At 30.9% G+C, this 59,638-nt stretch overlaps 6 protein-coding genes across 12 annotated transcripts; 3 read left to right on the top strand and 3 right to left on the bottom strand.

Moving 5' to 3' along the window:
* The first annotated feature begins 3,523 nt into the window (after positions 1 to 3,523).
* On the top strand, positions 3,524 to 10,791 carry GAUT14 (galacturonosyltransferase 14). Of its 2 annotated transcripts, none has more exons than XM_020363240.3 (6): positions 3,524 to 4,175; positions 5,007 to 5,062; positions 5,155 to 5,310; positions 7,502 to 8,092; positions 9,168 to 9,470; positions 9,812 to 10,791. In XM_020363240.3, exons 1-6 carry the CDS (start codon positions 3,986 to 3,988, stop codon positions 10,094 to 10,096), a joined length of 1,581 nt encoding a protein of 526 aa, XP_020218829.1. In that variant the 5' UTR covers positions 3,524 to 3,985; the 3' UTR covers positions 10,097 to 10,791. The 2 variants fall into 2 exon arrangements, with proteins under 2 accessions (XP_020218829.1, XP_020218828.1); XM_020363239.3 differs by having other exon boundaries at positions 3,526 to 4,199.
* A 5,408-nt stretch (positions 10,792 to 16,199) lies between these two features.
* MUB2 (membrane-anchored ubiquitin-fold protein 2) lies at positions 16,200 to 19,539 on the top strand. 2 transcript variants are annotated; one of them, XM_020364514.3, is made up of 4 exons: positions 16,200 to 16,548; positions 17,007 to 17,296; positions 18,780 to 18,938; positions 19,151 to 19,539. In XM_020364514.3, exons 2-4 carry the CDS (start codon positions 17,164 to 17,166, stop codon positions 19,204 to 19,206), a joined length of 348 nt encoding a protein of 115 aa, XP_020220103.1. In that variant the 5' UTR covers positions 16,200 to 16,548; positions 17,007 to 17,163; the 3' UTR covers positions 19,207 to 19,539. The 2 variants fall into 2 exon arrangements, with proteins under 2 accessions (XP_020220103.1, XP_020220102.1); XM_020364513.3 differs by having other exon boundaries at positions 16,205 to 16,548; positions 18,774 to 18,938.
* A 5,232-nt stretch (positions 19,540 to 24,771) lies between these two features.
* On the top strand, positions 24,772 to 31,420 carry CLPB3 (casein lytic proteinase B3). The gene is made up of 10 exons (XM_020363129.3): positions 24,772 to 25,201; positions 25,953 to 26,171; positions 26,339 to 26,576; positions 26,857 to 27,052; positions 27,683 to 27,737; positions 27,919 to 28,069; positions 28,309 to 28,617; positions 29,221 to 29,486; positions 29,731 to 30,657; positions 30,893 to 31,420. Exons 1-10 carry the CDS (start codon positions 24,971 to 24,973, stop codon positions 31,220 to 31,222), a joined length of 2,922 nt encoding a protein of 973 aa, XP_020218718.2. The 5' UTR covers positions 24,772 to 24,970; the 3' UTR covers positions 31,223 to 31,420.
* A 590-nt stretch (positions 31,421 to 32,010) lies between these two features.
* Positions 32,011 to 36,262, bottom strand: LOC109802863 (EID1-like F-box protein 2). Its single transcript, XM_020364270.3, has 4 exons — positions 36,124 to 36,262; positions 35,984 to 36,039; positions 34,193 to 34,966; positions 32,011 to 32,288 (listed from the first exon to the last, which is right to left on the bottom strand). The coding sequence occupies exon 3, from the start codon at positions 34,955 to 34,957 to the stop codon at positions 34,211 to 34,213; it is 747 nt and encodes a 248-aa protein (XP_020219859.2). The 5' UTR covers positions 34,958 to 34,966; positions 35,984 to 36,039; positions 36,124 to 36,262; the 3' UTR covers positions 32,011 to 32,288; positions 34,193 to 34,210.
* A 1,028-nt stretch (positions 36,263 to 37,290) lies between these two features.
* Positions 37,291 to 41,099, bottom strand: LOC109802906 (uncharacterized). 2 transcript variants are annotated; one of them, XM_020364321.3, is made up of 2 exons: positions 40,559 to 41,099; positions 37,291 to 39,213 (listed from the first exon to the last, which is right to left on the bottom strand). In XM_020364321.3, exon 2 carries the CDS (start codon positions 39,164 to 39,166, stop codon positions 37,601 to 37,603), a length of 1,566 nt encoding a protein of 521 aa, XP_020219910.2. In that variant the 5' UTR covers positions 39,167 to 39,213; positions 40,559 to 41,099; the 3' UTR covers positions 37,291 to 37,600. The 2 variants fall into 2 exon arrangements, with proteins under 2 accessions (XP_020219910.2, XP_082929203.1); XM_083073077.1 differs by lacking the exon at positions 40,559 to 41,099 and adding an exon at positions 40,325 to 40,549.
* A 6,699-nt stretch (positions 41,100 to 47,798) lies between these two features.
* LOC109802848 (uncharacterized) lies at positions 47,799 to 51,285 on the bottom strand. Of its 4 annotated transcripts, none has more exons than XM_020364251.3 (2): positions 51,127 to 51,285; positions 47,799 to 49,280 (listed from the first exon to the last, which is right to left on the bottom strand). In XM_020364251.3, the coding sequence occupies exon 2, from the start codon at positions 49,259 to 49,261 to the stop codon at positions 48,455 to 48,457; it is 807 nt and encodes a 268-aa protein (XP_020219840.2). In that variant the 5' UTR covers positions 49,262 to 49,280; positions 51,127 to 51,285; the 3' UTR covers positions 47,799 to 48,454. The 4 variants fall into 4 exon arrangements, with proteins under 4 accessions (XP_020219840.2, XP_020219839.2, XP_082929202.1 ...); XM_020364250.3 differs by having other exon boundaries at positions 47,799 to 49,384; positions 51,127 to 51,283; XM_083073076.1 differs by lacking the exon at positions 51,127 to 51,285 and adding an exon at positions 50,916 to 51,119 and having other exon boundaries at positions 47,799 to 49,384.
* Positions 51,286 to 59,638: the final 8,353 nt, after the last annotated feature.

Here is a 59,638-nt window from a genome sequence, read left to right as displayed (position 1 = left end):
GTCATTTATTTAAATTTAAATGATCAAGATATCAAACTATAATTATTCTCCAAGAAGTGGACTTTTTTTTTAATGAAGATTATAGTACATAGAATTTTGATTTTTTTTTATTGATAAAACATAATTTTATGTATTTCTGTAGATAACTACTCAACTCTTACGTATTCAATTTGAAAAGTGATGGGTTACTACTTTCTCTCATCATACTTCGTGGTTTTAATTTCTTACTTTTTATTTCCCTCATTTGACGTATTATCATTTTTATTTTTCAAATATTATTTTTAAATTTTAAGCGATCCCAGCTTATCTGATTATTAATACTAATTACTAAAAGCTTTTATATTTGTTAGATTCATTCATTTAAGTTTTGGCCATTCATAGCAAATTATTAAATGATTTATTCAAATTATTTTCATTATTTTCTCTTAATCACCTTTTAATGTCTCACTTTTTATTAATGATATAATTAAATTAAAATAAAATCCTCATTCTTAAATATGATAATATTTTTTATAGTAGTTTATTCTTTTTATTAAGATGCTTAATTTTATCAATTTTAAAAATAATATTATATATATATATAAAGGAGAGATTTATTTATTTCTAGAATAAGTCTGTTCAATAATTCATATTCTATTTTAAATTTTAGCGATCCAAATTTAAAGTTCTTAATATATATATTAATAAATTTTAAAAAAATTAAAAATTATTTAATATTTTATTTTATTAATTTAAATTAAAGAATAATCATAAAATATAATATATTCGTCCCTTAGTTAAGGACCTGGTACACACTCTGGATCTGTCACCAGGACACATGTTTCCTTTCTACCAACGCATGCATCCCGAAGAATACGAGAAAGATGACAAATCATTTCCCTACCACACCCCTTCTACTTTTAGCTCAACACATATTTGTACTTTTTAATATGCTTAATCTTGGTAATGTAGCTTCTTTAATCCTCTTTCAGGGTTGTATCAATTGAAAAAAACTATTTCTAATTGTGAAAATGTTTAGTTATTTCCATTTTAAAAGTTTATGTAAAAAATACTAAAAAGTTCTTTTTAACTACTTCTATATAATTTTAAAAACAAAAATTACTTTTATACTTAAATTTTTTTTAAAAAAATGTTTCGGTAAAAGGAAAGATCTAATTTTTTTTATTAACAATAAATTGAAAGGAACAAACAAAGACAAAAAAAATTTACTGTGTGCAATAAAAAAAATGTGAGACATCTAACAATAATCATAAATTAAGATGGAGAAGATAAAAATCTCAAATCACATAACTACTATTAATTGTAGATGATCCTTGTTTGGCAAGTCAAATTGTGGAGACATTCCCATTGTGAAAGTTATGTTGAAGGTAAATGTGTCAATTAAAAGATAATAAATATTGTATATTGATTAATAGAGAAGTACATGAATGATGAATTAATCTATGTTGCACCCTCAATAAGTTGGAGTATCTATAGAGAATCAAACTCAAATATAACATGCTTGTAACCTTGATTTCAAGCCTAACTAAACTAAGCTCATGACAAATAATGAATAGTTTTGCATTTAAGTTTGTAGTCTTACCTTGAGAGTTTGAAAAAACTACCAAGTCATTGTTCATGTCAATCCTTAAATAGACCCTTAAAGCTAGATCTTCTTGGGTTGCCAATCAAATCACCGTCACATTCATCTTGACATGGTCTGGTGTTGAAGAATAACACATTTAAGTACAATTCCTCGTAATGACCTGTTTGTTAAGATAGTTCATGAAACACGACATGAAATTATAAATTTGATTGATAATATAATAATTTGGCCAAATTGTGCCTTTAAAGACCTTAATATTGTATGTATTCCATAGTATCCAAATTGTAACCGTGAATCTCAAGTCATGGCTACTAGTTGCATGCAAAGATAAGTATGTTTAGCTCATAAAAAATATATATCTTTAGCTCTAAGATTCTTTACCTCTTAACTTCATCATTGTTGCCCTTTTTATGAGTAGTTTACATTGACATGTTCCACTCTCCTTGCGTAATACGAAATGTGGGTTGTAATCTCATTGCCCCACTAAAATCATATTATACGTCTTAGACTTGAGTAACTGTCGTACTAGTTACCCATTATAAAGTCTTTGGTGTCAATGCATTTCATCACCTAGAAATGATTGACATGTGGTGATCGATTTAAAGCATTTAACTTATAAGTGATTGATATAAAGGTGGTCCACATGAAAGTAGTCGACCCAAAAATAGTTAATTTAAAAGTGATTGACCTAAAAGAAATTGATCTAAAAGACACAAACCAAATCAAACAACTCTTAACTATAGTCATGTTTGAGATTTCTTACTATTATAATAATTTTAAAAAACTTAATATTATTTTCACAATTAACTATACTTATAATCAATATTATTAGAGTGAGACTTTTTTTTTTTAAATTAAGAATAATATCTTTTAATAAAAAAAATATTTATATAAACCTTTTAAAATAAAATTTTAAAAATATAAAAAATGTCTTTTAAATGAAATCCTAAAAAGTTATATAAATATTAATATAAAATATTATTTTTTTAAAGAGTCTTAAAGTGAGAACTTTGCTAACCTATTTTTTTATATACTAACCTAGCTATACTTACGATCATAATAAAAAATGTGTAATTGTATAGTATAAGCTATCTATGTAGCATGTTCACTAAATTTATATTTCCTTATATATATATATACATATAATATACTATTCTTTAAATATACTATTCAAATATTTAGTACTCTTTCCGTTTCATAATGAATATATTTTTAACATTTAAATATGATTAAAATAAATTATATTATTTACTTTTGAATGTAATATTAATTTTTTAATTTATTTATTTATAAATTATTTAAGTTTTTATTTTTTTTAATTTAAAAAAAACGCATTTTTAAAATTAAAATAAGTAATTTATTATTTTTTTATGTGTTTTCTTAATTGGTTTTAAATAAGTAATTTTCTACTTTTTTTAAGAAATGATTTTTATCTATTTTTGAAGAATTATTTTTTAATATTTTTTTAGGAATTTTTTTTAAAGTTTAAACAAATTGACACTTAATAACTACAATTACAAATAATATATTTATTAAAATTAAAATTATTTTAGTAAAATAATATTAAAAAGTGATATATTTATTATTATTCTTTTTATAAAAATATTAAATTACATAGAAATATTATTGTAACATTAAAAAGAAAAAAAGCTCCAATAGTATTAGTTACATTATTATTACATGGATTGGAGTTTTTGAAAGTTGAAGTTGTACCAATATTACATACATGAAGTAAGTTATTTCCGCTATCACATTCTCTTACACTGCCTCACACTAAGACGAAGATAAAGAAATGATAACTAAAATTAACCAGGACGTTGTTTAGAATACTATCCACATAATTTCTGAAAACCTTGCCCATAAACATAGGAAACACCCAAATTTAGTCTCGTAATCATGCTCCCACTCCCTAATCTCAAGGTCAAACACCCACCACATTTCTCTCTCTCTCCAACCCCTACGCAACACGCTTCAGTTTTGACTCATACAATATTTTCACATTTTTTATTTATTTATTTTTCATAATTATTTTTTTTCGGGAATACGAAATTGTAGATCGGACCAATGAGGAGAAAGCCCCGCACAAAGTGAGAAAAAAAATAAAAATAAAAAGTAAACAAAAAAGACCCAAAAATTTCTCTCTCTCTCTCTCTCTCTCTCTCTCCTTGTTGATCCATGGGAGAGGAACCGGTAGCTTAACCTTGCAGTCGATCCCAATCTGGTGTTGGATTCGGTTGGATTGGAATTGGATTGAGAAGCGAGCGCGGCGCGAGGCACCCCCATTGTGGTTTGGAGATTGGATCGGAGGAATCGGAATGTGATGGTGTGGGCATGGGGGGTGTCGTTGTCGTTTTGGGGCTGTGGTAGGGTTGTTGCGGCGGTGGGGCTGCGTGAACGACGATGCAGCTTCACTTCTCGCCGAGCATGAGAAGCATCACCATATCGAGCAGCAACAATGGGTTTATTGACTTAATGAAGATCAAGGTCGCAGCTCGCCACATTTCGTATCGAACTCTCTTCCACACCATCCTCATCCTCGCTTTCTTGTTGCCCTTTGTTTTCATTCTCACCGCTCTCGTCACCCTCGAAGGTGTCAACAACTGTTCCTCATTTGGTTCGTGCTGTTTCCCCCAAATCAATCCTTACCCCTTTCTCTCCAATCCTCGTGCATTTTTCTTTTTTCTTTTAGGCTAGATCTTGCTTTCCACATTCTCTGCTTTATATTTTATTATTTATGCGGTTTTTTCAAATGGTGAGGGCTTGGAGTGCTTTAGATTTTCAGAGCAATGGCCGTGTGAGTGATCTGTGTTTGGTATGCCGACGAGTTTTCTCTTGGCTGCTGATCCATGAAGTTGGGCCCGAATCCGGTGGGATAAAGCTTTTGTTGTTGTATTTGTAGTGCAATTGTTGTGTGAGTGATCTTTTTGTTGCTTCTGGCTAGTGTTATATAGGCCTGTTCATTTTGGGATCTGAATTCTCAAATGTGGCTGGGAGATTTAAGTGTTTCTTTTTGCGTGGCTTTTGATTGTGCTTGAGCTTGAAAATTAGTGGTGATAGGTGGAGATGTTTTTGCGGCATGTGTTTGTCAATTCTGTAAGCTCTTGAGTGTTTCGCTTGAGGAATGAGTGGTTTCCTCGTGTTTTTGACTGGGAAACTGTTCTGTGTTATTGTGACTTGCTAGGGAAAAACATTATGGGCCAATTTTTATTTTTATTTTTAAGGTCCCTGTCTAAAAGATGCTTGATGATTAGAGTTTTTGTATGTTTGTTTCTGTATTACTGAAACATCAGCTGTATGGTGCTTGCTTTTTTTGTTATGATACTTGGTTTAGGTTCTGAAAGTTTGTTGTCTGTGCCTTTTTATTTTTTTGTCTCGCCTTCTGCTGGTTTAGACTATTGATTGATTCCTTATTGTGCTCCAGATTGTTTAGGTAGGCGATTGGGACCCAGGCTTCTTGGTAGGGTTGACGATTCAGGGGTAAATAACTTATATTATCATATCCTGTAGAGTTTTGGTTTAAAATTATTATCTGAACCCTTGGTGTTATGATGGCATTGATGATGTTGCAGAGACTGGTTAGGGATTTTTACAAGATCCTTAACGAAGTGAAGGCTGGGGAAATTCCACCTGATCTAAAGCTGCCGGATTCTTTTGATCAATTGGTTTCTGATATGAAGAACAATCAGTATGATGCAAAAACTTTCGCATTCACGCTAAGGGCAATGGTAAGTTGCTTGTTTTGTTTAACATAAAGTATTTTCTGTTTCCAGTTTAATTGGTATTTAGAAAGGAAGAGGTTGTTGGAAACAGCATTCTATTGACATTTTTATATTTTATGTCTTACGGCTTTCAAGGAAAATGTATTTTTTGTTTGTTTGTCCTCACTCATTGAGACTTGTAATATTAAAAAGATGAGGTCGGGACTTGGGAATTGGGATAACTAATGCACTGTGCAAGTATGAATGTTAACTTAGGCAACTTATATAATGAAGAGTGAAGACACAATATTCTGTACATGGCATTGATGACAACTTATATAACAAAGGAACAATATTCTGTCTAGAGATGTAATAATTCAGTTCATGACTTTGCTACATGAATATTTATTTCAAATGTACTAGTCTTTGGCTTTGGTTTTGTATATTGGATGAAGTCTGTGCTAGACTTAATTCTGTGTTGTGGTGGTAGCATTGTACTGAGTACTGACTGCTGTATTATATGGATTTTTCTCAATGTGTAGGAGTTGACTGTATTTTTGGTTCATCTATATCTAATATTTACCAACAGAAAAAAAATCTAAACACAGTTTCATTTTGTATATGGAGAGATTTGAAAGCACTTCTGAATTTCTGTTACATCCAACTGAATGGCAATTCAAAACCTATCTTCCTTTTATGTTTTTGCATTGGAATCTTACGTTCAATGCTGGTGAAATGGGTTTCCAAATTCCAAACACATCCTTTGTTGTGTATGTTTAATTTACTTGCATGGAATGAGTTATCTTGCTTTTGATGATGTTGCTGCTAGCATTGTTGATTCAACCTTGAAAAGAAGTCAGTTGAGAATACATGACCAAGATTATTAGATTTCTTTTACAATAGATATGTACTGGTCATTCATCTACTGTGTACTGGTAATGTGTACTCTATAGTTTATACTGGTAATGTGTACTATATAGTTTATTGGAGACTTATTTCGAAGTGTTTGCCAAACAAATCATAATGTTATAACAACACTTATTAAATGGATAAGGTACTATGGTTGTTTCACTTTTCTTAAATTTTAGGTTGTTATATGATTTGGGAGGCTAAAGAGAACTTTTACTCTTTAAAATGAGAATCCTATCAGTTATGAACCTTGTCATATTGATAGATAATAATAATACACTGCAATTACATATGCAATGTTCTTTCCTCAAACTGCTCATATCTACACATGTTTTATCTTTTCTGTATTTAATTTAAGATAATAGTTGTCTACGAAGCTGACACCGTGTGTTTTATTTCTTATTATTAATAAATAAATTCATTAGGGTGAAGTGATGAAATTACATGAATTTGGTGGTGGTGGATTATGAATTCTCCTTAACCTAAGGGAAACACAAAACAACAGAGAGAAAAAGAGAACACCAATGGAGCAATGATGTCCAATCTCTCAACATATCTATTAGAAAATTCCCTATCCTTTAGAGCCCCATTAAGTTGAGTATATTTGATTTTGAAATGTTAAAATAATTGGGATGTGTGCTCAAACTAATATAGCCATAAATTTTACATTTAAACATGTGTATAGTGCGGAAAATTGATTTTGGAATTGAAACAAACAAGCACCAAGTCATGGAAAAAAGTTAGAATTCCATGAGACAAAATGTGTTTCTTATGAAGGCTTGTCTTATGGTTGTAATATATTATGATTATGATTTTATGTTTCATATATTTGTCACAAACCTATTAATGATTTTTTCCATTTCTTTTTCTAATGTATGAAGGTGCTCATTTTTATGTTTGCTTTTCTCTGTGTTGGGTTTTATTTTTATTCTCTTCGATTCTTCATTTAAATTTTTATTTTGCAACTATTGAATCTTCAATGTCTATTTATTTACTTTTGGCAAAACTTAGTCTTTTAGGAAACATATATCTATTAGTCCTCTGTCATTAACATTATCATCAATTTGCATCCTTAACTACTCGTGAATGATAACCATCAGTTTATGCATCCCTATTAGGACACTTAGAAATTGTATGAGCAGAGGCAAGGTTGATGTCTGAAACTTATCATAAGTATATTCATATCTTTAGTTTATCTTGCAATAGCTTAGTCACATTGTTTAGACTATACATTACCATTCTTGTATTCAAAATTGTAATAAATGGTGATTTTATTGATCTTTGTTAAAATGCTGTGCTTCTTGGGCAGATGGAAAAACTTGAGAGAGAAATTAGAGAGTCTAAATTTGCAGAGCTGATGAATAAACACTTTGCAGCAAGTTCTATTCCTAAAGGGATTCATTGTCTGTCTTTGCGTCTTACTGATGAATATTCATCAAATGCCCATGCCCGCAAGCAATTGCCTCCTCCAGAGTTACTTCCTTTGTTGTCTGACAACACTTACCATCATTTTATTCTGTCAACTGATAACATCTTGGCTGCTTCAGTAGTTGTTACTTCAACTGTCCAGTCATCTCTGAAACCTGAGAAGATAGTTTTCCATGTGATCACTGACAAAAAAACTTATGCGGGTATGCACTCATGGTTTGCACTGAATCCAGTCACCCCTGCTGTAGTCGAAATCAAAGGTATTCACCAATTTGACTGGTTGACTAGAGAGAATGTCCCAGTGCTTGAAGCTGTAGAAAATCAGAATGGGATCAGGAATTACTACCATGGGAATCATGTTGCAGGAGCCAATCTCAGTGATACCAATCCACGGAAATTTGCATCTAAATTGCAGGCCAGAAGTCCAAAGTACATATCTTTGCTCAACCATCTCCGCATATACTTACCAGAGGTAAATTGCATTCAACAATGATCATTCTGTTTCTTTTCTCCATTTATCTCTCCTTCTCCCTCAATATTGTTGATACTTCTCGAGCCATAATTTACAGAAGTAATATAATGCAATTCATGTGATTTTTAAAATTTTTAAATTTATTTATTTATTTTTATGTTGAATGTAATGCCAAAAAATGAACAATTGACTGGTCACTGGAGTTGAATATTTATCTGTAAAATTCTGTATTGTATGTTTATGAATGCTTTTATGAACTGAATTTGTAGCGGCAAAAGTGGCTATGGGCACTGAATGTCTCTGAATATTTTACAATTTATAGTAATTTTGAAGGGATCACAAAACCATGTCTTCAAACATAAAATATGATTTAGAATTAATTCAAGCAAAAGGTTTGTCTATTTTGCCTAAGTTGCCCTCCAGGAATTTATAGAACATGGAGGAAGAACATAAACCATGAAATATGATAGGACACAGGAGTGAAGAATAAAGAAAGCCAACTGAAGTGAGACAAAGCAGTTAGATGGAATAAGACAGTTAAAACTGTTAGGTGGTTAAACAGTTGAATTGAAAGGGATAGTATCAAAAGGTTAGCTTAAATAGAGGAGAAAGGGCTGAAGAGAGGGCATTCTGAATTTTTAGTATTGGAAATCTGAATGTTAGCTCAATTATGAAAGGGGAAACCATTGCAAGGAGCAGTTTGTCCCTTTTCCGCTAAAATTCAATATTTCTTTGAAAATTGTTCTCTTTCTCCTCTATTTCAGTGTTCTTTCTTTTGGGTTCATATTTCATAACAAAATGAATAGAGGAATGTTTGGCTCTCCCCTTCTATTCTTGCTTGTTCAAGTAGATAATTATTAATTTTGAATTGCTTTTGCATTGTATTGCTTTCATCAGTATTCATAACTTATGTGCCAATTATTGCTGAGATTGTTAATTTTTTTAATACTATAAATATAAATGATAGAGAAACTATTTTTGTTCTTGTTGTCTTTTTTTTTTTTTTTTTTAAAACATAAAGTGTGTTCTGTTTGATATATTTGTGCTCATTATGTTTGTCTTGTATGTCAAACAGCTTTTCCCAAATCTTGACAAGGTGGTCTTTTTGGATGATGATGTGGTGATTCAGCGTGACTTGTCTCCACTTTGGGAAATTGACCTGGAAGGAAAAGTTAATGGTGCTGTGGAAACTTGCAGAGGTGAAGACGAGTGGGTAATGTCTAAGCATTTTAGGAACTACTTCAATTTTTCCCATCCTCTCATTGCAAAGAATTTGGACCCTGATGAGTGTGCATGGGCTTATGGAATGAATATCTTTGATTTGCATGCATGGAGAAGAACTAATATAAGAGAGACGTATCATTCTTGGCTGAGAGAGGTAAAAGTCCACACAGACTCAAACCAATATAATTTCGGTTTTTCAAAATTTTAAATTATTCTTTGATTTTCAATAATTTGAATTTCATACAAAATCCACTCATTGTTATAAAGTAATGTCGTATGGCAACTGATTGAGTGGTTTAAACATATCAAGGTAGTAGAGTGAGAACACAGGTGACCTTTTGTTTCCTTCTGTTTTTGGTCTTCTGATTGGACCCCCACTTTCTTGTAAGCTGAGAGAGGGGGAGGGGGGGGAGGGGGATTGGGAATTCTTGGGCATTTGGTATTCAATTTTTCTATTAGCAAAGACTATATTTATTGACTGCTTCACTATGGCAGAATCTGAAGTCAAATCTGACAATGTGGAAGCTTGGAACCCTGCCTCCTGCTTTGATTGCATTTAAAGGTCTTGTTCACCCAATTGATCCCTCTTGGCACATGCTTGGCTTGGGTTATCAGAACAATACCAATATTGAGAGTGTGAAAAAGGCTGCTGTTATTCACTACAATGGGCAGTCAAAACCTTGGTTGCAAATTGGCTTTGAACATCTTCGGCCATTTTGGACCAAGTATGTCAATTATTCAAATGATTTTTTGAGGAACTGTCATATCCTGGAATCATAGTCTGCCAGTGGAGCAATATGTTTTGTACAACAGTGAATATGAAAGGGGCAAGTATTACAGGTTTCATCTAAATTTTTGCTGCTTGAAATTTTCTTCAAGATGAATTTGATAAGGCAAATGTAAAATTGGTTGAGAGGGCAAAGTGATAAAAACACTGGGTGGATTTGCTTCCATTCCCTACATTTTTGCAGATGACACAGTTACCATCGCTGCATGGCCTTAAAGAATCGCTTGAGTCCTTGAGTTGTGACATAGAAACACGTCCTCTATTTTTGGTTTGTGAAAGGATACTATTATTGGTCTTCTATGGGACAAATATAGCAAAGATTCCATAGTTGAATATTGAAGAATAAACTGGATGCTGGAGATAAAAAAGTCAAGCCTGTTTCATCAATCTAGTTGGTGTTGAGAACACAAGTGCTAGGACAGTTAATTTGTGAGGTTCCCCCCTCTAGAGCAGCGTTTCACCCTTCATTTTTTAGTTTCTTAATTTTTGCTAGTACCAATTTTTACCTTCACCCACTTCGATTTGATATAATGATGGTGAATTCTAGGAGTAGTTCATGAGATTGCTTTGTTACAGGTCCATTGAATTGGGGAACTGTTTGTAGGATACATATATATATATATATTGTTATTCATTATGTACGATTACCAGACATTGGAAATGTGCAGAAAATTGATTTTTTCTCTTCTCCATCCTTGCAATGCCGGGTCATAATCGTTTCTTATCATTTTTGTACCGCATGCTTTCACTACTTTGTTACTGCTCAATATTTCCTCCTCCCTTGGCCCCGACAGAGACATAATGAGCAAAAGTAAAATGGAACAAATATAGAAGTAAACCAACTGCAAATTATATGGCTACAAAAGCTTGGCCATTTTTTTGTAAGAAAATTCATGATGTGTCAATCATATTGGTTAAGAACATTAATGAGAAAAAGACTTAAATAACACTCTTTGAATTATGTGGTGGTTATTAGGGAGAAGTGGTAAATCACTCCAGGTAGAGCTAAAGGTGTAGATGGCTAAGTTATGTTACGTGTGGTTAAAAGTCAGAAATGGTGCCTGATTTGTCTCATGCAGCTTATTAATTCGCAATTTTCCATTTTCGTAAGATAACAATTAACAATCCTTCTAGTTTTTAAGCTTATTCCTCACTGTCTTCTCTACTTTGTCTTTTTTCTGCTTATGTAATCTTCCTTTTCATACGACTTTCTTGTTCTGCACTAACCTGCCATATATTTCACGCTAGTAGAGTAGCACAAGAAAGCTGTGTAAGACGGAAAAAATAACTTAAATCAGGGTGATAAATCCTTAGAAATGAGGTGAAAGAACCATCATATAAAAATAGCTTATCTATAAATTTTTCAACCTGATTTTATAGGACATCTTACCAAACTGATTGGTGTTCTTTTTTTTTTTTTTTTTTTTCTTCTTTAACACAATTTAATTATACTTCTTTAGGTGTTTTTAGAACTTTAATTCAATAGTTAGTACAGACATTTAATATTGACTTTCGGTAAGCAAAAGTAAAATTCTAATTTTGATTAAAAAATAACATTTTTTTTTAAATATTGTGTTCAAATTTTGTCTTTCTCATCTATTAAATAATTTTAGAATTTTTTTGTAATTTCATACACTTGATCTAATTAGTAATCATTAAATAAAACAGTTAAATTGGTTGAAATTGCATTCTATAAAAATATTAGTAAAGATTGGTAAGTGATAATTCATATTTAATTATGTAAAAGGTTTTGGAGAGATATAGTTACATCATTAATAAACATTCTTATAATAGTATGATAGTTATTGTAGTGAGATAAATTATGAAATTGCTTTAAAAAGAATAAATAAATTATGAGATGTCTAAAAGTATACTAAATATAATTAATAATTTTTACTCATAAAAAATATAATTAACAATTATATATTCATAGGCTTTGTTTGATTTCAAAAATGTTTTATTTTTTTTAATGTTTATAGAAACAAAACATTTTTTTTTGTTTTTATTCCACCATTTGTAAATAAATATTTTAAAATAAAAAATAATGTAAAATGAGATATCATTTTTATAAACTGAACAGCTCATTTTAAATATCATACCTGCATAAAAAACACTTATATGGATATCGAAACGATCCACTAACCGGACAAAGTTCAAAAAGTTACTAACTTTAATTAACATGCATGTCCATGTAGTACTAATAATTATAAAATATGAAAGTGATGAATCATATGAAACAACTTTGCTAAATTGACGATGACATGATTTCCAATTAAAACAATTTTAAGTTTTTAACGTTAAGCATTCTTCGTACGTAGCTCTCAATCTCAATAACGAAATTTCGCCTTACTGTACTGTCATCCCTTCAAATTGCATGGAGGATCTTATTTTTTTGTAAAACTTCCCCAACAAAGTATTATGGACCCACATTTAAATGGGACCCTTTTGACGTTTTCTTCATATTAATCAATAATTTAGCTGAATGATTGAAATTTATTGAGTGTCACTTAGTTGGGCCTCTATATTTAACATATGTCAATTCTGCCAAAACCTTATGTGAACCAATATAAAAGATTCTCTAGACTCTGAAAGAGAAAGGAAATAATCATTACAAATACTAGATAAGAACCTCCTATATTAGAATTCGATAGCATGCAAGAGATGGACCACAAATTTATCCACACCATATTAGTGATATCATTCATATATATATTTTTTTAAAATCTCCATTTTGATTAAATATTTTTTATATTAAATTTATGTACAATTGGATAATTTCTGGTACGATATTGAGGAATCTATTTGATGCTATTACATTTGTAACCATTTTCCTTGAGGACCCACTTATGGTTCTTCAGAATTTTCATTGTCAGCTATCGGATAAGGACTAAGGACTATTCCATTGATGGTTTTGTCATAACTTAAAGTTTGGAGTTTGAACACTGCATCGTAATAGAAATAGTAACTGCTCCTGTTGCTGTTTCTTCCTTGTAATGACTAATATTTTGTACACATTCACATACCTTTATACAGAATTACAGTCTGTCAACATTATTATTGTAAAAATGTGAAGACAGTGTACGATATAGAATCATTCAAAACATTATAACGTGCTTCTCTACCAAAATATATGCAAAATAATCGGTTACATTTTCTATAGATAGATACTTTTTTTTTCTTCTGTAGTATATAATAATCTGTTAATTAATAACACAATACAATAGCTGTAATTTTTAGTCGTATTCATTTGTTGTTGCTTTTTATCTTCCACTCATACGCAACAACACGACAATCATTTGGCAATTCATTTATGTAAATATTTTATCTGAGAATTACATTTGCAACTAAACTTGATACACTTTTACAAAAACTGGCACAGACGTGTACATTACTATAAATATTTACAGAAACTTGTTTGAAAAAAGAAAAGTAGAAAGTTAAGGAGACGTGTTGTAAGTATTCAGAGAAAGAGTTGTTCAAGGTTAAGTAATTCTCGTATTACATGTTGTAGAGGTTCATCATGTTTAGATAAAGAAAAATACTAATTTTTTAACAAACTTTTCAATATTATTAGTTTATATTCATGTTAACTCGGTTAATTCAAAAATAAAACTCATTAAAATGAAGGAATCTATTTACTCTAAAAATAAGTCTAAGTATATTTATTTTGTTCAATAACTCATGTTTCATATCAAATTTTAACATCAAATTTTAACGATCCAATAATTGAATTTAAGATTTTTAATGCATAGGTTAAGTCTGTAAATTTTTTAAAAAATTTAAAATTTATTTAATACTTTATTTTATTAATTCAAATTGAAGAATAATTATAAAATTATTTTATACATTAATTTTGAACTAAAAATACTCCAAACTTTCTTGTATTTTTTTAAAATTAAAATAAAAGTGAACGATCAATAGTATGAACAAATTTTGAGTTGTTATAGTTATAAAGATAGTTGTTAAAAAAGAGTAATTTAAAAGGTAATTTTAGGAACAAAATTGTCAAAAAAAAAAAATGTGAATATCAATTAGGATAATTCCCTAGTTTTTCATATTCTTTCAAAATATCTTATCATTAGCCTCTTTTTTTCATTAAAAATGGCCTAAGTATATATAAGTGTTAGGTGACACATATAAAATACTATATATATATATATATATATATATATATATATATATATAAAGTGTTAGGTTACACATATAAAATAGCATATTTATAACAAGAATATATAGAAAGCCGCCTTACAGATTAGCTTAATTATTATTATTTTTAATAAAAATTATAACTCTTTATTACTAAGACAGTTCATATAAGAATAAATTAGTATCCTTCAACTGTCACTTTATGTTAAGTTGAAGTTTTAATTAAGAATTATTTGTACCGATAACTTTTGAGAATAATTAAGTTTCAAGTATTGATTTTTTTTTTCTTTTGCGCATCGGATAGGTTAATGATATAATTTAAATTAAATATGTTTTTAGTTCCTACAAAATTAACAAGATTTTTGATTTTGGTTATTATAAATTTTTCTTTATTTTTTATCCTTCTAAAATTATAATTATTGTATTTAGTCTTTATTTTTTATGTGATTATTTTTAATTATTTTTTATTTATTAAAAGGTTAATTCATAACTACTAGTGATGTTATGTCAGTATTTATCAACTTTAAATATTTTTAAAGATCTTTAAAATAAATATTATTTATTTATCATAAAATTATTATTAGGGAATTAAAACTAATAATTTTAGATTTTAAAAAAATAAAAATTAATAAAAAAGTATTTTACAGAAATTAAAATCAAAAGTTATTTATTTACAAAGAGCAAAATCAATATAAATAAATAAATATATATATATATTTATTTATTTTAGAAGGATGAAAAATAAAAAAATTTACATAAATCAAAATCAAAACTCATTCATTTTATATTTAAATTTAAAAAATAAATGAAGATTATTTATTAAATTAATTAACTAATTTATTTATTTACTTTGACTATTTAATAAAAGTATCACGTGTTTAAAATATAAAAATCGATTAGGATATAATTTTGCTCAGCTAAAAATCATAATTTTTTTTTAAAAATAATGCTGTTTGAGTTATTTATTTGATTTACATTTGAAATCTGTAATTAAATTAAAACGATTTTATATTAATTAATTTACACGTTCAATAATTAATATAAAAATTCTTAGTAGCAATACTGTTTATAAAAAATATAATAAATTTATACTATCTTATGTCACTTTTTTCTTCTTAAAAAGTCTCTTGAAAATACCTTAATTATAAAATTTAATTTAAAAAGACTAATTTAACTATTGACGCAAGGTAATTCAAAATAGTACTATATATATATATATATATATATATATATATATATATATCATTCAAATGAAATTGAATACTTAAATTTAAGATAACTCATACATTTTTGTACTAATTAAGTTAGAATTTGGGTGTACATTATTAAGAATGATAATAAATTGGATTTGATAAGTTAATATTAGTTCGCTTAATTTTAGTGAGGTAAATAAATCTGTCAATTTATTCAACCCATTAATTTTGGTGGATTAATTTATCAACTTACTTTTTGTTATTATGTTTCTAAAAGATAAATTTATAGTAAATTTATGTTATATTAATATTTTTATTTTATAATTAATTTTCATTTTTAAATAATTATTTTCTTTTAATTATAATTTTTTTATTAATATATTTTCATATATAATATTTTTTTAATAAAAATATATATATTATTTTATTCATTTTCATAAAAAAAATATATATCACTTTTAATCAATTTTATATATAATAATAAAATATAAATCAAATTGATAATATATATTAAAATATTTTAATTTAATTTTTTTAAAAAATTAGATAAATTAATTTGTGAATTCATTATTTTTAATCTATCAATTTATTAAAATGGGTCAGTCCATTAATCTATTGTTAAATAAAATAAATTATATTTTTAAAAATATTTTTTTTTATGGACTAAGATGCCCACCTCACTTTTATTTTTTGCTGCAAAAAAAAAAATGTTATGTAGATGACATGAGATGTGGTATGTGTTATGGTAGATGGTGACAATTTCTTCATTTCCAGAGGGTTGGGAGATTATGAAGAGGGAAAAGGCAACAAAAGAAGGAGTCATTGACCAAAGATTTGTATGACTTTGAAATTTCCGAAGCAGCCTCGTTCCTTTCTTACCCTATTTCATCCTTTTCTCTCATTTCAACATTAATCAATTCATTATTGCAAAATACAACAATAAACAAACTATCCACTTTCGCTTCTTCTTCTTCTTCTTCTTCTTCTTCTTCCATTTCGCTTTTCTCAAAAGTGAAAACCAAATTTTGCGACCGCAACAATTATCACTCAGATCAGTAACATACATACATGCCCATCTCAGAAACCCCACAAGAACAAAATTTCAGGTTTTTCCACTTTTTTTTTAACCCTTGCTTGTTTTGTAGGTGACCCAGTTGAAAATTTGAGATTTTTTTCTTGTTTGATGTTTACCCATTTGAAGATTGGATCTCTTTTTGATTAGCCGTCTGAGATTCCGTTTTTGGCTGGTGACAGTGCGTTGATTGTGTTATGATGTTTCCTTCTAAGCACTTACTGCTGGATTTCAATCATTTCATGATTTTCATTCCCTTTATTTATATATTTGTTTATATTTTTTGAGAAGATGTATCCAGCTAAGCTATTCTCAATTTCTTCATTCATGTTCTTATTACACGAGTTTTTATAAGAACTTTTCAAACCTCTCCAAGCTTTCTTGATTTATGTAGTTTTCCATGCCAGATTCTGCATGTTCTGTTGTTATGGTGTGGATGTGTGCCATAGAGGACTCTAACTCAAGCTTTTCCTTTGTGTCTAATTTTTGCAGAACTCGAGTGATGGACTTTGAATGAAATCCTGTTTTTCATTAATGAGATTCAATTGAAGTGAACTGATTCACTGGAAAACTTATTTCTCATATTATCGAGTTACTATTGAAGCTGTTGGGTTTGATTTAACTACACGAGTTCGTTGGATCTCTGAGCATGGCTGGGAATCAAGGCCAGTTTGAGATCAAGTTTCGGTTGACTGATGGTTCTGATATTGGCCCCAAAAATTTTCCTGCTGCTACAAGTATTGCAACATTGAAAGAAAGTATTCTTGCTCAGTGGCCCAAAGGTTACTTGTGTAACCCTTGTCTTTTTCCTTTATACTTCTCTTTTTGCTCTTCTGGTTTGATAGCTAAATTATCCATGCGAGAACTAAAACGATGTAGTATATTCTTTCTGTTTGTCATGAGAAACTCTATGCTATAAATTAAAAGAGGCTGATGCTATGTGGATTTTATTCTTTTGGTTATAAAGGAGCTGTAAGACCTGGTATGGGCAGAGATAGGTGGGCTAAATTAGAAGCAAAGTGACCAAAGATTCAATTACAGGATCAAGTAGTTTCTGAAGGAACGTGGTGCCACCTGAGTTAAGGCTCTTTGGACTGGATTAACTCATTTATTTTAGAAAATACATACTGAGGATGAAAAACTAATAAATTCCTTTTAGTAAATGATTATTACTCAATTTTAGGATCCAATTGCAAAGTATAGGACATGATTTGAGTTCAACATTAGAAGCATGGAATTCTAATGTGGGGTTCATAAGTTATTGGGGTCTCCAACTATAACAACTTGCTTTTGTGGTGTGGATCTCCCCAAGTTCTGGGGATGTGGTCATCACCCATTGACAAAATGTCAAAAAACTATCAAAATATTTCACGCTTGAGATGAGATCAGAAAACAAACTGTATAATGTCATGAATAAAAATATTTTCCATTTAATGTAATGCTCTTACTTTTAATATTTGTCACGGTTTCCTGCATATAGTTGTGCATATGTATGTTGAATGCGTCAGTGTAAAAGTTTGCTCAATTCCTTTCAGTTAAGGTAGATTTCCTTCTGAAATTGAGGAGACTTTACATTAATAAAATGACATTTTCTTCATAGAAGGCACCTTTAGGAGTTCGTAAATTGTGAAAGTATCCAAGGTGATAAGTAAGACCTGGATAACAGCCTTAAACTAAAAATGTAGGAAACTCTTGGTATAGATCTCTAGTTCAGTAATTTTCTTTCTTAAACTTCAATTTCTTCTCCTTATCCCATACAGTAATGCTTTACTTGTTCAGGACGCCTTTTAAGTGTTAAGTGTACTTACAGGGACATATTTATGTGTCATATTGTTTCACTATTTCTTTAAGCTGAAGCTTTCTAAGGTTTAGGTTTTCTTTATTGCTTAGTAATTTTTACAGAGGATGTTTGTAGCTTAGTGTCCATGTCATTGCTCATTGTGGATATCATCTGATGTGTGTAAACTGCAAACATGTTCTTTATATACTTATACAGAATTACTGTGATCCAAGCATACCAGTTTCCATGATTCACTACAATTTTCTGGCATGATATAGTGAAAATGACATTTTCTAGATTAATATGGGAAAATTGAGTTGTATTTAGCAAAGGTAGGAAGACTGAAATTAATATTTAAGTAGTATGTCATGAATTCTGATTTTTGTCATATTGGTTTAATATGTTGTGAGCTTCACACTAAATTTTTGCCATGCTTTTGCTATATATGAGATCTGTAAGTTTGTGTTTCTGTTTTGAAGAGACAGAGAATGGCCCAAGGACTATAAAAGACATGAAGTTAATTAGTGGGGGAAAAATATTGGAGAATAACAGAACAGTTGGGGAATGCCAGAGCCCACTAGGTGATGCCCCCGGTACTGTTACAACGATGCATGTGGTTGTGCAACATCCTGTTACAGAGAAAGGTCTAGTATTTATTTTAGACATGCCAAAAGCTAGTATTAATAGTTTATATATATATATATAAATTTGGCTGGGATACGGTTTGAATTGTTTTCATTGGAAACTACTAGCATGTGAATGTAAAAATGCTGCTATTCTGTTTGATTTCGTTTTCATTCAGTTTTGGTGCTTTATCTAATACTTATTGACAGTGTAGTCTTTTTGCCTGATACAGAGAAGAAAGCTGCAAGCAAAGCAACGCAGAACAAATGTATGTGTGTTATTTTATAGCATCCAGAATGAATAGCAGATGTCATCTTTCTTAGGTGGTTAGGGACACTTCATTTTTACGTAACCTGCGGCATCCAAGATTTCGACATACGCAAATTATTTGGTTGCATGCCTCATTCATACTACAGGCAGAGTACTGGACTATGTACTTTGTTTTTTTTTTTTTTTTTTTAAAAGGGAGTATTTGACTTGGTGAAGATGGTGAAGCTAGTAGTTCTCTGATTCCTGCACAAAGTTTCTTGCAAAATTACATAGATGTTCTCATCTACTAGGTGTTGCCTCATGAACCACTTGGTATAATTATTGATTTAAATGAACTCTACTAGTTTGTCATCTTTCCCTTGAAATATATTGAACAACTCTTCTCTTGCTTATGTCTGAGACAACATGCTTTTCCAAACACGTATGTGTTGAATATTTGAGTGTGTTTTGATTTGCTTGTTATTTATATGGCACCTTTGCTACTCTTTTATAGCAGTTGTGGCAATAGTGGTTTAACCGCATCTCTTTCAAAATGGAGATTTGATTCTTGAATTGAATCTCCTTAGACTTCCATTATTGTTAAATTTAGAAAAATATTGCAGGGTCTTGCAATTCAAATTTCATGCCAAAAGTCACATACATTTTCTGGAAAACTTGGAAGACCTTAATTTTACAGCATACAATTGCTCACTACTTGGTGCATGTTAATGTAACCTTATGTTCCTATTCTTGGAGTAATATCTCATTCGTTTTAGACCGCAAAGTATTTCCATTTACAAGGAGGGTTGATCAATGAAGACCTCTTTGATAAACTATTTTAGAAACACTTTTAAAAATAAAAAAAAAAAAAATTTTTCTTAAATTAAACTTAACTTAAAAATAATAATTTGTAGAAGTTTTTTTTATTAGTTTTCTAAATTATTATTTTTAACTTATTATCCAAAAAGTTTTTATTTTTATTTTTATAATTATAGCCTTGCTTTTCAAAAACTGGGAAACATTAGGGGGAAAAATCGGATTCAGATTCTCTAACTTTGAGATATGAAAGTTACGGTAATTTAATGCATTTAAATTGTTAGATTTATAAAAATAAATCAGATTGTGACACGTGTACAATATATTTTAACTTAAGTGTACACGTGTCACAATCTGATCTATTATTACAAATCCAACGATTTAAATGTATTAAGTTACCATAATTTTTTCCCCTAAAAAAAAAAAGTTACCATAATTTTCCTTCTATAAAGGCAGAGGATTTAGGATTTAGGGTTTAGAGTTTCCTAAATGTAACGACCCGGCTGGTCACTACACACGGCACAACACACTAGAAACATCGCACAGAAAAGAACAACTGTATACATATAGAGTCTATAATATACATATACATGATCCAATCTGAACAGAGTTAAAGTGTACAAAAATTACAATCAAAAGCTACTATCCCAAGTAGCTCAACAACAAAAATAATCACAAAAGAGATCAGCTCCACCGGTCCGCTGAAGACTCACCACTAGACATCCACCTATCCCTGCTCTGCTCCCATACATAGTATGATCATTGCAGTTCAAACATCATGGAAACAACAAAGGGTAAGCTAGTGTAATTAAAAATCAACATACATACATAAATATGTAAATAAAAGCATCTACAGCTATTAGCACACCCGTACAGCTTATACTACACCACAACAAATTAAGCAATATCAGCACCGCTCAGCGGCTATAACAGCACCACAATAGTGGCTAACAGCACCGACATAGCGGCTATAACAACACCACAATAGTGGCTGACAGCACAGACCTAGCGGCTATAATAGCACCACAATAGTGGCTAACATCACATACAGCTACATACAGCTCAACAATAAACAGCACAGAAAAACAGCTCACAGCACAGCACAGCAAAATCAGCATACAACACAGCTAAGTAGTATTCAACACAGCTTACTACTCACAACTCAGCTCATCATTCTAGAGCACAACCATATTATAAATCAACATTTAAAATCATCAATAACAGCCCAGCTCAGCACAGCGATATACATCTATTACAGCTTAACATCATTTTTCAGCATTTACATCTAGTCAGCACAACATATTTATCAATTACATCTCAGCTCAGCAATTACAGCATAATTCAACAACTATCAGCATATGATTCAGCTTGAGTCAAACAATAAAGTTCAGCATTAGCATCACACAACACAACTCAGTTTAATAGCACAACCTATCGTCTTACAGCCCATCTAAGCATCTTACAGCAATATACACCTAACACAGCTCAACATCATCAAACAACAATTTTAACTAGTCATCACATCATATTCATCAATTTCTGCTTAGTTCAGCATAAAACAATATTATCATCAAATTCAGCATATAACTTCACATCCTCATACGCGCCCGGCGCACTCATGGTCGTGCCCGGCGTGGCACAACCAGAGAGCTCCAAGGCCAGCGCGCCTGGCGCAAGCGTGCCTGCGCCCGGCGAGACTTAGCCAGAGAGTCCAAAGCTCTCTCGCGCCTGACGCAATACCCAATTGCGCCCAGCGCAGGCCAGGTAGAGACTCCAAGGAGTCTCACACGCCCGGCGTGCCCCAACCCGCGCCCAGCGCAGGCAAGGCAGAGACCTCCCTTGGTCTCGTGCCCAGCGCAACAAATTGCGCCCAGCGCAACAAATTGCGCCCAGCACCCTCGAGGCAGAGACTCCCAAGGATTCTCACGCCCAGCGCGACAAGGGCCGCGCTCAACGCAGCACATCAATATCATCATTCCGCTCAATAACATTCATCATTAACAGCTTAAAATAGCATGATCAACAACTTCACAACGTACAATATGTTCAACGCATCATACGACCCAACCATCTTGTTTACAACTCATCTATCTTGTCAAATTACTCACCCAAACAACACCAATACACTTAAGCACCTAAAACAACTTTCGACTTAACCAAATCATTAAAAGTGAAATGGCAGCCTTCACCGAAAACCGCGCATCAGGAGTTATACCACTCCTACCATACTCATCCTTATCTCATATGAAAGATAAGAAGATTTCCTACAACTCTCATGAAGACACCAAGTCCTAATTCCTTCATTTACCTTGTCAAAATTTCTGAAAACCGCAACAGCTATAAGCAAAGCTGGCAGCTTGACCCCTCTTCACTAAAACAGCCATATCTGGAGTTCTAAAACTCCTTTTTGGGTGATTCCAGCGCCATTGGAAAGCTAACATCCAAGGCTACAACTTTCATGAAGACTATAAAGTCCAATTCTGAAAATCAAATACACGCCCGGCGCATTAAAAGCGCGCCCGGCTCAATTCTCAACCAGAGACCTACAGGGGTCTATTGCGCCCCGCGTGGTTCTCTCCGCGCCCAGCGCGATTCACCCTGGGATTTCCCATTTCAACTCACGCCCGGCGCGAAAAATGTCACCAAAACCTGCGAAACTGAACAGAAAATACACATGTAATCCATCCAAACGTTCCTATTTTCATCAAAGAGCTCAAAAATACCAGCTTTTCATACATGCAATCACAAATCATCAAAATCCCGAAATTTCTTCCAAATTTCCGAAACCCCCAAAATTCCCATTTTTCAGCAACCTCAGCTCAAAAGCCAGCAATCATCAAACAACAAATGAGTTTAAGCACTCAGTTACAGCCAAACACTGTAAAATAACTAGCTTCCCTTACCTCGGTGAAGAAATTCCGAGCTTCCGGGAAAGCAAAGGAGAAGGCGAAAGACGAACGAAGAAAAGATAAACGCCCAGCTATCAACTAACTCCACGAGAAAAGGACCACCTTACTCACAGTCTTGGCCTGAGGAGAAGAAATTGGTATCAAATATTTTTGAGTGAAAAGAGAAGGGAGAATGAGAAAAGAGAGTGAGAGGGACAACAAGGAAAGGAGAAGGGAGGGAGTGGCTGCGGGGGTCTCACACTAAATAATTTCTAAAGTTGTTGTAGTTATACTTTTTTAAAATCTTAAATATGTTGAAAAAAACTCGGAAGAATGAAATAAACAACGAGTCCTATAAATTCATCTGGTTTATATTTTTGGTGTTTATAGTTATTTTTTAAGGTTAAAATATTATTTTTTAATTCTTATAATTTCATCTACTTTACTTTTTAGTTTTTATATTTTTTAAATAATTCAAAATTCAAATTAAATTACATTTTTTCTAAAAAACGAAGCAAAATGTGAACTTACACACACTCACGAAGCAATACATACACATATTCACACGAAGTCCAAGATATTTTATATAATGACCTATCATAGTTACAACACTACGAAATCACTATTACTAGCAACTAAAGTTAAGTTATTATAACGTACATGATTAATGAAAGATATATATCATACATATATATATATATAACATTAGTATATAAATAGAACAGTCAAACTAATATATATATATATATAGTCATCCCAAAATAATTTTACGTCCTAATGTCGATCAAACACACCTATACAAGACACATCAATAGTATCGCCATGAAAAGGTCACAACACTCGCCTTTATCAGTTCCTCAAACCTAGTCTTTCTCTGCTCCCATACAAATAAGTGTGAGCATATAAGCCATACAATGCTAACAAAAAATTACTTAATTAATAAATTATATTTTAATAATAGTTTGCAGATAATATCTATAATATATAATATCAACTAAGGAAATTTAATTTTAATTATAAATAATAAAATATTTAGTCATTATATATTGTTGAATAATATTTTAAGAAAATAAAGTTTTATTTAAACAAAATTTAATAATATTAAATTACATTAAAAATATTGTAAAAAAATTCAATAATAATATACATTTGATGTGGTTATATAATATATATATATATAACATTTATTATATTTTTAAAAATTTATAATTAACAAACAAGAGAAGTGAAAATAAATTAAAATAAGAAAACAACTAATGCGAATTTTTAAAGAACAAGAGTTTTAACAAAATAAAATAGTTAGTAAGTGACATGCAAATAATAATCAGTAAAATTCCAAGTAGAATGCTAACAAAGGAGCTCTGTTTAAACTTTTTAAGTTAACTTAAAAAAAATAATTTATTTCTTCACAAATAATAGAGCTTTTTATACAAATGTATTAAATACGCTGGCGAAATTTCTAGTTATGCAAACCTTTCTCAGCAGTTCAATAGCTCTTTTAGACTTATTTGGTCACTCTTTTATGCTTTAAGTAGACCCTATTTCACAATTTTTTTTTATAATTCTTTTAAATATAGTATATGTTTTAATTCCAATGGATGGATTTTAAAATATTCATTATGTCATGCATTTTATGTAAGCGCTATTAATTTATTCTCTAACATACATTTTTTTTTAGTTTCATATTTACATTTAAAATTCTCATGTAAATAAGAAAAAAAGTTTGAAATTTGGACCGTTAAAAAAGGGGCGGGGGAGTAACTAAGTAATTAAATATTGTTAAAACATTAAGTAGCATACATAAGTGTATGTGAAGCAAGTGAATTTTATTGTGGAAGTGATTTTCTTAGCACATGAACATGAACATATATTGATATCGAAACACGACCACGTGTGCTGAGGTTTCAGGAAGTTCCCAGAATGCTCTACGCTCACTCTATTCCATTTCCCTTCGCTCTGTTCATTCCATTAAACCCTTTTTCTTTTTTCCTTTCTTTTCTTTACCCAATACCCACGCAACGCAAACTTCTACTTCTCTCTCTTCTCTTCCCTTCTATAATTTTCCACTCTCATTCCTTCTCACTCGCTCTTCCTCTCCCATGGCCTCCACGACGTCGTTTTCCCTCTCGCATGCTGTTCCCTTCTCCTGCACCACCAACGTTCCTCGCTTTTCTCACCGACTCTCTTTCACTTCCCCACCAAAACCCGTTTCCCTCAAGCCCCTTCAATCGCTTCCCTTCAACAAAAGACACCATTTTGCAAATGGGTTTCAGACAATTCGAAGAAATTCCTCGCCTTTCATCGTTCGCTGTGAAGCTTCCAGTGGAAGGGTAACATATCATAAATAAAGCATTCGCTTCTAATTTTAGTAGAAACTAGTTTAACTAAGAGCGTTCTCTGTGTTATCCCAAGTATAAAATGAGGTTAAGCAAGCCATGCAAGATAATTGGTGCAATTAAAAATTTGTACCGGTTTTCTTCAAGTACACAATTAATTGTACTAATCGTTTTTTTTTGGATTGTCTTACCTCTGGTTTACTTTAGGTGAGTCATATAACTCCTTAACTATGTCCATTGTGGATAAATTTCTCCCCGCTTTTAAAAAATGTAATAAAGTAAAACGAATCAAGATTTTTTTTTTCTAGTTAAAATCAATTTATGGAAATCAGGTTTTCCAGAGATCAGCTTTTAAAGAAGGTAGATGAGAGCTTCTATAAAAAAATAATTTATTTTATGTTCTAATTTTTTTTTTTAAAAGAATTTTTTGGAAAAGTTTATACAAGTTTAAGCTTTTCAAGTTAGCAGATTTCCTCTGTTGTAAAACATGGTAGAGAGGATAGTGACTCGAGAGAGAAGAAAATAACATTAGTTGAATGGAGAAAAGTGGTTTGAAATTGAGCTTGTGTAGTGGTGGAGAAGCATGCAGTCACCAACTAACTAACCGAATTCAACCAATTTAACCATATGTGGTAGTTTTCTCAGCTTATTTACAATTTTGAATGTTTGTGAATTTGGGTTGTATCATGATTGTTGGAGCTTGTCGGGTTTGGTGGTTGATGTTGGGGTTTTGATGCAATGGCAGATTACGCAGCAAGAGTTCACAGAGATGGCATGGCAGGCGATAGTTTCGTCTCCGGAGGTGGCCAAAGAGAACAAGCATCAGATTGTGGAGACAGAGCACCTGATGAAGGCTTTGTTGGAGCAGAAGAATGGGCTTGCTCGCAGGATCTTTTCCAAGGTTGGGGTGGATAACACTCGCCTTCTAGAAGCTACTGATAAGTACATTCAGCGGCAACCGAAGGTGATTCATAGATTCAAACAAGTTTGAATTGATATATGAGCTTTTGACCTTTTATATTTTGTTGTCTGATTGAGTTTAAGTGCGAGTCATTAGTGGATGGATAAGATACTTGTTCTTTGGTTCTTTATTCTGTCTTCCCAAGTTTAGCATACTTTCAATTATGTTAGGTTCTAGGGGAATCACCTGGTTCAATGTTGGGACGAGATTTGGAGGCATTGGTTCAGAGAGCTAGGGACCACAAGAAAAAGTATGGGGATTCATTTGTTTCAGTTGAGCACTTGGTTCTTGCTTTTACACAAGATCAACGATTCGGGAAGCAATTCTTCAGAGATTTTCAAATATCTGAGCCGGCTTTAAAATCTGCAATAGAGTCCATTAGGGGAAATCAGTCAGTTATTGATCAAGGTAATTACATTTTCCATTTGTTGTCTTTTATAACTCTTAATATATGATACGATATCTAACTGTGTGTTGTCTTCTTGTTATCTTCATCATACCTCATTTTATTTGGAGGAGGGCTGGTTAGAGATTTTAATTTTATTGTATTGAAGACTTTAGTATGATCGGGGAGTATTGGGGACCAGTGGATTCCAATTGTCCATTTTTTTCCATGAGTTTATTAGAGTATGCTGTGAATGATTGTCAACATTGTATTGCTCAAGACTCATTTTAAGTTTCTATATAGATCCTGAAGGGAAGTATGAAGCCTTGGAAAAGTATGGAAAAGACTTGACCGCAATGGCAAAAGCTGGAAAACTTGACCCAGTCATAGGAAGAGATGATGAAATACGCAGGTGCATCCAAATTCTTTCTAGGAGGACGAAGAACAATCCTGTGCTAATTGGTGAGCCTGGTGTTGGAAAGACTGCAATTTCTGAAGGGTAAGCACTTAGGTCTTCATCCTTGCTGTTTACTATGATTGGATGCATTTCCAGCTGTCGCACATTATTGCTGTTAAATCTTTAAGAATTTAGAATTAAGCTTAACTAGTTGATATTGTTACCAATATTAGCAGGCCTTAATTTCAATGTCTAACTACTAGCAATGCTGACTGTTACACATGTTAAAAAAATATTTAAATTTAAACTTAACATATGATGATGTACTTCTTTTTTGAAAAAAAATGACATGTTTGAAAAGAGATGTGTAAAATTAATCTTTTAAAGATAAGTTTCTTTAAATAGGGAGTGCTGTTCAGAGGTTCGCCAAAGTGGTTAATTTAAAATAATTATGTTTTCCCTTTAGTTATATAATTTATAATGGAAGAAACAACATGATCAATTATATGCTTAGTGCTTAGTGTGACCATTAATATCTTTGAAATATGTGCTTAGTATTCCTTTCCTTTGTTACTCCATCTTATTGGAGCAACAAAGTTTCAGGTTTTTCTGATAACTTTATTGGAAAACCATCAGGTTAACTAATTTCATTGTTGCTCCATCTTATTTGATGCTTTTGTTAGTATTCCTTTCCTTGTTCTGCGTATTGAGCTAATTCTTCCTGTGAAACAGACTTGCTCAGAGAATAGTGCAAGGAGATGTTCCTCAAGCTTTGATGAACCGTAGGGTATGTGCTTTTATAGAGATAAATGAACCGAACTGGTTTTCAAGTTTCTATTCTATTACATCCTCTGACAGCCTAGTTTTACTGTCATTTTCCTAAGTAAAATATAATTCTTCTTGTCTTGGAAGTTTGTATATTGTTTTGGAATTGTAAAATTGATCGTTTAGCACTGATCTCTCTTCAGCTTATATCTCTTGATATGGGTGCTCTGATTGCTGGAGCAAAGTATCGGGGGGAATTTGAGGATAGGCTGAAAGCCGTACTAAAAGAAGTAACAGAATCTGATGGTCAGACTATCCTTTTCATTGATGAGATTCATACAGTGGTTGGGGCAGGTAATAAGCTTCAAACTATACCATTTTCAGCACTCAAAGGGTCATAATACTTCGTGATGCAACTTGCTTAAGATACCAAAACTCTTTGAATCAGAGAGGATTCTGATCTTAGATGATATATTTTAATTCATATTATTTTCCTAAAATATGACTCTTGATTGTGGCTCATTCCATATGGAGATCTAAATTTACATGTTGTATGTTGGATTTGATTGCAATTATAATCTATCTTATGTTAGGAGCCACAAATGGTGCTATGGATGCTGGAAATCTCTTAAAGCCTATGCTTGGTCGGGGCGAGCTGCGATGTATTGGTGCAACAACACTGGATGAGTATCGGAAGTATATCGAGAAGGACCCAGCACTAGAGCGTCGTTTCCAGCAAGTTTATGTTGACCAACCTACAGTTGAAGATACAATTTCAATACTAAGGGGGCTGCGGGAAAGATATGAACTACATCATGGTGTCCGAATTTCTGACAGTGCACTTGTGGAAGCTGCAATTCTGTCAGATAGATATATCAGTGGGAGATTTTTGCCAGACAAAGGTAATAACACTTGTTTTAAACTCTCAGGCAATGTTTCTGGAGCATTGACCTTTATTTAGTTATATAAGTTACTATTATGACACAAATTTCATATGAAAGAGATTTGAATTCTGGATTAGAACATTTTCTGACCGAAACTCTTGGTGAATATTTTGCACAAGGATTGATAAGTTTCTGGATTAGAACATTTTCTGAATTTTTAAGCATGCTTCTGAGAAAATATGAATTAAGGGGAAGGTTAATGGAAAACAATTAACTTATAGATGTCGGTTTGAATAAGAGCCCCTATAAAGTTGTTCTTGAAAGCCTTGAACTGCCAATGCTTAAAGAATAGTTTGCCGCCTGCCATTAAGGGATAAATCATATAAAAATTTGAAACCATTTTGTGAACATCAAATCTGTAGTACTTGGCTGCTGTTGGGAACATAGACCATAATACTTGGTTTCTGAAGGATCTGGTTTTGAATGATCAAAATATAGTTCTGTCCTCTTGAGTGACTGATCTCTTTTTGTTTCACTTAAGTTGTCAAAATTTCTTCTTGACTGGCATCAGAATTGACAATGCCCATAAAGCACTAATTGCTAGCTTCTTCTAAATTGCAGCTATTGATCTAGTTGATGAGGCCGCTGCCAAATTGAAAATGGAAATCACTTCTAAACCTACAGCACTTGATGAGATAAATCGGTCAGTGCTGAAACTGGAGATGGAGAGACTTTCTCTCATGAATGATACAGATAAGGCTTCTAAAGATAGGCTTAATCGTCTTGAGGCAGAGCTTTCTCTCTTGAAAGAGAAACAGGTTGAGCTGACTGAACAGTGGGAGCATGAAAAGTCTGTAATGACTCGCATTCAATCAATCAAAGAAGAGGTGTGTTATTATGCAACCTTTCTTGTTGAAGGCTGTCTTTCTTATTTTAATTAAGCAATTGTTTAAAACAGTGGTAGGATGAATATAGCATTGTGCAGTATTTTCAGCACATGGAAGTAATGCAAGTATATGGGGTTGAGTTCCTAATTATAAGTGAAGCTAGAAATTTAATTATGTAAAAGATGATTATATTGTATTATATGTTCAACAGCCGATACTAATGATTTCTTTATTTATGCATCAGATAGACAGGGTGAATCTGGAGATCCAACAGGCTGAGCGGGAGTATGATCTTAATCGCGCTGCTGAATTGAAGTATGGCAGTCTAAACTCCTTGCAACGGCAACTTGAAAGTGCAGAGAAGGAGTTAGATGAATATATGAACTCTGGTAAGTCTATGCTGAGAGAGGAAGTTACAGGAAATGATATTGCTGAAATTGTAAGCAAGTGGACTGGTATCCCTGTTTCAAAACTTCAGCAATCAGAGAGGGAGAAGTTGTTGTATTTAGAGGAAGTGCTTCATAAGCGTGTTGTAGGTCAAGACCCTGCTGTTAAGGCAGTTGCTGAGGCTATCCAACGTTCAAGAGCAGGTCTTTCAGATCCTCATCGTCCAATTGCTAGCTTTATGTTTATGGGACCAACAGGTGTAGGAAAGACAGAGCTGGCTAAGGCACTTGCGGCCTACTTGTTCAACACAGAAGAAGCTCTTGTACGAATTGATATGAGCGAGTATATGGAAAAACATGCTGTTTCAAGATTGATTGGGGCTCCACCTGGATATGTTGGGTACGAAGAGGGAGGGCAACTTACTGAGACAGTTCGCCGCAGACCATATGCTGTTATTTTGTTTGACGAGATTGAGAAGGCACACGCAGATGTCTTCAATGTTTTCCTTCAAATTTTGGATGACGGAAGAGTAACCGACTCACAGGGTCGCACTGTGAGTTTTACCAACACTGTTATCATTATGACCTCAAATGTTGGATCACAGTACATTCTGAACACAGAAGATGAAACCGTGCCAAAAGAGTTGGCTTATGAAACCATAAAACAGCGCGTAATGGATGCTGCAAGATCCATCTTTCGCCCTGAGTTTATGAATAGAGTTGATGAATATATTGTTTTCCAGCCCCTAGACCGTGACCAAATAAGTAGCATTGTCAGGTTACAGGTAATTTTCCAGCCCCATGTCCAAAAATTGCTTGATTCATATGTCCATATTGATTGCCAACGTTTGTAAAGGTATTTACAAACTATATGTCTGAATCTTATGTCTCTTGTTTTGACATGTGAAGCTATTAGTATGAACTGTCAACTTCATTAAGCCCATTGCATGATTTGCATGCTGCTGTTACGTGGTATTTTCACATCCCTAATAACACTCATCCTTTTGTGGTATATTTCAGTTGGAGCGTGTGCAGAAGAGAATTGCAGATCGCAAGATGAAAATTCAGGTGACGGATGCTGCTATCCAACTTCTTGGGAATTTGGGGTATGACCCCAACTATGGTGCTAGGCCAGTCAAGCGAGTGATTCAGCAGAATGTGGAAAATGAACTTGCCAAGGGTATTCTCAGAGGAGAAATTAAGGAAGAGGACGCAATTTTAATAGACACAGAACTCACGGCATTTACCAACGGTCAACTTCCCCAGCAAAAGCTTGTTTTTAAGAAGCTAGCAGCTGATTCTGAACCTACCACTCAAGACTCCTTGGAACCCTTCCCACAGGCTCCATGAATTCCTTCTACTGCTTCTTAATTTTCATTTACACAAATTTTAGTATACAATTTCCTTGTACCAATTGAACAGTGATCCCGGGGTAGCTTGCATCTAATACATATTTTCTATTATCAATACGAATACCATGTCAAAGTGTCTCACGGTTGTCAGTCGAAATCATTGCAAATATAATAAATTTTTACCTTAGTTGAACAAGTCGCTTCCTGCAGAATTAGCCAGGCCAACCCATCATATACTGTTACTAGTGATGTAAATGACCTAGCTGAACTTTTTTCAATAATATTGAGCTGGAATATTTCCAGCTTCATTAAGAATTAAAGCTTGGCTATGAGAAGCATTGAAGTTTAAACAGTTCAGAAAAAATACAAAACGGGTATTCAAATGACAAATTAAAGAACGTAGAAGCATAAATTATCTCATTCTAAGACATTCCTGCTGGAAAGATGGAAGAAATAAGGGTGTATTGTTAAGAACTTAATTAAAAATGTTTAGTGCATGAGAATTTCAGGTTTACCAACGAATTATTGATATTTTTTTTTCCAATAATTCAATAAAGTTTAGAGTAACAAGTCATGAAATACTTTAATGAACTTAAATAAGTTCTACTGAAGTTCTGATTTTAACTAGAATCCCAACACAAATTCAAACCTTCCAGGACCGAATGATCTAGAGAATACAGTTTCTCATTTAAATACAAAATAAAACCTAAAGAATACATCTTTTCAATTAAATCCAAATTTATTTTGTATTCTTCATCGCCCGGGGGAAGGGATTGGAGAGTGGAGTGATGTAAATGGTTATATTGATCAAGTATGAATTATTGCACACACACCACGTATCAATATACATGGGATATCACGTAGATCATAGTAACAACATTCTGTATAATGATTCATACGAAAATTGGTTAATATCTGTCCTTCCTTGGAATTGCTGCCTTGGGAGAGACTGCAGCATCAAGCTCAAGGTAAATTAATGGCATATTTCAGGTGCTGATTAGCTGAATTGACCCAGGAGTTTACTAGCATAGTGTTAAACCAACATGCCAAGAATTACTTCCAACCTGTACAAGGATAACAGGATATGTCATATTGTTGGAACTTCTGAACACTTCTAATATACACTTTATCATTCCCGTGAGGCACGGGTTCTGTGCATATAATATTTTATCTTGCAAGACTAACGGACGGTCTAATTAATTCAAACACCAAACTGCATACATTTCATTAATCACTTACTGAGGTGAAAGGAGATTAGTTGATTAATCATTTGACAAACATATTTAACCAAGTATATCCTCGTGTAACCAGCCAATGAATGTGGTCAGGTAAGAATTCCGTTGTTTCAGCAAGTGATTAACTTCAAACGAAATATAGCTAAATCAGTTTAATAATAGTTGATCTAATTTCAGTGAGACTCTTGTAGGAGGCTATCATTTTTCTTTCAGATTTCGAAGTTCTACTGGTACAATTTCATTTCAGCTAAAGTTTTTAAACCAAAAAAGATCACGGCTAAAGTTTCAAACATAACATATCTTAAACTATCCACGGTCACCGTCACAAATCACTAGCCCAATCTTAATAAATAGGAAATCATAAAAACATTAGCATTTGTCCTTGAAAGCATGTTGCTAGCCTAGAAGAAAGGAATTAATAGCCACAGCCACTCTATTTGAATTTATAACACAGATTTTACTCGAGTAATACTGTCAAATGCCAATCTGTTAGGGTTACATGTATTGAAGGATACGCTTCCATGCAAATATCTTCAAAAAAAAGTCAAGCTAGTCTATTTTAAGTGATCTCTAGACTCTTTTCATAGTAAAAACCACTTTTGAATTATTACATTACTACAAAAAAAAAAAAAAAAAAAATATATATATATATATATATATATATATATATATATATATGTATCGGATCTACTCGATAAAATAAAATAAAATAAAAAATTTAGAAAATATTGTGGACCCTGTTTGAGAATTTTGGCAGGGGATTCTCTCCGATGTGATTCTACATGCATTAAAATGTTTCAGATTCAATCATCAAAATAACGTGGCTTATTGATAATGCACTGGAACTACCAAAAGAGGATTTTATATGCTCACAAATCTAAAAGAAAAAGCACATTACTATAGCATCCAAAGTTGCATTTTAAGTTAGATCAAGTTTACTTAATGATGACTTGTTGAGCTATTGTGTTTGACTATGTTTTGATGGCTGGTACTCGCATGCTTCAATTCACATAGGATTGCATCGAATAGAAAAGAATCAACAATTTATTGTTTCTTCCTAACCTAAATCAAGCCTAAAGTGGGGGCAAGTAGCAGGGGCAGAAGCAGAAAATTTTAAGCAGGAGTGCAAATAATACAACTTTAGAAGAGAAGACAGATTATTATTAAAAGAATTATGTATTAAATAATAATTATTTGGTTTTGGTAATGCCCCCATCACCTCCCACCCGGGGCCAATTAACTTTCCACAAATATCATTAATATTACATTTATCAACAAGGACCTATAGCAATTTGATAGTTCAAAAGTGATTTAATCTGAAAACACACAACCTACTACAGGTCTTGACTCTTGAAATAGAATTATTTTCATGTTCAATTTTCACTAACTTCTTTCCTTCTGCTGCAATTATATATATAATGTTAAATTTGTAATTTAAAATCTTTTTTGAATATTAACATAATCAAAGTATATACTTCACAAAGAATCTCATTCTATGAAACAGTAGATTATTATTATTTTTTTTAATTCTAAAGAATAAAGACTAACTACAACTAAAACGTCAAATTAAATTCCACCTAATGTCCTTCTAGATGGGTCCAGTTCTCAATGAAAACCATTTGTTACAATCACAAAAATACACATTTCCAACCTTATTCACATTTTATATAGAAATGTAAAAAGCTAACATAGACAAGAGAGTAAGTTATGGTTTTCCAGATACACGAAAATACCTGGAAATCATTTGGGTATTATTCCAACTCAGATGCCTCTTCTGAATCAGACAGTGGTAACAGGGTACATATCCCAAGCATATGGCCGTTGAGGCACACATAATACTCAATACAATCATCATAAGAACCCAATATGAAACTAGCACTTTGAGGGATCATTTTGGCTTGCAGCATGCTCCACAACTTTGCCTTACAATATGGGCAGACTTCTGTTGGATGAAGCTTGGCACCTTTATTAATAAGCATCTTCCTGACCTTTGAAGTTGCAAATGACTTAAAAATTCCACGGAAGAATCCTACATCTCCTTCTTCACCTTGGTCAAGATGCTCACAAGGATCAGACACATACAAAACATCAGTTCTGCATTGTGGCAAAAGAAAACTCTTTCCTGATGTTCTAGAAAATCGAGTCTGATAAACAAAGTGACCAGGGATCTGAATGCTATTGAATAAGCCACCTTTGGTGCATCCCGAACAGTATATAAGCAGCTTCCCCAGGGCTCTCCAGTTCCCATCAACGATGTGGCTCCCGTTAGATTGCAGATCACGCAACATCTTCGGTGCTCTTGTTCGACAAAACTCTTTCCATAGAACTCGCTTGGCAAGATCATCAAACCATTTGCACACACATGATAAAGTAGCAATTAGCTTGGGATTCCAATTCAAATTATGAAATACTAAGAATATCACATCTTCACTTAAATGACCTTTGGTGCATTGACAGCTAGCTGAGTGTATGCACCGGTACTGTTTTGTGAGAATCATTTTCTTCACCTAGAAAAATTGAAAGAAAAATCATCAGTTTATGACAACTCTATTGGAAAATTTTAGGGCATTCATAAAGTTGACAAAGCCAAAATATCAAATTACTTAATTAAATACTTCATTGCAATGAGGAGAAATCAAGCCAACAAATGAAGCCAATACTGAACAATCAAATAAAAATTTTATAACTATACATTTGAAGCAAATAACTTACAAGAAAGAATTAACCTAAACACGTTGCTTTCTGTAGTACTCCAAAGTTAGCTCAATAAAAGAATAATAGAAATCCTCTTCTCCTTCTAATGCATTGGCACGGGGTGAATTTCCAGTGTACTGTGTTACTTTGATTACTTCTAGTCTTACAATTCATAAAATGCCTTCTTCAACTCCAAACAGAAAATGAAGGCTGCAAAGTAGGGTTTTTTTTTTTTTCCCCCATTTCCAGTTGATGTGTTTTTATTATAATTACAAAATGACATGTTTCTATTTTACTCACTACAGGAACAAGATGACTAAAGGGATCACCAAGGTAAAGAGACACTCAGTGAATCAAGAGGCTTGGACCAAGGGGTGAATCTTATTGGTGAAGAGACAAGCATGTAACATAAGGTTAAGGTTAAAAGGGAGAGTTTATAAAACACAGTCCTTGAGTAAAAATGCTGAAAATTGAACAAAGATCGATAAATGGATGAATGGATGGAGGTCAGGATCCGTTTCCTAATAACAACACAATCGCCGATAACATAACAAACTAACTCGCTACATTCATCAATCCATGTCAACCAAAAATTTCAAATTCCGGAGCACGCACATTAATAAAGCACAGTATGTTATCTACAGTTCCTCGTCATACACAAACCGAAACCCATCCCCAAAGTAGAATTCACACACAAACGAGAAATTTCCCCAAAAAATAAAATCAACAAAAACCCAAGTTCGAATTTGAGAATGGACTAGCTGTAATTAAAAAAAATTATATATATGGAGAGAAAGAGAGAGAGAGAGAGAGAGAAATATTTCCGCCACCTGATCTTATTTAAGCCGCTTTCGACATAGCCTCCAAACCCTAGAAAAACCCACCTCTGCAAGCAAATTGGAAAGACAGAGAGAGATAAGGAAAAACAGCGAAAATAAGAAAAGATTAAAAAATGGTTAAGTAATTTGACCTCTGAGCAGGGGCAATTTGGTAAAGTGATGCATAGAATGGAAGACACTGAAAGTAGCAGTGGCAGCAACAAAGAGAGAGATGGGTGCAAATTGCGATTGCAACGCATATCAAATGATTTATGACAGTCTTGTTGTACATTTCACAACAATCATTGAATCATACCATAGGTGCAATACAAATATCAAGGCCCACTCACATAAAGACACGTGTCCACCTTCAATTAGCTGTCACCATAGAGGAGTGTTGGGTTGGGGGGCCACATTCGGTGACGTGGCATCGGGACAATGGAAGGTCATTTTCGTAATATGCCGTGTGCGAGAAGCACGCTCGTCGCCCATTGTTTTGTGTCGGAGAGCACAAATGATTTTATTGGCCCATCATGCCACGTGTCAGCTTCTGTTTTTTCACTTTTATTTTTTCTTTAAAAACTTTTCTTTCCTCAGCAATTTTGTTTTACGTTTTGTCTTCTCCCCAACTATTTTTTTAATTATAATTTTATTCTTCGGAAATACTTTTGTAAAGGTGCTTCAATAAATATGAAGGTTGACGATAAGATTTTTTTAAAAAAAATATTCTTCTATTAAAATTGTGTTTTGTAGCCATTTTAAGTTTAAAGTTTTAAAATTTTATGATCATTTTTCGATAAGTAATAATTTTGTAATGGTGGTGACTCATAAATACGAAAGTCAGCTGTTAGATTTAAAAAAGAAAATCATATTGCAATTATATTTTGTGGTATTTTACATTTGGATCGGTTCTTTTGTCTTTAGATAATAAAATGGTTTTTTTTTATTCAACGATTTAAATTAATTTATATTTAAAATATTTAAAATTAAAATTTCTTGTTCTCATTACTACTTCCCATTCAATATTTTATTTGAAGAACACAGGGCAAACAAAAATTCATCGATGACCATGTGTACTGTGATTGTTTCTGTGGCAAATGTATAATCAAACAACAATTTTATAGAAACAAATACTATGATGACCATCTGTAGACAGTTTTGAATTGAAAAAATTTTGTTTCTGCACCATGAAAATAAAATCAATTTCTCATAACCAAATAAATTTTAATTATAAAGTGTGTAGAGAAACCTATTTGATTTTTATTTTTTACTTTTCTCTCTTAAAAAGTGTTTGCTGAAAAAAATTATGAATACAAGACTTGAAGTGAGAATGTTCACTTTAGAATAGGAATCAATAACAAAAGGTACAAGTTTCAAGAACAACATGATGAGTATTTTCGCACAAAGAGTATAATGTGCAATTTAACTAGAGTGGTGGTGAACACAAGATCCCCCTTTCAACTCTACACACCCAGGTCTTCTACAGACAAAAGACAAATCTATCTTTTTATTTGTTTTTTGATCAACAGAACCATCAGCTTTTGGCTCACATTTACTGCCACAGGCTTGGATTTATTTTCCTATCATTTCTTTACAAAGTAAGAGAAATCCAGAAAAAATCTTACCAGATCAATTGACAATTGCACAAGTCCTTTTTTCTTCCAGAGAGATTACAGTTTCAAAGGCACCAACCAATGCTTTGACCTTGCTCTTCTGAGTTTCAACCAGTTTATTTGCTGTTTCCTCAATCACATAATTATACAATCCTTGTCTATCTTTCTGCACTTGCACATCTTGATGTCGCAAAACAACCTTCTCTGGACCAGTAGCATCAGTGGCATTGTCCTCCAACACTTGTCCACTCTGGAATTTAAGGCTCTTCAGATCACCTCTTTCAATTTGAGTTTCAGCCAATTCTCCCTTTAGCTTTTGGCGGTCCTTGTCTTCAGAACAAACAACCTCACCATTTTGAGGCTTTCCATTCTCCTCAGCTTCCAAAGTGTCCACATTAGCCTTGTATTCAATTTCTTGGTTTCCTGAAGAAGAATCCTCCTCAAATTCTTTAGTTGCATGCTCAGATTCCACTTGATCTTGTTGGGATGAGGATTGAGAAATTGAGGAGGATGAAAACTTGGGTGGTGACAACGAATTAGAAAGGGATAATTCAATATTCTGGCTTTCATTCTGATCATAGTGTGAAGTTTGCTCTGCACTTTCCATCTTGATGACATACAAAGTCTTTTCCTGGGCCTCACTGTTGTGTTCCTCAAGTTCAAATTCTGTAACCTTGAGCTGATTCATAAGACGAGGCACAATTTTCAGGCCTTTGTGCTTTCTTGCACTAACACTTGAAATAATTCCGCGAGAAGGTTTGGATGAGGCTTCTCTCTTTTTCATCTTGATCTTACTATCCATTTGGCCACCAATACCCTCAGAAGATTTCAGAGAAGATATGGTCTCCATTGTTCTCAAATCTGGACTCAAAGAAGTCACATGCTTATCAGACAACTCCATTCCTTTATCTTCAAAAGAAGACACCTTTGATGAAGCTCTCTTGATCTTGGACACAGATTCTGATGAAGTTTTGACCATTTGGGAAGTTGATTTTGTGTGAGTTTTCACCCTCTCAGAAGTTGCTTTTGGTGAAGTTTCCACCTTTTTGGAAGATGGTTTTGGTGAAGCATCCACCTTAAAACTTGAAGAAATTTCCCCCCTCCTTGTTTCTGGGATTGAAGAAACATGTGATTTTGGATGGAATGATGGTCTGACCCTGACCAATGGTGCTCTTTTACTGTCTACCAGCTTATTTGTGTCAAAAGTATCAGAAATCTGGAGCTCAGAATCAATTGATTTACTGTGTCTCACTGTTGACCTTTTTGTTTGCTTGGAATCAAATGATGCTCTTTGCTTAGGAACTGATGTCATCGTCCCACCAAAAATGTCTTCAGAACTTCGGCAAAGTGATTTTCTTCCAGCTCTCTTAATGACGGAGAGATCCTCTCTTGCTTCTTGCCTCCTCCCATATTTACAAATATCATGGCAAGAGCCAATAGATGCTCTGAGATAATGAGGAACAATGACTTCTTTTTCTTTGTTTCCAGAACTTGCTATTCCAGCAGAGTGCCTTCTTAATTCAACCCCACTTGTCATAGTTATTTCTGGGATCAGTGGTGTAAAAACACTTTCCTTGGCCATATAGGATGGGATCTGGGCTATGCAGAAGAAGATCTGGGGGGAAATTCCTGAAACATGAAAGCAACACTAATTTTAAATATAAGTAAAAATGACTGATTAAAACAGCACAGCAAATCAATAGTCGATGGCATGCTCAAAATTTCAGTCAAATTACATAATTATTATCTAAAATTTTAAGGTTAGAAGCAATGAAAATTTATATGATTTTATAATCTATGATCATTTGAAACTCAAATAAGGTATCTATCTCAAACCGAAAATGAACAAAAACCTTTACTGCACAGAGGCACCAACTATAAGAAACTACTGGACATCAATCATTCATACAGCATCGGAATTACTTGTTTTACATGTGATTCTTTTCCATTCTACCTGAAAATGGTAAGAATCTTCTGAATTAAAACAATCTGACATTCTAAAAAGGGTAAGAATCTTCTCCGTTTTCTGTTTATTTCCTACGGTTTGAGTGTACAAAGGACATTAAGTGTCCATGATGAAACATATTAATGTCCTTTATACACCCAAAAACTATAGCAATGGAGAGGATCTAAACCCTGTAAAAATAAGATGCATGAAACCATAAATGCAACAGGAACCAGACATGAAGGCATAAACATAAAAAGGAAAAGAAGTAATCAAAAACTGGAGAAAAAACCAGAGGGCCTGCTTAGTTCGAGGAGCAGTTATGTTTTCATTTCTTCTTTTCACAAATACTTGTATTTTGTTTCTTGTTTTCAATGATTTTTAAAGGAAAACGGCGAAAACAGGCCATGCCCTGAGATGTTAAGTTTTCACAAATATACTTCAACAAGCAACATTCTTACGTCTAACAAAAACTTTTTTCAAGTATAGGTATCTCAACCATGCATCTCTAAGCTTTACCCAATCACCGACCCTAATGAAAAAATGTACGCATCAAACACATGATCAAATACCAAACCAATCATCTAAGAAAATAAAAAACCTAAAAAGTTATACTACAAGCAAGTACATTTGGTCATTCTCAACTTAAATTACGTATAAGAGGCAACAATGAGTGCGAAATTATCATCCAAAACCCAAAAGTGTGATCATGCATGCATCACTGAGCACCCATTTCATGTAAACATAACACAAACAACTGAAGAAAACCATACTCATATCTAAACAAAGCATCACCTATGCCAATTCTTCAAACTATAGAACCCACTGAAACCGTAACGGCCAAGGAAACTTTTCAGCGAAAACACACCAAAATGACACAATCCAAGACAGAGCAACAGAGAAAGAGAATCAGAGCATGGTCCGAAAACCCATCTCTATATCCAACCAAAATCACATTTTTCAACAAACCCACTTGCGTTTGGGAGAAAAGGAGCAAACCCACTTAATAAAATTTTCCAAGTAACGTACCTTCGTTTTATACTTTGGTAGCAGAGCTTCAGAAACCAAAGGGTGGTTCAACAGAAAGCGAGGAAAGAGGAACAGAACGTAACGAAGTTAACACTGAGGCACCCCTTTTGAAGGGTTATTTCTTCTCAGAAGAGAACGAGCGTGCAATAAAGCAACAGTTTCTGGTTTTTGTTTCTTCTGGTTCGTTGAGCTCGTTACTTCACAAGCGTTTCTTAACTTATTATAGAATAGTAATACTACAATCTAAGGAAAATAGAGATAAGTGTTCTTTTTTTACTGCAAAAATAGAGAAAAATATAATAACTTGTTATTTTAGAATTTTTGGGGCACTTTTCAAATCTCAATATTTTAGAATCAGGATCTTAATATTTAATGATTTATGCATCGTTTTAACTCGTCTTACCGTTTTAACTCGCTAAGGAATTTGATCCAAAAACACAAAAACAAACTGTTAAGGAATGTTTTATTCAAATTACCATGCATTTAAAAGAAAAGTTATTGATTTGGTCAAATGTGAAGATATTCTTCTAAATTTAATGATATGAAAATTTAAATTTAGAACTTGAATTTTCTTTCCTTGTGTGCATTTCAAATTTTGAATTGTTGACACGAAAATTGAATTTCCTTCTTAGACGTGAAATTTAAAAAAGAAAAAGGAAAAATTTTAGGAATGGGTATTAAATTTAAATTTATCTATTCGCACATGTACCAAATTTTTCAAAAAATAAGATTAAAAGATGAGAAAAAAAATTACACTTTTTATCCTTTATTTTTAAATCTGTAATATTAATTTCTATAATATTAAATTTGCAATTTTGATTCTTATATTTTTAAATACCTTTTAACTATAAGTCGACTGACATGAGTTATTACATTTAAGGTATTGTTCGTTTTAATATTTATCTATTCATCACAGTTTTATCTTTAAAAAAGTGTTTCACTGGCATAAGGAAAGGGAAGTGTTTATAAATTACTTATAGTTTCAATTCTTAAGTGATACAAGGCTTTTAAACTATACCGAAACAAGTTCCTAGTCGAGACTAAGGGGCAAGAGTGTTCTAACCCCTCCTTTTATTATTAAGTATGCAATTTTAGAATTTTAGTCTCTTAATTTTATTAAATTCACAATTTTTATCTTGTTGAACGTTCATTTCTATTGTTAAAATTGTAATATTAGTTATCCTAACGTTATATAGATGATACAATAATTAATATTTGATAATATTTAAGTTAAATTACACTTTTAGTTATCATTTTTATCTCATTTTCATATCATTTTATCTCTTTTATGAGATAAGAATAAAAATTAAAAGTAAAATTTAGTACAAAATTATTAAATATCAATTGTTATATCCTCTATTTAATGTCAAATCATGACTAATATTACAATTTTAATAAATAATAGATGAAGATTTAATAGGATGATCAAAATTATAGATTTTATAAAATTGAGAGATTAAAATGACATATTTAATAATAAAATGACCAAAATTACGGATTAATATTATAAAGGGACTAAAAGGACAATTTAACCAAAAAGATATTAAAAACAATTAGAGTATCATTTTAGGAATGAACATTAAATTAAAATTTTTCCAAAAATAAGATAAAAAAGATGATAAAAACAATTTGCTTCTTATATAGTAGGATTCACACTAAGAACAACTAGAAAAGATTCATATGTTGAAGACTTAAGAAACTTATTAGTGTTGAGAACTTGAAGAAGATTCATGTGAAAATCCAAAAGCTTAGGCCGATTCTCAAGACCTAAGTCCAATAAGAGTACAACATAAATAAGTATGTTTAGTAAGATGAAAGGATATTTTTAAATTACATTTACTATGACATTTACTACATCACCTTAATCGAAAGAGTATTGACTTAGGCATTGGAGTGATTTTTGTATGCACAATCCTTTCTCTCATAGGTAGGAGGAACTAAAGACACCCAAGAGTCCCAGACGAAGACAAGAAGTATAATACATGAGGTAAAAATTATCATTATGGCTTTTCGCAGGTACACTTTTAAATAAGTTATCTAACATAGAATTTACATGTATTTTAAAATATTATTTTATATGATAAATAAAAGTAATATTATTCTCTTCAATAATTTGACATCATGATGTCAATAAATCTTGATCCCCACACACACATATGTGAGGAATGATCAAATTATACTAGTGTCAACTATTACATTGTAGAAATTTTTTATTCAACTATTGAATTATAACTTTATATTACCTTGAATATGTATGTCAAATTTTGTTAATATTGAACAACAATAAAAAGGCGATCAAATTGATTATATTTTAATATATTTTGAAATGTATATATTACGTCATTTTTAATATATATAAATGTTTTATTAAATAATTTTATATTAATATAAAATTTTGTATATATGATCTAAAAAAAAATTCAATCTAATAGTAAATTTTGAAAATAATCAATCACTTTGAAAGTTATTAAGTAGTATGAAGAACTGAATTTCACACTCCTAATATGAATTTAATAGTATCGCTTAATTATAAACCATTATGATCAATCTAGGAGTAGAGTTAGAGTAATATATACAAGATTCAAAGTTTGAATTGTTGTCATTATAATTTCTAAGGATAAAAAAAAATGTCTCTTGTATTTTTCTATCAAAAAAATAGTTTATTATCTAGAGAGGGAATGTATCCAATAATAACATGTCTAAAGATGAGATATGAAAGACATAAATAACAGTTTTTAAATTATTGATAAAAAAAATAGTAAATAATCGAGATTAAAACTCAATTATAGATACTTTTTTAAGATTATTATTATTGTTATCATTATGATTACTATCATCATCCTTTACAAAACTATTAGTATTGTTATCATTATTGTGACTATTATCATTACTATCACTAATCTTTATAATTACCATAATTGTTATTACATATTAGGAATGAGACTTAACTCAATTTTATAAATTTAGTTTGTAAATTGAGGGTTACCCTTACTTATATGCTCTATTTATCATATTTTTAATCGATGTGAGATTTAAATTTTTTTAATACACTCTTCACATTCAACATTATTAGAGTTGGTAAATGATTCTTTTAATAAAATTATAATAGCTTTGATACTACTTTAAAATAAGACTTTTGAGTCTAACTCGATTTAAAAAAAAATAATCTAATTGTAGCATATACTTATATTAATAGTATAACATAATAGTAAAAAAAAAAAGTTAATAAAAGATTGTTGAGAAGTCCCTTATTAACGTTAGTTACGTTGCAAGGAAAGTATAGTTTATTTTACACATTCACCAAAATCAATTAACTTTGGCACCACATGTGTAATAAACTAAAAATATATAGTAACATTTGGTCACAAGACTAACGTTTTATTTGCAAGATAAACTATTTCCAAAACTAAAACGATTATATGAAGTCTAAATTTAAAAGATAGCAAGAGAAAAAAAAAAATAATGGGGAGAGACAACAGAAAAGGAATTTTCAAGGAAAGAAGGGAAGAGTTGACGTGGTGCTTTGTTATTTTTTATCATGTTAGCTGAGTAGTGCTTCTTCCCTCGTCAGAAGCATCCAAACTAGTCCTACACAATTCTTAATTGAAAAATGCTTGATGTTCCGAATGAATGGACCGAAATTTTGTCCGAATCATTAAAAAAATTAATTTAAATAATAAAATATTAAATTAAATAATTATTTTATAATAAATTTATTAAAAGATATTAATTTTTTAATTATTTGGAGATTGAATCGGATAATGATTTGGAGGAGATAATAATGCTCTTCTTAATTGTATCGGGTCTTTCTATAATTTGTTAATAGTCAAGTCCGAGGAATGAGTTAATAGTGAGGTCAATCTCTTTTGTAATTTTTTTTTAACTTTTATTTGATCTTATCAATCATTTAACATAGGTTTAATTTTGTACTTTTCTTTTGGGGTGCATTTTGTAATTATGTATTTTGTAAATGAAAAATACAATTAGTAGACTTGTATGATCTCAAGAGAATAATGCCTATTTGATGTTTATATAATTATTATTTTATCCATTTCTTTTATATTTTTTTATGTATAATCATACTTTCCTTTTGTCTAATGTAGACTTGATTGAGAAAAGATGTTAACTATGATTATGATTATTTAAACTATGGTTAAGTAGGCTAACTAGAGTTCCATTAGTTTGTCCTACAAGTTAACTTGACTATGGTTAATTTGACCATAATTTGATTAGTTTGCATCACAAACTAACTCATTTTATATAAATCTCTTTTTCATCTCTTGTAATCACTTTTGATGAATATTGAAATGAGAACCGAGTTTTCTCTCTAAAAAGTCGTAGAATGTGACATCATTTGTACTTTCATCAAAGATTTTTTCTTATGGCGATGTAATACCTAGGCTTAGAATGTGACTTTCGATAAAAGTTACTTTTCCTTCTTGATGAAGTAAAACCTCCATCTCCTTCTCCCGTTTCACTTTTGATTTTCTTCACCTTCACCTCTTATTTGAAGGAATGATCCTTAAAGAGAAAATTGAATCTATAAAAGATCTTCCATCGATTACTACAAACTTGTTTAGATAATAGAAAATCTTTTTAAAGTTTTTTTTATATAAAAAATAAACTTAGTTTGTCATGTTATTAAATTAGGAAAAAAGTAATAAGAAAAACGAAGGTCGATAAAAAATAGACTAAATTGAAGTTATTACTCAAAACACAATGTGTGTATGTGTGTAGACATACATAGTCTTACATTAAAAACACTTTTCACTATTTAATTGTAATTGATAACATAAAATCTGTATACATTTATTTCTTGATATTGCAAATAACTCAAGTCTATCAACCATGTAAAATATACATATTACATTTATTGGAAAATAGAGTTTACATTAATTTATATATTAATGTTTTAGACAATTTATCTCTTATATAGCTACTTTAAAATTGCTCTTTCTTTCTCACTATTATCTATTGAGTTAATCACTAATACATTGTCAGTGTAAAGTTTTTTTTACACTGGTAACCAATTAAATCTTTTGAATTATTTTATTTTATTTTTATTTCATTAAATAAGCAATTGACATGACACTATTAAAAGATTTGATTGGTTGCCAGTGTAAAAAAACTATACACTAGCAGTGTATAGGTGATTAACTCTTATTTATTTATACTCTCTTTCTTTTTTACTTTTCCATAAATTTCATTCTTTAAATTTCTCACCCTTTAATTAACTACTCACTTTATTAACTTTTTTTTAAAGAATAAATTACACTCTCCTCCCTTGAGTGATACAAATATTGCATTACCATTCCCTCTTATGTTAAAAATTATAGTACCCCTCTTAAAAGATTCTAATGTATATCACTTTACCTGTTCTTTAAATTTTTTGTTAACTTCCATTACATAAAAAATTGTCCCAAAAATACCTTTTACACTAACATTCTCTTAAAGATGTAAACATTACACCACTTTTCCTTCTTATAAACACTTTCCCACTATTTTTTTTTTAAACATGTTATACTTTAACAATATATCTCTTGATATATATATATATATATATATATATATATATATATATATATATATATATATAATTATTTTAAAAATTATTATAAATTTTTACTAAAATTAACTATATATCTTAAAAAATATAATTTTGTTATTATTTTTACAAAATATTTTCATAGTTACATATCAAAATATATATATATATATATATATACATATATAAATATAATAAAATCAAATACATGTGTTAAGATATTATTTAATCAATATAGTTAATGTAGTGTTTTTATAAAAATTTAAATAAAATAACATTTTCATTATATAGTATTAATTATATATATATATATACAAAATTAATATATTATTTAATTGATGTTACTAATAAAATATTTAAATAGTATATTAATAAATTAGTGTTTTATGATAAATTATTATTTATTATATTTAATTTTTAAATAAATAAATTTGTGCATGTGTTAATTTATATAATATATATTGATGTATATATAAAAATATAATATATAATTTGATTTATAATTTTTATTTTATTTATTATTTTAGTAAAATAATTTTAATTTCATTATTTTTAATTCAGTGAATGAATGGTAATGAACTTAAAAATGTTTTGAAATATATTTTTATTGAAGTTATATTTTTTTATGAATAATTAAATTAAACGTATTTTTTAAAATTTTATAATAATAATTATTAAGTGATATTAAGTTAATATAATAAGAGAGTAATAGTATAATACTTGAAACTCTAAGGGATAAAAATGTAATTTATTTTATATTTTAATATATGCAACATGAATAGTGTAATACTTACATCTTTCAAGGAAGGAATATGTAATTTATATCAATGACGTTAAATTAAATAAATTAAATTATATATTTTAACATAAGAGATGAAAAAGGTGTAATATTCTTATCTCTCAAGGAAGAGTAATGTAATTTATTCTTTTTAAATAGTTACTAAGTATCTTTTTCTCCTATTAATATAGATTTAGCTGTTTTTTATTATATGGACTTAGACCTTTTGTTTTGTAAATTTTGATTGTATCATTTGGTAAGAGCCAGCACATTTTTTAATCTATATTATAGACATTCTCCTTGATTTTATTGTGATTGAATAATAAGGTCTTAAATACTCGAGTTTACAATTATTTTAAATACTTGTAAAAAAAACTTAATTACTCATAGTTATTCTATGTGACTCAAATAGGATTACTCTTAAAAAGATACATTTGTTCTCTTAAAAAATTGAGACCTGGTTTGGCCTTCTAAGTTGGAATCATTAACCTGGATAAACTTAGAAAATGGTCCTCACAATCGGACTATTAGTTATAGATTAGAGCTACAATTTTGTATTTTTGGGTCGACTATTAGTTATAGATTAGAGCTACAATTTTGTATTTTTGGATCGAGAGGTAGCACATGCAAAGACTCCAGGTAATCCATTATAAATCGTTGACCCAGACTACAAATTTTTTCTTGAGTTCCTATTCATTTTCTTCCCTAGAGTCTTCATTCAAACGCAAAAGTTTAGATTTGATCAACCAAAACTATGACCTATATATGGAAATTGATATTTGAATACTGCCTCTTGAAAAAGATAATTTTTTAGATCTAATATCTTTCTTATCAGGCCGTGTGACATTTTCTATGCCAAAATCCAACGATAATATCTACAAGCTTGTACCACAAATCCCCAGTTAGGAGTTTCAAAATAAAAGCAAGGAAAAATTAATAATTAAATTTAACATAAAGAGACATATTTAACTGCTTCCTATTGAGTTCTTGAGGAAATTAATACTTATACGTGACCATACATGAAAGATACATTTCTGACTAGAGTGCATGATCTTTTCCAGAAGCCAATCACGGGAAGATCATTAAAATCAATAAAGCATACAATGCTTGTGCATATAGCCAGACAAACAACTCTACCAATAATAATTACAGAATTACAATTAGCAAAATTAAAACTGTAACCAGTATTAATAGGAGCATCCAAATGTGCCCATGAAAACAATAACTTTACTAATATTGATCCACTTGACAACTACACTAGGGTATTCTTCTGATGTTCAGCAACGGATAAAATAAAACAACCATTTGCCACCAGAAAAAGGCAAAATCATTAATCATTACCTTATTCACTCCACGGCCTTGGCTGCTATCCAAATACTTGATGCAAAAATCTGATATCCTTCCTCCAACCAGCCAAAAGGTGTACCGTGATGATAAGATAAATGATACAGCTTGCAAATGGAGATGTCGGCAAATTGCAAAGTATAAGACACTAGATGAAGGGGCCACAAGGATAATGCCCAGACAAGCCAATCCATAATGCTTGCAAAACAGAAGACATACAACCTCAACCTCAAGTGATAATTTCCCTGATAAGCCAATCCAAACTAGGATATGCAAAGTACAAGATGAGAAATGATGGGAGAGCAAACACAATGGTAACAAGTATATACAGAGCCAAAATGGCTGCACTGGCTGGTATCGCATATAAGACAATCAAAAGAAATATAATGATCAATGGGAACTTCGCTGTCAAGTGAACAAATAAAACCAGTGACTTCCGCAGAGAGGTATGCAGTCTTTCTATACTAAGGTAATCACTGGTATTGTCATGATGTTGATTGGAACTTGGAGAGTCTGGATGACAAACTTGTCCTCTCTGAAGGCTGACAGTGCCATGGCTTACTTGGCTTCCTGAAGTTAAACTGTCTTTAATTGGCCAGATTAGTTGTTGATCACCACAAAAAGTAGAATGTGACTTCACTCTATCACCATTCATGCTCTCAACCATCCAAAGAAGAAAGTAGTTCTTACGAGGGAACTTCAGATTTCCCCGGTAAATTAAACGGAGAGACAAAAGGTTGCACCATGGGCAAGAGATAAAAAGTGGAAGCTGAATTGGCAGTGTTGGAAATTTCACCACGGCCCATTGCAATCCAAGGATGCAATTTTTACAAAGGGTGTGGCCACACCATAAGACATAAGGCACATTTTCAACAATGTTAAAGGATTCCCAGCATATTGGACATTCCAGCCTTTCTTCTCTGCTCACCATAGAAGTCTCATCATCAGAATATTCTGAAGTAGACTGAGTTGGTTTTGAAGCATCTTTTTTCATTCCCACACTTCCAGCAATAAGACTAGACGCAAGGTTCCACATTCTGAATCAAGTTACAATACTACAGAAAAGACCAGGAAACAAGCATCATTTGGACCTCAAAGTGGTCATTAATGATGGAATCAAAGTATCATATCAATTGTGACAGAGGTACCAAGTTTAAACCTAAATCAAAACAAGTGTTAGAACACACCCTATAACACCTTCACATGATACTGAGAAATGTTGTATTAACAGATATGAAATATTTCCTTATAGTAAAATGATATAGTCATGTTAATCTTGTGCATGCACTTAATGTAGTTTCTAAAGCATCATCAAATATGATGCACATATATGATACACATCGGATACAATATGTATCCGATATGGCAACAAGGCTATTCCTAGAATATATAAGATATGAATCCAAGCAATATAAATATATATATATATATATATATATATATATATATATATATATATATATATATATATATATTTGAAGAGGGATATGTTAACTTCATGAATAAGTCTACTTAGACTTACTTCATTCAATAACTCATACTTTACATTAAATCTCAACAATCTAACTATTGAATTTAAAGTTGTTAATGCATAGATCAAATCTATAAATTTTTAAAAAATTCAAAAATCATTTAATATTTATTTTCATTAATTCAAATCAATATATAAAATGTTTTCATGATTATCCGTCAATTTGAATTAATGAAACGAAGTACAAATAGTTTTCAAATTTTTTAAAAGTTCACAAATTTGATCTATACATTAAGAACTTTAAATTCAACTTTTGGATTGTTGAGATTTGATGTAAAGCATGAGTTATTTGAATGGAATAAACAAACCCTCCTCTCTCTCTCTCTCTATATATATATATTTAATTGCAATTCCACAAATCCATACGAAGAAGATGGTTCTTAGACATCACTAAAAATAAAACAAGTTATATATCAATTTCATCACTGTCAAGTGTCAAATGTCTACAACATGCTGTTCCATTTAGAGTATGGATCTGCGTCCATAAACTCCATCCACCATAAAAATTCATGTCCAGCAAACAGAAGCTACTCCTATTAGCTTTTGTGTGATGTGGATTGAACTCAATGTGATGGAGAATCAAACATGCGCTTAGAGTTTTATAGAATTGATTCAAATGAAGTTAATTTTGAACCGTGAACATGATTGAGATGTGTACCTAAATTAATCTGAAACAAGATTGTATTGGAATATGTGCTTTTAATTAGAAAGAACAAGAACTGATTATCTAACTTTGAAACACTGAGAGGGCCAAGAATAGTGTCAATCATATCCCCTCATAGAGAGTAATTGTCCTATATGGTATGCGAGCAGATGCAAGTATACATAATCAATCAGGAAATAAAGTTGGATCTCATAATCATAATCCATGCCCACGTTATTTCAATACAAAAAATTGTTCAGCCATATAACGATACAACATGGTAGTGTGAGATTCAACAAATTTCAAAAGCGAAAATAAGTACAAAATAAACTAGGAAGTATAAGCCATTATTATGTTATGGTATTGCCAGTAGTAATGAAAGTACTTTCTTTCGATTCCTGCATCATAAGAACTAGTGGATTTTGTAATCCAAAACAACATTTTAGACCCAACTCAGCAGTGATTAAACAAATGGAAAATAGCAACTTCAAACCGGATAAGAAATTAGCACAGAACCTCTAAGACAATGTTTGGATCTGGAATTAGCGAGGAAAAATGAAAGGAAATGGGGGATTATGATATAATCCTTCATTTCCCAAAAACAGCCTTCACATCATGAGAGCAATGGTTTGTGACAATTATTAGCTTGTTAAGCGATGACATGAGAATAAAACATTCAATGACATAAGCATCCAAAAATGAATCATAAATGAATAGGCAGACTTACAAATGTGAAAAAGAAACCCTAATGGAAGGGAAGGCAATGGGGATTGGTGGAAGCAGTTGCACACAAAAATCATGTTAGAGAGAGAAAGATTAGATTTTTAAGAAAAAGAAGGAAAACCCGTCAACGTTTTTGGCCTAGAGTCACCTACGGACTTTCGATACAAGTGGCACACTTAACCACGCCGTGTCGCTCGCCCCTACGTCAATCATTTTTTCTTAAAAATAAATTAGTTAATAATTATCAACTTTTAAAAAATAATTCTTTTATATATATCACAAATGCAAAAGCTTACTACTAGTTTCAAGGATGAAAGAATAAATAGACATGTTACCTAATTTGGGCTTCACATAATTGGGTATATACTTTGGGTTATAATTTGGTGTTCAAATGGATTAAAAATAATAGGCTTATGATATATGCACTTTTTTTTTTTAGTACACCTTCTTTATTTTAAAAAAAAAATTATAAAATATTTGTATTTTTTTTTATTTTTTTTATTTTTATACCTCAAACTTTTAATTTGTTATTTTTTTTCTTTTTCACACACTTATTTTTTTTTAGTTTTCACATGTACCATTTCGTCTTTTTCAATTTTTCACCTATTTTAATAGGTAGTTTTAATTTTCTCAATTTTTTCATTATTCTATTATTCTCTCACATCTTTTACTTTTTTATATGTACGCAAACCATATAACTAATATGCGACAACATTGTAGGTAGGTATGTGTGACTTTTTCGACAGTTTCTATCGAATTAGACACATATTTTTTTTTTCAACACTTCCTCTCCTTTCACCTCTCCAAAAACCATAATATTAAGTTTAGTGTTATGAAAAAAAATACTTTTACTATTCTAGAGTACTGTGCGGGATAGTGAAATTAGTTTTCTAGAAAGATCTTCCTATTATGTTTTTTTACATACTTCCAGAAAGTTCTTTCCAAAACAATATGTAAAAAAAACACAATCAACATTGTCGAGAAAGCCATACACCTATAATATTATTGAAAACTAATTCTACGTTTTACATGTGTGAAAACTAAAAGCGGGGAGAAAGGAGATAATAGTAAGAAAACTAAAAGAGGAAGGAGAAGAGAGTAATGTAAAACTATAAGAATTAAATCTACTTAACAAAATAGGTAAGGTGAAGGAAAGGTAAAGGAGTGCATGTAAAAATTTAAAAAAAGGAGGGAAGATGTATAAAAAAAAAAGTACTAAATTAAATGTTGTAGGTGTAAAATTAAAAAATTAAAAATATTTTATAAATTTAATTATCTTTTTTAAAAGTGAAGTGTACTTATAGAAAAAAGGGGATGTATATATCATGAACCAAAATAATATGGGAACAGATACACGGAATCTGTAAACTGTAGCAACATGGAGAAGGAAGAAGGCCCAATCCCAGCCCAGGCCCCAAATACAGCATTTTCATGATGGACTGAGTTGGAATATAGGGAACTGGTTCATATGTGCAGTTATGACTTAAGAGTTACGAATTTCAACCTTAAAATTATTTAAATTAAATTTTAACAGATAAGTTTATCGTTTAACAAATTAAATTGAAGGTACAGATTCATGCAGTTTGTTAAACAACTGTAGACGATCTTGATCAGAAATATAGAATATATTGGAATAAACAATTAATTTGGTTTCTTAAGAATTGCTCTTTTTTTTTTTATAAAGAAATTTATAAAAGTATTTCTTAAAATTACTGAATATCCATTAGTTTAATCCACGAGTTAATATATTTCACTAACATTTATAAACTATTTTGAAAGATTTTTAATATTTGGAAGACTATGTTGTATGATTTCTAATATTTAAAAGGATTACTACGTGTGTAGTTTTATTACTTTATGAACCATTTAAGAGATAAAATAATTACTCAAATGTATTGTTACTAAAGAACATGGGTGTTTTTTTGCCTTTGAGTGTTATTATATTATTTATACAACATTTTTTTTATTTTTTTTTATATTATATTAACATCTTATCACACTTGCTTTTCTTTTCTTATTTTTCTTTTTTATCATGAAAATATTTATATGAAAAATATATAAATATAATTTAGTAAAAGACAAAAAAAAAATTGTAACTTAGTCTCGAGGGTGATCATGAAAACTGAACCATACTTGAAATCATGAATTGGTTACAATAATTGGGTTAAGTGGGGTCAAAATTCACGTAACTTGATTATTATCATATAGAATATTTTTCATTTTTCGAATTCAATCAACTGACTCCATTTAAAATATCACATTTTTTCTTTATTATTTTTATTTTATTTGTACTAATGTTTGTAAATAGATATATAAATAAATGCAATAAAATATATAATATATACACATATATAGAAGAGATCAAATTCTCCTGTCAATTAACTTTTTTTTTATAAATTAAAAAACATAAATACATATCATATAAAGATTGATTCACACATAACTAAAGTGTGAAATTTTAAATTACCTATTAATTTCTTTAATAAATTGCATTAATCTATTCAATTAAGACAAGTAAATTCAATATATAAATACCATAAACTTGTTAGCAAAGTTTTTTATGTAAATAAATAAAATATTACATATCCAATCACATTTCGTTTAATATTAAGAGGTTGAGATAATATGCGTAAAATTTCAAGTTTAAATCCTATTGCTGTTATTATAATTTCTATATAGTAAAAAAAAATTATAATACATACCCATTCAGCACTTAACAAATTGGCCAAATTTTCAAACTCAAATGACACTCTTATTGTATAATTCCGTTTATAAACTTGAATGTCATCCCACCACAAGTTACATATATATATGGACACGAAGAGAAATGGTTCTAGTTTAGGTTCTAGATAATCCTCATTCTTTTTCTGAGTCATGATTCATAATTTGTTCTAGAATATGTTGTGTAAATTATATATTCTAGGCCACCTTTGCAAGAATGAAAATGTGTTGCATGATGTGATGGGAGCCATAGCTAATAATAACATGTCGGAAAAGTAGAGTGAGGTTTTAAAATTATACACGAGATGAACAAGCCACAAGAGAAAGTAGCCATTGGAAACCCTGAAGAGTTAAGGAAACAATTTGAGAAAGTAGCCATATTGTTTATATATATATATGGACCACCTGTGGGTTGTAGCAAATCTGAAGCAGCCTTAAGGACAATCTTTGAATATGAACTAAAATCCAAAGAAGTTGAATAAGAAGAAGGTTATGTCGTAGAACAAAATTGAGATGTGTAGTGGTAGAGCATAAACATATTTAGATGAATTTCATGGTAAGTATTTTTATCAGAGAAAAATAGGAAGGAAAAATGAATAAGTTTGTCCATAAATTAAAATTAACTTATTACACAAACTGATTCATAAAAAATATCTCCTATTAATTTCTATAAAATTTTATTTTTAATTTATCTTAATTGAGATGTATAGTGGCAAATAGAGCATAAACATATTTAGGTAAACTTCATAAATATTTCTATGAGAAGAATAAGAAGAAAAAATGAAATAAATTTGTTGATAACTTAAAATTAGCTTATATAAATTAATTTATAAAAATTCTCTTCTAATTTTCTCTTAATTAGAAGTATTTCTAGAAAAAATTATCTAAATAAACCTTATAATAACAAAATTCTTATTTCACTATTGAAATTTACTATCTAAATTACCATACCTATTTAACCCAGTTGAATATAAATTTAGAAAGAGTTTTTAAAGCTTATCTAAAAAAATAATTTATTTTTAATAGAAAATTTTTCATAAACTCTTAAACTTATAAGTTCTCCTAAACTTATATCTAAATTATTTATAAAATTTAAATGATATTATTATTCATAAGATTCCTCATTTCCTCTTAACAACTTCTTATCATGTCCTTTTTGGGTTGATGGTGCATAAGATGAGAAATTAGCTAAGCTGTTATTACTTATTCCTATTTCAGCGATCAAAGTGGAAATGTTGGTTGATGTCTTGATGATTACTCTAATATGCTTCCATGGTTTTGTTGATGATACTTTTCATTTTTTCCATGGGGGTGCAGTTTTTCATAGATAGAATGTTTGAACCTAATGAGTTTTGGAGGACCGATAAAAAAAGTTTTTGAAGAGGGGCCTGACATGTCAACACACAAAAGAACTAAAGTAGTAAGATGAACAAGAATAAATAATTGAAGGATTCAAATCAAATTTTGAGAAAGCTAATCAAGTAATTGGCAAATCAGAGGATGTTGAGAGTCAAGAAAGGCATGTTGAATTTAAAGGTGATAAAGGACTGAATTAATTTTCACGACCCTTGGGGTCTACATAAGAATGTTAAAAGTGATTTTGGAAGAATTCCATGCAATAATAATTACAATGATTAAAACAAAATTAGACATGAACGAACCTACTTCACGGCAACATCATGCTCATCTAAGCAAAACTATGCCCTAAATTCAATGATTAATTTGTACTGAGAGAAGCTTCATTGCCTTGTTGGTTATGTAAGAGGAAGACAATAGGTCCACGAACTGTTGCCACGACAAAACTTTTTTAAGCAAACATTTAATAGAATTTAATATTTTACCACATCATATTGGTTCGTATGTTAGGGCAATTCAACAAATTTCTATTATTTGCCCACGTAAAAATGTTTTGTACTCCCAGTAAATATAAATTAAACTCATGTCAAATTCTAAAGGTTCTGCCACATTTTAAGACATCCTTAGCAGAAAACATGTGAAATTCCCGAGCATAGCTGTTGCAGAAAATCAGTGGCCAAAACAGAGACAGTACACAGCTTTTTATCAACGGTATGACAGTCACTCCTGCAAAATTGGTAATAAGAAACGCAAGATATCACTCCTGCTATGCTAAACCAATTGATATCAATTTTCTATTTTCAGTGATAAAATTCATTTATTCTCATTTCTTCAACCAGTTCCATATATACACCCATGTAGTGTAGTTTTGTCCTAGGGTGTGACCATTTCAACCTCTAAATATTATCTCTTTGTTATGCTAAACTCATTAGCGTCATCTTATCTAATATAATGTTTGTTTTAATGTTGAATGACTCATTACAGTTTTATCTTAAAACAAGGCTTTGGTAAGTTAAGGAACGGAGTATATTTATAAATTACCCTTTATTTTGACTTTATAAAAAATTTGAAACTTTTTGTTATATCACAACACAATCGAATTCTAATGATAATTCAGAATATAGAGGACAATGATCTGTTTAATGGAAGAAAAAGAAACTATTTCAAAGAAAGGGAATTTAGGAATTAGAAGAGATCAAAGTACAAGCATTTTACACAAAATATCACTCCGTATAGTCCTCTCTAATTTGTCTTAACTATGGATATGCTACAAGATAAGCATTGTTATTTTGGCCAGTGTTGGCTTATTTCTGAAATTCAAGTAATCAACAATCAATCACGTTTCATTCATTTTCGGTAGTGGTAGGTACCCATCACGTAAAAGAACTGGCTCAACATCTACGACATGTTTCTATTTTATTAATAATTTGTGTCTAATTAAGTCTGAATTTAATAATGTAAGAGGTAGGTTAAGTTCATAGTCTTGAATAATATTTTGGTTGTCCTCACGTACAAGTAGGAGGCACTTGCTTCAATTTCACTTCAACAATTGAGAAGGAGAGGTACGGCATTTAATTTGTACGGAAGTTTGAAAAGAACTGCACCCATTATTTGAAGGGCCCACGAAAGATAAGGCTTTTGTTGTTTTTCAATTATTTGAGGAATTTAGACTTGTGCATGTGTCGGGTTGTCTCTAGTTATTTTCGACCTCAGACTTCCAGAAACAAATGTGGTTCCTAAATGTTACACCTACACTTTACAGCCATGCCTCAAGAGTCAAGATATCCATCACAATATCATACTATATAACCATCTTTTTTAACTATACTAATAGAAGAAAAAAATTATTCACCGATTTCATTCATAATAATTAATCTTTATTAAAAACGAAACTTTATTTAAGAAAATCAGCTCCAATTATTCAGATGAACAGTTTTTTTTTTTTGTTCGTCCCTGGAGTATCCAGGGCCGACAGCAGTGACTAATCTCCTCGCTACGTTGGAGGCACCTCAAAGGGTAGGATAGCTAGCCCAAGATTTAACGCGGCTGCATACACAAGGCAGGATTCGAACCCCTGACCTTGCTTAAGCGTGGATCAACCCTTACCGCTGAACCACACGTTTGGGGTTAGATGAACAGTTTATTGATAATATATGGAAATTTGTTAGAGGAGAAGTATTTTATTGATTCTCTTGTTTTTCTTTTCTTGTTATTACATTATATTTTTCTTTTTGTGTGTATATAGAAGTATAGGTGTCTATAGACTAATTTTGGATGGTTTTTTAATCTTACATGTCGTGAGGAGATGCATAAATGTATATCTTTGTGAAAGTCACAAACAAGTGATGCATGCTTCTCTTTTGATATGATTATCACGAACTCTTACTGTCGTTTTGTTGCACGGAAGAAATAAAAACTAAAGAAGAACCTGTCGTTTTGTTGGCTTTCACACGGTGGTGAAGAAGTGAATTTATCTAGTCATTCCTAATATCTCTATCTATGTTCTTTATCTTTTAACTTCAATAATCATGTTTTATACATGTATCCTTAGATTTTAAAAAGTCAATTTTATATCATCTATTACATCATTTATTCTCATTTTGTAACTTCCTAAAAAAATTTCTCACACGTTTTAAATACCATTCATTTTTCTTCATTTTTTTAATCTTAAATAATATTTTTAATATGTTTTGTAGTGATATTTTTATAATAAAAAAACAAATAGATTTTTAAGAAATCCTATTTTATATATATATATATATATATATATATATATATATATTGTGTTATTTAGGAAAACTAAACAGAAGAATTGCACGTAAAGTGAAATGGAAGGTAACATTTTGTAATGTAAATATTGATTAAAAAATATTTGAAAATATCCGAAAATGAATTTTAACAACATTTTATATATAACTCAACCTCAAATAGTAAATAAGTTTATTTTTTTTCTTTAACTCTCTGAAATATTTAACTTAAATCTATATTTACAAGAAATCCCTTTTACAGACCAAAATTTTGATTTCTAAATTAGAATAATTTGTTCTAAATAACTTAGTGACAGAATTGTCACTAGATTTGATAGATAATTAATCCTGTGCTTGGTAGAGATGAATTAGAGATTTAAAAAGAAACATCTTTGTTTGGTGGGATAGGATTGAGTGAAATTTAGAGAATAAATGGTGGATCTCATGCGGTAAATAATTACCTTAAAAAAATGAGAAGATTTGTATAAAATTATGTCGTCTCTAATAATGGTTTATGATTTTTATATTTTTTATATTCAATAATGTTCATTTGGTTATTTTTCATATTCAATTTTTTTTTTCACATTCGACTATCATTACTATATTCAATTGTGATAATTATAATGTATTATATGAATAAAAAAGGCAGCAAAACATGTTAACGAATGCAAGGGGTAAAATGATAGTTAAATATCCGAAAATGAATTTTAACAACATTTTATATATAACTCAACCTCAAATAGTAAATAAGTTTATTTTTTTTCTTTAACTCTCTGAAATATTTAACTTAAATCTATATTTACAAGAAATCCCTTTTACAGACCAAAATTTTGATTTCTAAATTAGAATAATTTGTTCTAAATAACTTAGTGACAGAATTGTCACTAGATTTGATAGATAATTAATCCTGTGCTTGGAAGAGATGAATTAGAGATTTAAAAAGAAACATCTTTGTTTGGTGGAAATAGTAAATAGTAAATGAGTTAAAGATGGAATTTGACGGAAATATCCGAAAATGAATTTTAACAACATTTTATATATAACTCAACCTCAAATAGTAAATAAGTTTATTTTTTTTCTTTAACTCTCTGAAATATTTAACTTAAATCTATATTTACAAGAAATCCCTTTTACAGACCAAAATTTTGATTTCTAAATTAGAATAATTTGTTCTAAATAACTTAGTGACAGAATTGTCACTAGATTTGATAGATAATTAATCCTGTGCTTGGTAGAGATGAATTAGAGATTTAAAAAGAAACATCTTTGTTTGGTGGAAATAGTAAATAGTAAATGAGTTAAAGATGGAATTTGACGGAAATATCCGAAAATGAATTTTAACAACATTTTATATATAACTCAACCTCAAATAGTAAATAAGTTTATTTTTTTTCTTTAACTCTCTGAAATATTTAACTTAAATCTATATTTACAAGAAATCCCTTTTACAGACCAAAATTTTGATTTCTAAATTAGAATAATTTGTTCTAAATAACTTAGTGACAGAATTGTCACTAGATTTGATAGATAATTAATCATGTGCTTGGTAGAGATGAATTAGAGATTTAAAAAGAAACATCTTTGTTTGGTGGGATAGGATTTGTATAAAATTATGTCGTCTCTAATAATGGTTTATGATTTTTATTTTTTTTATATTCAATAATGTTCATTTGGTTATTTTTCATATTCAAT

Source organism: Cajanus cajan, chromosome 4, assembly GCF_000230855.2.
Source record: "Cajanus cajan strain Asha chromosome 4, NIPB_CcT2T_4, whole genome shotgun sequence".
NCBI classification, from domain to species: domain Eukaryota; kingdom Viridiplantae; phylum Streptophyta; class Magnoliopsida; order Fabales; family Fabaceae; genus Cajanus; species Cajanus cajan.
Note: the sequence above shows the minus strand (reverse complement) of the source record. Positions and strands in the feature narration are given on the sequence as shown.

What these genes read in the sequence shown, in the direction of transcription:
- LOC109802863 (XM_020364270.3), bottom strand. Translation starts at nt 34,957, where the DNA reads ATGATTCTCACAAAACAGTACCGGTGCATACACTCAGCTAGCTGTCAA.
- MUB2 (XM_020364513.3), top strand. Translation starts at nt 17,164, where the DNA reads ATGGCTGGGAATCAAGGCCAGTTTGAGATCAAGTTTCGGTTGACTGAT. An exon ending in TCTTGCTCAGTGGCCCAAAG is followed by an intron (nt 17,297 to 18,773) that starts GTTACTTGTGTA and finishes TCTGTTTTGAAG; the next exon opens with AGACAGAGAATGGCCCAAGG. An exon ending in ACATCCTGTTACAGAGAAAG is followed by an intron (nt 18,939 to 19,150) that starts GTCTAGTATTTA and finishes TGCCTGATACAG; the next exon opens with AGAAGAAAGCTGCAAGCAAA.
- LOC109802848 (XM_020364251.3), bottom strand. Translation starts at nt 49,261, where the DNA reads ATGTGGAACCTTGCGTCTAGTCTTATTGCTGGAAGTGTGGGAATGAAA.
- CLPB3 (XM_020363129.3), top strand. Translation starts at nt 24,971, where the DNA reads ATGGCCTCCACGACGTCGTTTTCCCTCTCGCATGCTGTTCCCTTCTCC. An exon ending in TCAGTCAGTTATTGATCAAG is followed by an intron (nt 26,577 to 26,856) that starts GTAATTACATTT and finishes GTTTCTATATAG; the next exon opens with ATCCTGAAGGGAAGTATGAA. An exon ending in GAGATTTTTGCCAGACAAAG is followed by an intron (nt 28,618 to 29,220) that starts GTAATAACACTT and finishes TCTAAATTGCAG; the next exon opens with CTATTGATCTAGTTGATGAG.
- LOC109802906 (XM_020364321.3), bottom strand. Translation starts at nt 39,166, where the DNA reads ATGGCCAAGGAAAGTGTTTTTACACCACTGATCCCAGAAATAACTATG.
- GAUT14 (XM_020363239.3), top strand. Translation starts at nt 3,986, where the DNA reads ATGCAGCTTCACTTCTCGCCGAGCATGAGAAGCATCACCATATCGAGC. An exon ending in CAACAACTGTTCCTCATTTG is followed by an intron (nt 4,200 to 5,006) that starts GTTCGTGCTGTT and finishes ATTGTGCTCCAG; the next exon opens with ATTGTTTAGGTAGGCGATTG. An exon ending in GTAGGGTTGACGATTCAGGG is followed by an intron (nt 5,063 to 5,154) that starts GTAAATAACTTA and finishes ATGATGTTGCAG; the next exon opens with AGACTGGTTAGGGATTTTTA.